The sequence below is a fragment of the Sminthopsis crassicaudata genome, chromosome 3 (assembly GCF_048593235.1).
Source record: "Sminthopsis crassicaudata isolate SCR6 chromosome 3, ASM4859323v1, whole genome shotgun sequence".
Taxonomy (NCBI): domain Eukaryota; kingdom Metazoa; phylum Chordata; class Mammalia; order Dasyuromorphia; family Dasyuridae; genus Sminthopsis; species Sminthopsis crassicaudata.
Window position 1 is genome coordinate 375,700,461 of NC_133619.1, and position 72,089 is coordinate 375,772,549.

At 37.1% G+C, this 72,089-nt stretch overlaps 1 protein-coding gene across 1 annotated transcript; it reads right to left on the reverse strand.

Moving 5' to 3' along the window:
* Positions 1-13,198: 13,198 nt before the first annotated feature.
* Positions 13,199-58,703, reverse strand: MCM6 (minichromosome maintenance complex component 6). Its single transcript, XM_074301928.1, has 17 exons — positions 58,465-58,703; positions 56,276-56,422; positions 54,331-54,441; positions 51,489-51,738; positions 46,663-46,828; positions 46,070-46,215; positions 43,128-43,278; positions 30,551-30,692; positions 29,311-29,452; positions 27,673-27,780; positions 26,912-27,067; positions 25,965-26,093; positions 23,251-23,412; positions 21,375-21,510; positions 20,811-20,966; positions 18,202-18,341; positions 13,199-13,721 (listed from the first exon to the last, which is right to left on the reverse strand). Exons 1-17 carry the CDS (start codon positions 58,569-58,571, stop codon positions 13,605-13,607), a joined length of 2,466 nt encoding a protein of 821 aa, XP_074158029.1. The 5' UTR covers positions 58,572-58,703; the 3' UTR covers positions 13,199-13,604.
* Positions 58,704-72,089: the final 13,386 nt, after the last annotated feature.

Here is a 72,089-nt window from a genome sequence, read left to right on the forward strand (position 1 = left end):
TTTTATGTATTAGGAAACTAAGGCTGAAAAGGAAGTGACTTACTTGTCCAGGGTCACACAGCTGGTAAAAGGTATGAGTCAAGATTTGAACTCAGGTCTCCTGAGTCTGAAAACCACCATTCTATTTTTTTTTTGCCCTGAGGCTGGGGTTAAGTGACTTGCCCAGGGTCACACAGCCAGGAATTGTTAAGTATCTGAGACCAGATTTGAACTCAGGTCTCCTGAGTCTGAAAACCACCATTCTATTTTTTTTTTTCCCTGAGGCTGGGGGTAAGTGAGTTGCCCAGGGTCACACAGCCAGGAAGTGTTAAGTGTCTGAGACCAGATTTGAACTCGGGTTGGTGCTCTATCCACTGCGCCACCTAGCTGCCCCACCACCATTCTATTAACTACACCAACTGATTGCCCTTCAAAGATAGTCTCTTCCCGCAAAGAGATCACATATTAATTTATCTAACTAATTAGTTCAGCTTATTAACATTGTAACCAATTAATTGACCAGCATATTAATTAATTAAAAGAATCATTATTAATTAGTTCAATAACATACAATTAAGTTTAATTTAATCAATATATTAGTTTAATAATATATAATTAATTAAATTTAATGTAATAAACATTTAATAACATAACTAATTAAGTTGGTTTAATCAACATATTAATTAGTTGGTTTAATAACGCACACACACATGTTATCGCCCATACATGTACAAACACACAGGTATGTACACACATGTACTGCGCAAACATGCAGGTATGGTTGTATGGATATATGCATGTCACATGTGATCTATGTGTGCACAGTATGACTACATGTAGACTCAATGCAATGTATATGCATGTGATTGCATACACAACATGCATCCACATCCACACAACCTGCCCCTGTGTAAGATACCTGATCATACATGTGTCCATGCACAGGTGCAGACATGCTCATGTGCATATAGCTATATACACCTTACACGTTCACATACAAATATAAGTGCAAAATATCCGTTCAATGAATTAAAAATGAGGGGGATCTGGGGGGCAACAACTGGGAGCAAGAATCCCAGCCCAGGAGAGAAGGGACTGGGACAGGACTCTCTAGTGCAGAAGCTGGCACCTGAGTGTTTCTGGAAGCAGAGCTATCTTGGGACAGGGAGGAGTAAGCACCTCACTCAGACCATCTGAGCAGAGGCCACAGCTGGCAAGGGAGCACTGTGCTATCAGCCAGGACAAGCAGTAAAGGGGACAATATTCCATTCTGTGCACACACCACAGTGCCTGAACCACATCCAGGCAATGGGCTCTCACTTTTTCTGGTTTTTTTGTTTGTTTGTTTTTTACTTCCACAAAAAGTGTTGCTATATTAGCTTGCATATAGAGATCTTTCCTTGTTTTTCATTTCTTTGGGAGGCTTCCTAAATTTTCCATTGATCCTATGCATAATGAAGAAGGCCTACTAAAAATAGGGGGAAGTATCATGTTCTTCTCCCAAAAAAGATTTATTTTGGCTATTCTCCCGAAACTGGAAAGAAAAGCGTCCAAATTAATGTTCAGGAGCAGCATGACCTGTTCAGCTGGCTGTGGCCCCTGAGGTACCTGCCGAAGGTTACCCTGTGGATGCTGAGCCATCCGTGGAAAGCCTGTCTCTGGTTCTCAGGTTCCACCTCTCAGTGATGTCCAGATCACCATGATCCTTCACCAGATATGAGCTTAAAGAGTCAGAAATGAAGCTGAAATCAGTCCAGACCACAGAGCTGAAGTTAACAGGACTTTGGACACGTCCCTCAGCCAAAGACTTTCTTGGTTGGGTTTTGCCGGCTCAGAGGATTGCTTATGTTCTGGCTAAAACCAGGGTTCTGCCCTCCCTGCCCGAGTCATTTATGAAGGCAAATTAGGCTGGGGTTTTTTTTTGCCAATTTTTTGTCCACTTCTTACCTAGTCTTTAATTACTGAATGAATCAGACAGACTGATTCCTGAGAGAGAGATCTCTGCTTAAAAGAGTCAAGGTCTCCCAAAGCATCCAGGACCATCTCCAGTTGTCTTGCCCTGTGTCTTGCCACTGGGTTCCAGTAACTCTGAAGGGGAGAGTAAGACTAAACTTTTCTCAGCTCTACCTCACTTACATCCACTTTATTTGCCAGTGGAGACATCACTCTCCTGATGTCATTGGTCCTCTTCCAGGAGAATCCACAATAAGTGGACTGGGATAAGTTACAGGATGTTTCCTTGGGCTTGAATTTTCTCCCTTACGGTTTACCATGATGTCCCAGAAGCAGGACTTCCAGGTTCTTCACAGGGAAAAAGTGCAATGCATACATGAGACCCCCACTGCACTCTCTTGTTCCTTGTTTGGTCATGAATTCTTCTCCTAACCAGCAAATAACTTTAGATCTATAATGAGTAACAAAAAAGTATTGGAAATAGTTCTAATTGCCCCCTTGTCCCTTCCCACCCTTTGCTTTAATCCTCATAAATTATATACTTTTCATGCCAGTGTTTTACTTTAAAAGTTACCATATTTACTCAATTTGTACTATGAAGCTATTGGACTAGATGATTTCCTAAGTCCTTCTGAGCTCTAACATTTTATGAGTATTAATGGATAGTTAATTAATAACTGCTAGGTACTGGGAACCGAAAGAAATCAAAAATCAATCCCCCACCCTCAAGGAGTTTACATACCACTAAGATATAAAATATAATTACCTTATATTTTATATAGCCAAATATAGATATAAATCTATAAATTTATATAAAATATAGATAAATGCAATATTTTATTTTGTTCTGTTTTTGCAAGGCAATTGAGGTTAAGCCTAATTGCACAGCTAGTAAGTGCCAAGGGTCTAAAGCTAGATTTGAAATCCTCCTGACTATCCATTGTGCCATCTTGCTATCCTAAATGCTCTGTAATTTGAAGAGGAAAGATTGGGAGATGAGGAAAGGTCTCCTAAAGGAGTTGGTACCTGAGTTGAGCCCTATTAGTGATGAGGAAGAAGTAGCTAAGTACTTAAGAGAGTTCGGGGATCTACAGGGAGGTGTGGAATGGAAGGCTGGGATTAAGAAAGTGCAATTTGGACCAGCTCATTTGCAGTGGAGAGAGTGGGGAATGAGGGAACTGAAGCTGGGAGTCTAGGCTGGAATCAGATGTAGAAGGCTTTAAATGTTAAGCTGAGCACTGGAAGGGATAGCTCTATCCTCAAGCAGGAACGTGGACGGCTTAGTTTAGGAAAATCAGGTTAGAGGATGCGTTGGAGCCAGGAGAGACTGTAAACAGGGAGAACAGGGGTTATTGCTACAGGCTGAAGACTGAACTAAGCTGGTGATGTTGTGGACTAAAGGAGGAATAAATAAAATAGGCAAATGTGTATGGAGGATTTGGGCATGTTGAGTTTTTAAATGCCTGACAGACATTTACATTCTTATTACAAATATTATCCCATTTGAGGAGAGAAAGATTAGAACTGGATATATTTGAAATTTGGGAGTCATATGCATAAAGAAAATTAGATCCAAAGGAAGGGAATATAGAAAGTGGAAAGCCAAAGACAGAGGTCTAGGAGAGATCCGCTGTCAGTGTGGGGGATGAAGGCTAATGGTAGAGGGTAGACTGGTAGGAGGAAAACCAGAGTGGAAAGAAGCCACAAAACGAGTGCCTGTAAGGAGGAGGTGGTTATCACACCGGAGAGGGGTCAGGAGGGCCAAAGATTGGGAAAGGACTCTCCTATGAGCAATTAAGAGATAACCGGTAATCATGGGGAGCCCAGTTTCGGGAGTGGGAGGGTGGGAAGAGCAATGATTGCAAGAACTGAGAAATGAGGGAAAAGGTGAAGCAGAATCTTTTTCTAAGAATTTAATTGTGAAAAGGGAGAGATACAGAACAATAATCTCCGGGGTGGGTGAAGGGTCAACAAAAGTTTTTTAAGGAGGGGCCCTGAGGAAATTACAAGCAGCAGAGGCGAGAATAGATTGGGAAAGACTGAAATTAGAGAACCAAAACCATATAAACACCTACTTACCAAACCTCTGCATATCTCTTCCTACTACAAGAAAACTACTGGGTCAAAAAAAAAAATTTTTTTAAATAAAAAGTAAATGGAAAAAAAAACAAAAACAAAAACCAACTACTGGACTGGGTCTTTCTCATTGTGGTCACCAGGAGCAATGAAAAATACAGTTTTAGGGGCAGCCAGATGGCGCAGTGGATAGAGCCCCAGCCCTGAAGTCAGGAGGACCCAAGCTCAAATCTGATCTCAGACACTTAACACTTCCTAGCTGTGTGACCTTGGGCAAGTCACTTAACACCAGCCTGGGGGGGGGGGGAATTTCCTGGGGAGAGGTATGTTTATTTAGCAAACATTTGTGAAATAAATATAAAAGGGCAGAAATGATAAACACATCCTTTACAGGTATTATATACAACAAAGGAATTATCAGTTCATGTAGCAAAAACAAAAGACATAGACCCAAATGGACACATAATAATGAAATCCTAAAGACTAAAGGGGCAAAAGAAGAAATCTCCAAAGAAATAATGAATAGTTATGTAAAAGAAGAAGTTAATAGTGAAACAACATACCCAAATTTCTGGGATGAGACTAAAAAGCAATCCTCACGTCAAAAAAAAAAATAAATAAAAAATATGTTTCTAAAAATATACCTTAAAATATAAAAAGAGCACATTAACAAACTAAATGCAGCTTAATGAAGGCAGCTAGGTGGTATGATGAATGCTGAACTTTAAATCAGAACTGAATTAAAACCTAGCTACAAATTAAAATTCAGCTATATGACTGGGAAGGTCACCACCTCTATTGGCTTCAGTTTTCTCTCCTGTAGAATGGAGATAGTAATAGTATCTACCTCTCAGAGTAATTATGAGGATCAGATGAGGTTATATTTGTAAACTGCTTTGCAAATCTTAAAGTGCTATATAAATGCTAAATCATTACTGTCATAAATATACATTTTTGAAACTAGAAATTCATCACATAAATCTAAAATAAGCATAAAAGATGAAATTTTCAGAATTAGAAAAGTAGATTAACTAAAAACAAAACCTATAGAAATGATCAACTAAAAACTGGTTCTTTAAAAAAGAATATTAAAATTTATAAATCTCTACTCAACTTGATTTAAAAAAAAGAGGGCAGAAAGTCAAATCAGCAAAACCACAAATCAACAAGGTGAAAACATATCAAAACCAGAAAAAAAAAATTATTATCAGAACCTATTATGCACTATGGCATATTAACAAAACTGAGATCATAAAAGAATTATAGAAATGCCTTTAAAAATATCCTAATAATTGAAGACCAGTTAGAGCTTTTAATCCAATCTCAGACAAGGAAATAAAACTATCTGTAAAGGAATTAGTAAAGGGAGGCAGAAAAACTGGTAGTGATAGATTCACTGGTGAATTGCATCAAATTTTTAAAAATTAGTACAAATAATACACAAATAATTCTCAAAATTTGAGAAAGAAAGCACTCTACCAAACTCCTTTTTTTTTTTTGAGATAGTCCACTTACCTAAATCAGAGGATAAAGCACAGAAGAACTATAGACTAATATCATTAATGAATATAGATTCAAAAATTTTAAGTAAAATTCTATCAAACAAGCTACAGAGATTCATCTAAGAAATCATTCATCATGACCAAGTTGTATTTGTAACAGGTAAGCAAGGATGATTAAGCTTATATAAATGATCAACATAAACATAATTAGTTATATTAAAACCAAAAAAATTAAAACTGTATCTCAATCGATACAGAAAAATCTTTGACAAAATACAACATTAGTTTACATTATAAAACATAGGCATGGGGACTTTTTTTAATGTCTAAAACCAAAGACAAACATCTTATCCAATGAAAAGATAGGAGTGATTTTCCACTCATATAAAAGGGTGTAGTAATCATTACTGATCAGAGAAATAAATGCAAATTAAGACATCTCTGAAATACCACTACACACCTGTCACATTGGCTAGAATGACAGGGAAAGATAATGATGAATGTTGGAGAGAGGCTTGGAGAAACTTACATGAACTGATGCTGAGTGAAATGAGCAGAACCTACAACAACAAAAATTCGGTTCTGCACACATATATTGTATAAGGATATACTATATCACATTTAACATGTATGGGACTGCCTGCTATCGAGGAGAGGAGGTGGAGGAAAAGAGGGGAAAATTCGGAATAACAGTGAGTGCAAGAAATAATGTTGTAAAAAATTACCCATGCATATGTATTGTCAAAAAAAGGTTAAAATTGTAAAATTAATTAAAAAAAATAAAGAGAGAAAAAAAGAAAAGATAGGAATATTGGAAAATATGATATATATATATTTCCAATAAATACAACAGTAAAGCAAAGATACCCTGTCTTTCCACTATTATCTGATATAGTTTTATAAATACTAGCAATAGTTATAAGATCAGAGGAAGAAATTAAAGGTATGAAGGTAGGCAAAGAAATAAAACTACCCCTATTTGCTGATGACATGATGGTGCAATTAGAAAATCTCAGATCAGCAAAGATACTGAGTCAATTTATATTTTTATGATTTAATAATTTAATTAATAATAATAATTTTAGCAAAATTGCAGGCTACAAAATAACCCTTCAAAATCAATGTATATAGATTTAATGCTATCTCAAAAGGATAGTCAAAGAAGTTGATGAAATAATTATTTGGAAAAAATCAAAGGTGTAAAATATCAAGGAAAGTAATGAAAAGTGATGTTTGTTCTTCGTTTTCAGAGAACCATGACTTCAGGAAAATGACACTATCACTTGCAAATGAACTGGATTTCAGTGAGGGTAGGCTGTGCAAAGTCTCCTGCCTCACACTCTCCTCAGGAGCCTTCTGAATCCAGAGCTTGGGGTAGATCAGGAGAGGCCCCCAGGCAGCAGGAGATCTGGAACCTTTCCCAGGGCTCAGTTTCTCTGATGCAATTCCCATTCAGTGACAAGGAAGAAGAGAAATATTGGAGATCTCAAACTATATTAAAAAGCAAGTCACAAAAGCACAAAAAGTCACAAAAAGCAACAGTAAAAAGCACAGAGGTAGATTCATGAAACGGATTAGAAAAAGAAGGTTCAAAAACAATGAAACTTGGTAACCCAGCATTTGATAAACAGAAAAATATTAATTAGCTAGAGGAGTTCTGATTGGATAAAAACTTCTGGGGAGGCAGCTAGGTGGCGCAGTGGATAGAGCACCAGCCCTGAATTCAGGAGGACCCGAGTTCAAATCTGGTCTGAGACACTTAACACTTCCTAGCTATGTGACCCTGGGCAAGTCACTTAACCCCCACCTCAAAAAAAAAAAAAAAAAAAAAAAAAAAAAAAACTTCTGGGGAAACTGGAAAATAGTCTGTTAGAAATTAGACTTAGACCTTAAAACACCATATTGCACAAAACATTCTAAATGGATGTGTGACCTTAATATTAAAGATCACACCCTAAAAATTTAAAAGAGAAATAGAACAGAAAACAATTATTATGGCACAAATTTATGGCACAAAGGCTCTGTGGCTCTGTTTAGATTTTGATGGCTTAGAATGAGTGTAAATAGCAATTGTTTTCTATTCTGATCAGAAGTTTTGAGGGTCTTTCTCCTCCCAGACTAATATTTGTGTGAAGACAAATTAGGCCATCTTTTGTCTCAATTTTTCTCTATCCCTTAATCATTGAATGGACATTGCTTCAGACAAACAGACATGGGAAAAACCTTAATTGAGAAAGGTTGAAGCCGCTCACTGCATCCTGGACCACTGAAGGTCATCTTGACTTCTGTCTTGTCCCTGAATTTTGATGATTCTGGAGGACAGAATGAGGCTGGTGGCTTTGGGAACTTCCAGCTCACTTAAATCCAATTAACTTACAAGTCAAGAAATCACCCTTGTGATGTTATTATAGGTCCCCTTTGAGAAGGAAGGATGGACAAGAAGAGAAGTAGATGTTCCTTTCACAATTTTGGTTGGGAGATGTATTATTAGCAAAACAAGGTTTAGTAGCAATTCCAAGAGATATAATAGATAACTGATTACATGAAACTGAAAAGCTTCTGTGCAAATATATATATTTTTGTAAAATAGCAAGCATAACAAAAGTTATGAATAATCAATGTTGAAAAGGTTGTGGGATGAAAGTGCATTGTTGGTAGAACTGTGAATCAGTGTAGCCATTTTGAAAAACCATTTGGAATTATACAAATAAAGCAACTAAAATGTCTTTATCAGACCTGTGGGATAGATTAGATATACATACATAGTCGTGAATGACATCAGTAATCTAGTGTTTGATAAATGCAAAGATCCACATTTTGGAAACAAGAACTCATTATTTGACAAAAAATGCTGGGAAAACTAGAAGGCAGAAACTAAGAACAGATCAACATCTCACATCAGACACAAAGTTCAAAATGAGTACATGATTTAGACATAAAGGATGATATCATCCATGTATAAATACATGAATTGTCATCATTACTATAAATTAGCAACACAGTCCAGCAACAAGAGTTAGAAAGAAACATACCATTTAAACTAACTGTAGACTATATAAAATACTTGGGAGTCTACCTGCCAATTGGACAATTAAACAATTGGAAAAATATCAATTGCTCATGGGTAGGCTGAGGTAATATAATAAAAATGATAATTCTAATTAATTTACTTATTTGGTGTCATACCAATCAAACAACCAAAAATTATTTTAAGGAACTAGAAAAATAACAAATTTATCTGAAAGAACAAGATCAAGAATATTAAGAAATTTTTATCTGATTTTTTTGTGCAGCATGATAATTATAGAAATATGTAGAGAAGATTGCACATGTTTAACATATATTGGATTACTTGTCATCTAAGGGTGGGAGCAGGGAAAGAGAAGGAGAAAAAAAATTGGAACACAAAGTTTTACAAGAGTGAATGTTGAAAACTATCTATGCATATGTTTTGAAAATAAAAAGCTTAAAAAACCAGAATATCAAGGAAATTAATGGGAAAAAATGCAAAAGAACGTATGACTACCACATGACTAATATGGATATATATTTTGCATGACTGTATATCTACAATCTTTAACAAAGTGTCTTAAAACTCAAAATTTAAAGAAAATAAGTCAAAATTTGTTTTTTACATGCAATTTGAAAAACAATACAAAAATTAAAAAATAAAGAATGAGTGAACTGTCCATATCCTTTAACATAAAAATTCTATTATTTGGCATATACCCTAAGGTCATTGATAAGAAGAAAGTCCTCATATACACCAAAATATTTATGGCAGCTCTTTTTACAACAGCAAAGAACTGGAAATGAAGTGGATGACATTGATTGGGAAATGGATAAGCAAATTATGGCACATAAATGTATGGATTATTACTGTTAGAAATTACAAATATGATTCACATAGAGAAGAAAAGATTCACATGAATGGATGCAGGGTGAAGTAAGCAAAGTAAAAAAAAAAAGCAATATACACAATGATTATAATTATAATGTACACAGAAAGAACATGTGCCTCAGTTTCCTCATCTGTAAAATGAGCTGGAGAAGGAAATGGCAAAAATCCCTCTCACACCCTTGCCAAGATAATCCCACATGGGACAAGAGTCATACATGACTGACACAATGGAGTAGAACAAAAATTGTCTGTTATACCTAGTCCAGATTCCTACCTGCTCACCTTTGACCCTCCTCAAGGCCTACTTCAGGAGGCTTTCCCTTATGCTTCGAAGTGGTCTCTCTCTTCTCTGCATTGTTCACTTTTCTCCTCCGCACTCATCACAGTGTTTTATATTATAATCTCCTCCGTATACCTCCCCCTGTATATGAGAGCAAAGACGGTATCTTCATAGTTTTATTTCCCTTTGCTCCTAGCAGGTCTTAGATACTTAGCATTTGTTGAATGAATGTTAGATTGATCTTTTTTTTTTTAATTAAAGCTTTTTATTTTCAAAATATATACACGGATAATTTTCAACATTCACCCCTTCAGAATCTTATGTTCCAGATTTTTTCCTTCCCTTCCCACTCCCTCTCCTAGATGGCAAATAATCCAATATATGTTAAACACACGCACTTCTTCTGTATGTTTCCACAAATATCATGCTGCATAAAAAAGTCAGAGACTCATGCTATTTTTAATGATTGTCTCAGTCTACAGTTATCAACGGAGGTTGGCTATATCTTGGCCATAGTGACCAAGATTTTGTCAACTTCTCTGAAAAGGGATAGCTATTTTTAGAAAGACTCATTTGCTTAACTGTATGTGCTCTCCCATCTACACTGTCCCAACTGCTGTCCCATCTATACTGTCCCAAAGAGGGAGATCAGAACAGCAAATGCTAGATATTAGAGTAAAGAGGGAAATTAGTCATGGAGTGGAAAGGAGTGTAAAGAAAGCAGCCATGGCAGTCCTGAAGACTGGGAAGGGCAGCAATTCTTACCACTTCTATCATTTGTCCTCTCAGTAAGTGACAGAATCATAGAAAAGTGCACAAGGAGTGTAGAACTCTGCGTTATTTCTCAGGGCAGCAGTGACCTTCCTTTGGATCTCCTCCCTCATCCTGAGCTGTCCCACTTGGACATCTTGGACACATGGCTAGCAAGGAATGGGGACAAATGTTGGAGATGTTCCTACCATTTTCATGGCTTAAGACACCAATAAAGTCCATATTATCACAGTTAGAAAGCCATCTGCAATCTCTTGGTTCCCAACCACTACCACAAAACCTAGGTTTTAATGGACAGATCCTAATAGAGAAAGTTGGGGCAAGGGTTGAACTTAGGAGCACAGGCCACCAGAGTATTTTCAACTAGAGAGCCATTCATTTCTGCCATTCCCTTCCCCCGACCAAACAACAAAACCCAGTTTAAAAAATATTATTGCTGTGATTCATAGCTTCATCTTTTGTCAAAAATAGCACTTTAAGCAACAAATCCCTGCAGACACTGCCAGACTTTAGTCACCACTAATCATAGAATCTGAGTTGGAAGGGACATCAATGCACACAAAAATCCTCATCATCTAAGATCCTATTTGTCTTTTACAGCCCTCCAGAACCTGGTGCTCTTCTCTTTTTGCTGTGTTTTTATACCTTCCTTCCTTCCATTTACTCTGCAATCTGGTTATTCCTTCTCCCTTCCTGTATCCTACACACTAACTAACTAGCTGTGAGCAAGTCACAACTTCTGGCTGTTTCCTCAAATATAAAATGGATACAGTAATAACACCTACGTTCCTGGGTTGTGAGGTTGAAATTGGATATTATTTGCAAAGTGCTTCATAAAACTTAAAGCATTCTAAAAAGGCCATTATTCACTTACACCTATTAAAATAATTTCTATCACCCACTCAACTGTAGATTCTTCTGCAGGAAGAATTCCAATATGGGGAAACTTACTATTTTCCAAGGCAGCTCATCACATTTTTGAGTGGCTTTTAATTGTGTCCCACAACCTAACTGGAATGGTGGAGGGCAGGCTCTTAATTGCTCTCCTAGATTTTCCCCTTGATTTCTAGATCAAGCAAAAGCTCTCTGTGGTCCATGGCTCCAGCTCTGTGCTTTCCACTCTCACTCCTTCTTCCCTTAAGCCTCCACTTTGGAATTTAAACTTTCAATATAATCCTCTCCCTCCCTTGACTGCTACCCACACCCACTCAGAGAATTGACTTTCTTCACCAAACCATCCATTCTACTTTTAAAAGTAGCTAGCACAATAAAGCTCCTGATTAAAAATTATGTCAACTTTAGAAAAAGCTTTATTGGTAACTTGTATTTCACCACTAATCATTGATCCTGCCCCACCACTCCCTTATAACAAATAAATTCACCCATGCAGAACAACTTATGACCCATAACTAAAAAATGCATCCCTTATTCATCTCCTTAAAAAGAGGTGGAAAATGTTTCCCCTTCCATTCTGTCAGGCCATGGCTGATGGCCACAAGTTCTGAACCAGTACTAACTCTCATAATAAGGGAGCAAGTGAGTCACACTTTTAAAGTGACATTTATATTTGCACAGTTAATTTTATAGCTATATCTATATCACTTATATAATGCTCTGAATACACTACACTTGTAAATGTTTGATAAATTCTGCAATAACTAACTCCCCCTCCAGTTTCATCCAAGGTCAAACATGCTGTGATATAAGCCCAGTAGAAACACTGCTGAGTGAAAGAGTATGCAGTTTGATAACTTTTTGAGCATAGTTCCAATTTGCTCTCCAGAATGGTTGGATCCATTCACAGTTCCACCAACCACGTATCAGTGTCCCAGTTTTCTCACATTCCCTCTGACATTCATCATTATCTTTTTCTGTCATCTTTTTAATACTCTAATACAAATTCTTAGTACACTGATCTTTCCAGGAGATTTGGTATCACCAAGGTCATTTCCCTGATGGACATGTTTATACTCTTTTGGTCTTTTTACTCTTTAGAAATCTGCTCTAACCTTAGGGCATTTTGTTACTTTAAAAAGTATAGCAAAGCATGCTCTTAAAATGGAACAGTTGAAACCTAATGAGGAACAATTATCTTTAAGCCTTAGGAATTCAATATAAAGATGAGAAAGAAATTCTTAAATATTAAATGGCTTAATTTAGTAAGCTGTCAAAAACGTAGAATTCTTGTGCAAGTGACCTTGAAATGTATTCTCTGATTTTCAAGCAAGAAGACAAATAAAGCAAGAGTTAAAAACAACTCTTCTTCCTATTGAGTGTCTCCAGATTAAATAATATGTTGATTTCTTCACTAGTACATAAAGGATTTGCAATGTACATCAGACTAAATGAATGAAAAAGCATTTACTGAGTGCTTGCTGTGTGTAAAATCCCAGGATGAGGTCCCTTCTATACTTTAATTAACTTAAATGAATCACTATGACAAAAAACCCTTCAAAACCAAAAAAATTTGTGTCGTCCAACTCTCTGGTGATGAGTTTTTTTTTTTTTTTTAATATAACAAACAGGTCCTCTGATGAGCATCCTTGAAGCCTTTCCAGCAGATCCCAAACGCAGTTTTCTAAAACTTGGGGTCATTGCCATATCATAATAAAAGTATTGAACAAGACCATAACTATTAAAAACCCTCCTGTCATTTCTTCCTTCTCCACCACTAATATGAGAAAAACGATCAATAATCATACCATCAAAATTGGGTAGGAATAAATTGTATACAAATGAGCTTTTAAACAAATCATTTTATTTTTCATCTGAAAATTAAAAGCAATGTCAAATAAGAAAGGCTGCTTTTTTCAAAGGAACAGAATTCATGAAACAGATGCAATGTTCTACCTCGTGAATTAAAACATATGTAGTTTTAAGTTCTTCCTCTGATTACAGAGACCACATAGTTGCTGGGATCCAGCCTGAACTGGACAAGAGCTGGTGTGAGCATAAGTGAATTCAAGGAAAGTGAGACAGAAACATACAGAAATATATATTCTTTTTCTTGCCTTTAAAATGACCTCCTTTTCTACTGCATTTGTGAATATATCATCATTCAAACACTAGACTTGTGTTTAATCTGTACTTTCCACCAGTTTTCCATCATTAAACATTAAAAATAGTCACTTAAAAATCCCTTTTAATCTTCAAGCAAGTAGTTGGGGTTAACGACCAGGTAGGGGTCTGCCTCGAAACTCTCACTTCCTTCTGAAGAACCTTTCAATCCAGCTTGAGTGAGTTCAATTAGAACGTGATCCTGAAAAACAGACAAATAAGTCTCAGAAAATAGTATTGTGCAAGACCTAAGAGATGGTGATCCCCTTCAAGAGCCTTGCACCTGTCATCTTATCAGTAGCTGCCATGTTCTCTTTTTCACCTCAAAAGAAATCAATACATTCCAACACTACCAACTCTCTTGCTCAATCCCTTTTCTAAAAGACATTGACCCTTTCATAGAACAAAATGCTTTGTGTAAAATCCTTGTTTAGATGGCACCCCATTTTCATACCATGATATCCTCTCTCAGAGTCTAACACCAGGCCTGGCTTGTTTGTCTGAAGTTATCTCCCCACTTAGGATTTTCTTTAATTTAAAATTTCTAATGATGCTTCTTTATATTAATCACTTCCTCTGCCTCACTGAGCCCGCCTTTCTGTAAAGGAAACTTAAGCAAAAATATCCAGTACAAGGACTACCTAACAATTTATACACCAGTAATTGCACCTAAGTGGTGAATGCACAGGGCACCAGCCTGAGTCAGTAACCACTGAGTTTATATCTAGCCTCAGACATTTTCTGTAATGTTCTCTGGTTTGGTTTCTTGGGGGTCTTTGAGGCAGCCTTTGTTTCTGTCAGAGTAATCACCACAAGGACAAATTCTTTATTATCTCCATCATGGGGCTGGGCAGATTTCTGGAGAGCCTTTCAGACTGGCCTTGTTCTCACTGGAAAAATGCAAGAGGAGAGCCTGCAACCAGTGGCCTGACTGAAGAACAAATAAATGTCTGTCCTTGGTTCCGAGAGCTTGAGCTCCCACCTGACTTCTCTGCCCTTTGAGAGCTTCTCCTCTGTGGTTCTCAGTCCCTGCTTATATGATCCACACTGAATGTAAACCAATCATATCTATAGGAAACCATTATTTATTGAAGATTAAATCAATCATACTGAATCATGCTAAACTAGATAACCATTGTCTCATCAATTGCACTGACTTAGCTCCTTGTTTCAAGTTCAGAGTTCTGGCCCACAACAAGTTTCTCCTTATATGATGTTGGACAAGTCACCGAATCTGTTTGCCTCAGTTTCCACAAACATAAAATAGGTTTAATAATAGTACCTACCTCCTAGAGTTGTTATGGATCAAATGAGCCATGTGTAAAGGGTTTAGTACAGTGCCTGGCACACAATAAGCACTATGGAAATGTAATTATTTATGCTAGCAGTAGAATGCTCTCCCTCCACCTGATTTCCTTCAAGTCCCAGCTAAAATCCCAGTTCTTCAACTTCCTCATTTCCTACTCCATGCACAGCTATGTACAGAAAAAAAGATATTCTTCCACCTTTCTGCTATGCACAAGTGTTCCACAGAAAGCCTGCATCTGACCCCCATCTGTGGCCATGTCTTTGCTTCCTCTGCCTAGCAATTCCAAACCCTGTCCTCTCAGGACCCCCACTCTATGTAAACCAGTTCTTCTTCTTTTGAGCCTCTTGCCCACCCCTTGTCCTATGGCTGATCTTGTCATAAGCTGCCTCAGTTGTGAATGTCTTCTGCTGAACAAAAATGGAGAAAACTGCGCTCTCCCTTTCCCTGCCATCACTAAATATCCTTTGTGGGATCTTCATCCACCTCATACTCAGTGGAGAGGTCCACAAGGCTCTGTCCTGGGCCCATAATTCTCCTGATGACTTCATCAGCTCCCAGGGATTCACTTATCAAGATGACTTTCAGGTCTGCTCACCAAGTTCTGAGCTTTCTCCCAATCTCTAGTCTTCAGGGGCAGAGGGGGAGGAGAGCGCATGAGGCAATTACAATTCCTCTCTACTTGCCCAAGATCGCCCAGTTCGTACTATCGAGTGTCTGAGGCTGCCTTTGACCTGAGACCCTGCTAATCTCAGGGCCGGTGCTCTATCCACTGCCCCCACTTTCCAGTCCTGCTGGGCTTCCTGCAGACACCTCCAACTCAAGATGTCCACTTGTCCTTGTGCCCAAAAGCTCCCCTAGCGCTGCTAAGGATGCCACAGGCTCCCAGCCTCCCTGGAATGCTCTCCCTTTCTCACCTCCCTAGGCACACTCTGCTTCCAAGGCCCATCATGTCTAGCCTAGTCCCCTTCTCTGACTCTGGCCTCCTACCTGGATGCCAGACAGCCTCTCATCCTCCTTCCTTAGTGCTGACCTTTTCTTCCCCCCTTCTGCCCCACACTCAGCAGTTAACCCATCTTCTGCCCAAGCTTCCCTGCCCTCCCTCCAGTCCAACAAACACTGAGGGCTCTTACCTGCCCCCAGGGTCAAACATGAACACCTGGGCCCACCGTCCTAATCTTCCTGCTCCAACTCCCCTCCAGGACACTGCAGTTCTGGATGTCCCGAGCATGGAAAGCTCGCCCTCATGTCCACCCCCTAGCTCTGCTCATGTCTCAGCTAATAAGTCAAAGGCTCCAAGAAACTATTCTCCCTAAGCTGAGTGCTTCCCTCTAAGACTGCCCTCAGTTTATCCTGTACAAACATAGTGGATTGTTCCTGTTAGACTATGAGCTTTTAGATATCAGGAGCTGATTTTTGTCCTATTAAACATTTCCAGGACAGTGCAGGCACATTACTAAATGTTAGCTGATTTCATTAGTCTCTTTAAAAAAAAACAGGGACAGTGTCTACTGAAGTTGCTTGTATCACACTAGGCACATGCTTAATAAATAGGCACTTAATGAATAGCACTGGCATAGTAAGTCATAAACACACCATGCCATATGGTGATAACTTTTAAAGACATGATTTATTTCAAAGCAGATGGACCATACTCTCCTAATTTTTGGATTTTGCAAAATGGCACAAATTCCTGACATTCAAAATTCTATCAGATTTATTTCAATATTACTCTTGATGACTTTTTAATAAGTGACTAGGTAAATTCCTCCTCACACATGTCTAATCTAGTTTTTAGTATCATTTTTATCATATTTCACTTGAAAACATTTTCATCCTGTGCTTAAAAAAAAAAAAAAGGTAAAAACATGCCATCTGGATTATTTAATGGCATATGGCTTCATGCCCATGTTTTCTTTTGATAGCAATGCCTGTACCACACTTTCCAAAGTCAATTTAAAATTTCTACTAAGAATTTTCTTAGCCAAGTCTAAAGAGAAGTAGAAATTAGGAAACAGTGTAATAGCATTCAGAGAATAAAAACAATCCCAAATATCAACATTAAAATCACTGGGGAATCTAGGGGGCAAAAAGCCCTAGCCAACTACATTTTGTAATAATAGATAGAATATAATAATATAATGTCATTTAATAAGACAAGGGCCATATATTGCTAGCCCTGTGATCTCCTGTGTCCAGTTAGCACATTTGCATAAAACATAGTAGTAATAGTTTAACATTTATATGAACTTTAAGGTTTGCAAAGTGCTTTATACCTAAATATATATTTCAGTTGGCTGTCATAACAACTCTGGGAGACAGACACTATTATCATCTCTATTTTTACTAATGAAGAAACTGATGCAGATAGAAATGAAATGACTTGACTGAGGTCACCCAACTATTGTCGTCCCAACTTCAGGTCCCATACTGCCTACTGTGCCACTTAGCTGCCCCTTCCTCCCCCAATTAATCATGATCTCACAATGATCACAGAAATGGCTCTCCTCGTTCTCAGCAGTCTCACTTGGGGACTTCTCCAACATGTTCCACCATGACCAAGATGACTTCCCCGTCTATGAGATTTCCACTTCTCCCCTAACTTAATGTCTCTGACTGATGCCCCCATGTCCTGTGTTGGGTGCCTCCCCCTCCCAGGGCTTCTGTCCCCTTCAGCTTCCTTTTGTTTTTATCTTCCCCACCAGACTGTAAACTCCTTAAGGGCAGGGAAGGCCTTTCTCTTTTTGTATTTTGTACCCCTAGTACTTCTCAGAGTGCCTTAAGCAGAGGTACTTAACTGCTTATGGAGTATAAACTCATTCTACACTAGTGAAGAGGCAACTCAATACACACACACACACACACACACACCCTAGGTTTAAGACAAATTCACACACCATAATTTCTTATTATTCAATTCTGATTTTCAGTTTGCTGTTTCCCTAATACAAATCTGTCCTCCTTTCTAACAGCAATCATAACCAATAGATACAAGAAATGAAACAACAACAAAAATTAATCCTGAAACCAGATCTGTCCTTATTATCTGAATATAACTAAATAAGCTAAACAAAGCCAACCAAAAAATACCAAGAGAAGTTTGATCAGAGATCTTGAAGTATTATTTACTTCCATGAACTTAATCCTTAAGCAAACCTGTGTTTCTTCCATCAGAAGAAATTAAGGTCTTTGGTTTACCTAACAGGTTCTTTAAGCCCCAATTTGCTTTGGAATCCATAAGAATCTGACTCTTTGTTGAAACTCCAGTGTTAAATACAGAATTGATAAACATTTACTAATGAAGTTCCAAGCCAACAAAATAATAAGTTAAAATCTTCCCCCATTAAGATCTGGGCACATGAAATTCTTTACATACATAATGTATGAGCCGATGAATGACTTTCTCTATGATTCTCTTTTTATTTATAAGTTCCTCTTCAGAGTCTATTTCCGATTCTATTTCTTTCAAGTACCAATTAACAAGTTCGCTCTTCTTTAGTGCTGACTCATCCTCTTCTGCAACGAGAAATAAATTTTTTAAAGGGTAAAATTATTCTTCTACAAAATGCAATGCCAATTCCCTGGGTTTATGCACACAAAAAGATACACTGTGCAGTTTAGATTATTGCCAACCTGTCAGAAAGCACAGCTGCTATAATAAAGTTCATACTGCACCAGCAGGAGTCTGAAATAACCTGTCATATTACTTGTATTAGAGAACTTACTTTAGGCTAAAAGAAGAAAAATCTAATAAAACAAGGATTACATTTAATGAGCTGCTTAAAGTTATTCAAGTTTAACGTACACAAGTTTTTCTGTCAGAAAAATTTCTCCACTCTATAGTCTGAGAAGTGAGTACCTACCAAATTCAGCTGAAAACAGGAACAGGATGTCAAGGATCAGAGTGACAAGCAGAGCTTCTCAGAAGAACAAATGTGTAGTAAGAGAAGTTCATTAAAGCAAGATTTTAAGGAACAGAGAAGCCTTGATTCCCAGTGATCAAGAACACATTAACACCATGTTGAAATTAGAACTCAAGAATTTGCTGCACAGATTAAAACTTAAAAGTATTTTAACATGTGCTCATTGGGCTTCGTGAACTTAAGCATCAAGATCCAGATGTCCAAGAATGGGTTTGTAAATCAACGGGTCTCAAGCTTTTTAATAGCAGTACTCCTTTTATGTTCTTAAAAATTACTGATGATTCCAAAATATCTTATTAGACTATTTCCACTGATTTATTATATTAGCAATTAAAGCTGATAAAGACTTAAAATATCTATTGATTCACTAAAAATAATAAACCCATTTAAGTATGCTTAACTATATTTTCCAAAACAAAAATTTAATGAGACAACTGTCATTGTTTTTATATATTTTTGCAACTATTGGTAATGTTTGGCTTTTAAGACAGCTGGATTCTTATATCTACTTCAGCATTCAATTTTTTTGTGCTATGTTGTTTCGATTGAAGTATATGAAGAAAATCTGGTCTCACAAAAGTATATACTTGGAAGAGGGAGGATTTTGATAGGCAAATAATGTCTTAGTATTATTAATATTAAAATTTTTGATATTGTATACCCCTTGAAAAGGTTTCAGATACTCCTAAAAGTCCATAGACTCTTTGAAAACCAATTATAGATATGCCTCCTGAAATAAATAAATAAGCTAAATCATCAGTCTTTGTCCGAACTTTAGGATAAAGTGGAACACAAACTTTAAACTGACATTTCAATGAGCTGAAATCACTCGTCTTAAATATCAACTAACTACATTCCATTACGGGCAGGAACCACCCACTACATAGTTGGAAATTTGATATTTTCCTTGATTAGTTGAACTGCCCCCCTCACCAGCATCTTTTTCATAAGTGGGGGAAGGGAAGATGATGATCCAATGCAATTTATTTGGAAAATAAAGTCATTATGACTTGGGAGTTAGATCTAATCTTGGATCTCATCTCCTGTCTTTCAAACCTCTTCACGCCTCAGTTTCTTTATTTGCCAAAGGAGGAGGCAGAAGCTGATCATGTCATATGAAAGAAAGCATAAATCATTTTGTAGATGCTATAAAATAAGCTATATTAGGAACTGATGAGCTTCTTTCTTGGGAATTCATTCTTTCCTAAATGAGAAGCAAGGGAGAGAGACAGATCTTGATGCTTTTTCTAATGACAGCTGGTCTGTCCCCTTCCCCTCTTCCCACTCCTAAGTGGTCAAGCAGCTCGGGATCATGCTTTCTTACTCCTTGACAATAAAGCAGAACTCATGTGGATAATGTTCATAGCTGGGATGCATGTCGGAAATTAGTCTCAAAAGTTATCCTAAGAACTACCCCCCCACACTGATTTTTAAGGAGTTATTTTTTTTTTAAATCTCAGAGCTTGTATCCCAACTTTCTTCTTTCCAATCTCTGAAAGAAATGAACAAGAAAACTTTCCCAAGTACAATTTACACTAGTCTCTGGAGCCTCTTCCAAATTAGAGAAACTATTAAAACAGTAGGGTGTACAAGGAAGATAACCTGATACTGAATTAAATACTTGAGTGCTTAAAATAATTAAGATGAGGAATTCATTTTATTTCTAGCTCAAAATGGCCTTAGGATAGTTGACATTTATTTCCCTGGTCTTAATTTCTTGGCCTATAAAATGTGGATGTTTATATAGCACATAGAGCAACTGTTAAAAGCAATAATTTTGAGTATTCAGGAAGAAAACAAAATCATTGTTTTTTTCCCCCCCCAGTTTCCAAATAAATGCCATTTTAAAGTGTTGTTTAAAATGCCAAATAAGTAACAACAACAAAAAAAGCAATTGAATATATTCTTTTGACCATACCCCCAAAAAGTTTGCTGGGCAAATTGGCTATTTTCACAAATTCATTCTTTATAGGATCTCAAATGTTAAGATGATAGAGTCAGTCTATTTCAATAGAATTTGTGCAAATGCCTGAAAACATATGTATTAAGCCTAGATTCTTACCTTCTTCCATCTTCCTAAGGTGTAACACAATGAGATTAGAGATGCGGCAGTATTCAGAGAAGCCAAGTCTCAAGGAGGCTTTGGGAGCTGCATCCTGATTCACATCTTCACTGTGACCGTTGATTCCATTGACAGTAACTGGGACATCAGCATGATCTAATTTAAAAAGTCAAATCTAGTAAATATTTTGGTGGCTATATACAGTTACCTAACTTGTATGAGTATGAGAGGATCGCTTGAAGAGGAACTGAAATTTAACTTGTAAATACCTCCTTGCCAGGAGTAACTAACAAAGATTTAGGACTAAAATTTTTTCCAAGTCTCATATAAATTGTTAATAATATTAATAGCAAGTGTTTCTATACAAAGTTAAGATTTATAAAGCACTTCCCTAAATAAAAACAAGCTTGTACAAATAAATGCACAAAATTTTATATATTTTTCCTCCCTTATCCCAAATTTCTCTACTGAAATGATCTTTTGCCCAACAAGTTTTTCTGAAAAACTTTTAGGAATCTTTTTGGGTCTCTTAACTCACATAGGCTCAGATGTGCCAAAACTCACCATTGATGCCATCTGGATGTTCTTCTACTTCCATTAGGGGCTCTTCCTCTTGCTCCAAATTGATATCTGGTGTCTCTACTCTAATGATAGACTTATTCAATAACCTGAATGCTTCCTTCACATGTTTAGGTTGTACCTGAACAGAGGGAGAGAATAAAGCTGACATTCATTTGAGTTGATTCACCAAGCAGAATCTATCTAAGCATAATTAACACACACAACATACCAGTTATATTTAACAAGGATTAAATGAAAATCTAACCTCTTTCCCTCTCTACAATAAAAGTATTAAAAAGAAAGAAGCCCTACACCAATGGAAAATAGTTCATTATCTAATCCTCTTCCTCCAGTTATCAATTAGTTGATAATAGCGACAATACTGATGATATCTATGTGGCACTTGAAGGTTTACAGTACTTTGCTTAAATTATTAAATTATCTTGCTCTAAAAAATTAACCAAGCAAATTTTCACACTATTCTCTTGGAGAGAAGAGAATAGCTGTTTTCCATCAATTCTAATTTTAAGGAGTACTATATCTTTACAATTTGGATGCAGCTGAATTTAGTCCCATGTTTCCATATATATACTACATAAAACATATATGGATAATTGCCCAGCATATGCTGAGGATGGAGTGCAAGACTGTAAGAGACCTGAGGTGTCCAAACAGATAAGGACTGAGAGTAAGCTCAGGTCTAGAACACATTACCTAGCCTTATAAATGGGCCCTTTTTTTCCCCTCCCTCTTACATTATTTCACTTGAAAATCTCATCAGCTGCTATGGGTTCAATTATTGCCTCTATACTGAGTATTCTCAGATCTACTTATCTAGCCCTAACCTCTCTGGGGATCTTCAGTTTTCTGTCTCCAACTTCTTATTGGACACTTCAAACTGGACATCCCACAGATATCTTAAACTCAACACATGTCAAAACAGTATTCATTCTTTCTCCCCCAATTTCTCTCCCTTCTCATTACTGTCAAGGGCACTACTATCCTCCCAGTCTCCAAGATACCCCACCTAAATGTTATTCTTGTCCCTTGTTATTTCTCCCCCCAGCCCCAGCCCCAGCCCCAATCCAATCTGCAGCCAAAGTTTGTTGACTTTTACATCTGCATTATCTCGAATATTCTCTCTCCTCTGAAAAAGCTGTCCCCCTGCCCAGGACCTGACCGTCTCACACCGGGACTGGGACAATATCTGGCTACTTAGATCCCTGCTTCAATTCTCTCCCCACTCCAGCTCATGTTCTCCTCAACAGTCAGAATGATCTTTCAGGCCTGACCATGTCACCACCCTCCACACAATAAAGTGCCTCCAGGACCAAACAGGAAATCCTCTACTTGGTGCTTAAAGCCCTCCCCAACCTGCCCCCTTTACAACCTTTCTCCTACCTTCCACCACCACTCTATCCTGTGTTCCAGCCTCCCCCTGCTCTCCAAACAAGAATCCTCACTGGCATCCTCCCTCTTCATTTCCTTCTCCAGGATGTCTATCCCATTCTGCTCCTAGCACTTTCCTCCTCCTGGTCACCTCCCAGGCCTCTTGTGCTTGTAGTTTTTTGCACGCTCTTCCCCCCTCCCTGATTACTCAGAGCTCCTTGAAGAAAGGCCCATGCTCAGCTCGTGGCACAGCACCCAGGTCCCTGCAGGTGCTTAGTAACCATTTACACAGCCATGGGGACCAGGCAGGTGACTTAGAGAAAGAACTCTGGTGAGGGAGCCCCTTCTTGTCACTCACTCTTGCTCACTTTATCTCCCCCACCTCGTGTAAGCTCATAAGTCCTTGATGATGGGTAGTTTAGGAGATCCTGCCCCACAACTGCCCCCCACAGCAATAAAGCTGCCTCTGACCCTCCCTCCTCAGCCAGACCTCGTCGCAGCAGTGCATGCGGGCCATGGCCTCTGAGAGCCGGATCATGCTCTCCAGCTGACGAACGGTGATCCTCCAGGAGGACTTGGTCACCCCGGAGCCATCCCTCTGGCGCAGGCGCTTGTACTGCTCCACGATGAAATCTTCCGACTCTTTGGAGATCTGTTTTGAGACACCCGGGGGGAGGGGCGGAGAGAGAATTGTAGAGGCCTCTGTTTACAGGGAGGCCTGGGGTTTTGTTTAGTAATATGCCTTAAGAGCCTGGAGACGTCTCAATAGCTGGGCCGAGAGTAAATGCTTTAATGGTAATGTCACTGGACTGCCATCTTAAAGTTCCTTACAAAACATCCGTGCCCAGGAAAACTTGTGACTTCACAGTGCTCTTAGAAAATGAAATGCTCCTGTATTGGACTACCTGCCATCTAGGGAAGGGGGTGGGGGGAAGGAGAGGAAAAGTGGGAACAGAAGGTTTTGCAAGGGTCAGTGCTGAAAAATTACCCGTTTTGTAAATAAAAAGCTATAATAATAATAATAATAATAAAATGTTCCATTGAGTTTAATGTACAGAAGGTGGGCTCATTTTAAGTAAAGGATTGTTTCTACAAGATGCATGACTTGCTGAGGCATGGGGATGTAATGCCTTTCACATGGGAATGTTAAAGCTCATTAAATGCATTAATACTAAAAGAATCCTTGAGAAGTAGTTCATTAACTCATGTTATCTTTGGAAGGATTAAGTGGTTAACTGCAAATATAAATGCTAATGATTTTAGAAAACTCTACTTCCTGAATTATGCAAAGAAAAAAAAAAAGAATAGAAGGTTAAGAATTATCTCAATTTTTCAGATCAAATAACTCAGCAATATTAAGCGAGCTGTGTCAAGGTCACAGAGTATTCAGCTCTGGAGAATATTCCAGATGGACTATCACCTCTCTGAAAACTTTTGCAAATAATATGTATTTCCCCGTAGTCTCATTCTGCCTAAGCATTTAAAAATCAACTAGAATGCCGTGAACAATCAGACAAATATGGATAATTAGAATCTAATCTAATCTCAAAATAGCATTTTAATCAATACAACCAGCTCTCAATCAGTTAGAATCTAATGGCATTGTGTTTGTTTTGAGGGGGAGGTCTCTCACTTTTAAAATAATAAAATGACAAGAAAATAAGATTATTTTTCTGAATTTATTAATGAAACAATCCATTCTTCCCTTCCCCTCCCTCAAACAAACCACAAACTTCCAAGGGCTGCCTTGACATTAGTACAGATTCAGTTCAACCTCTTATTAACAGCACTAACAATATACTATAAAAATATAATTCAGAAAGATGGCCTGCACAACCATTACCATACATCAGAATGATTTAATTATATTAATAATATTAATGTAAAGTAAATGGACCAATATATTTTATTCATTTATTTGGCTAGGCAATCAGGATTAAGTGACTTGCCCAGGATCACACAGTTAGTAAGTATCAAGTATCTGAGGCTGCGTTTGAACTCAGGTCCTCCTGATTCAAGGGCTAGTGCTCTATCTATTGCCCCTTGTAGCTGCCCCCAATATACTTTATTTACTTATTTTCATTCCCAACCAATACATTTTAAGAATTTTTAGGAACAAGAGTTCAAAAACAAAGGACCTTCCTGATTTGCTATAAATAATCCAAGAAGTTACATTCATAAAAACATGACATTCTGAATATTTCTGATTAGTTTCAAACTTTACTCCTCCATCTCCATTTTTTTTTTTTTAAGCCAGAGTCTACCTAACTATAGGTTGAATATAGTATATAGCTAAATATAGGCTGAATTTTCTCCCTGATAAATCTGGTTTGTATTAAATTTGAGTGTAGTTTATATAGTTTTTTTTTTTTTTTTTAGTGTATAACTATAATTTTTCTTTCAAAAAGTTTAGAGATATGGCCTATAGCAGATTGTATAGTAAACTGCAGTACAGGGAAAAGAACTGTGGGTGTAAACTCAGAAAAATATCAGTACCAATCTGAGCACTTCTCTTCGTTGGCTATATGAACTTGAGCAAGTTGGAAACTTAGTTTCTCTATATATAATTAGGGAATATATGCACTACCTACATCATAGGATTGTTCTGATGCTCAAATGAAATTAAATAAAGCACTCTGTAAACTGTGTAATGAGATGGAAAATATCAACTACGATGATGCAGAGAAGGATTCAGATCTGTCATCACATATAAAGTTTTTTAGCATATGGAACTTCCATTATGACCAGGGTAAATTGGCACCCTGCAAAGTTGTCTAGGGCACTGAAAAAGTAAAAACCAATTGCCCCCAGCCATATAGCAAGCTCAAGAAATGAGACTGAAATCTGGGTCTTCCAGACTTACGTTGGTTCTCTATTACACTGAGATGTCTCAGTTATTATCATTACTCAAAATACATAAATGTGAATTAATTTAACTTTCTTACTTCCCTTCTGAAAGACACAGAAAGTTCAAATGTTAGGTAGCTGGAAGACTTAGATAACCATTTAATTGGTAAGTGGAGGCTGGACATGTGTACCTCATTAGTTATGTTTGACTCTATTCTTTTCCTAAATTCAAATATGTCTTACATTATAACAGCAAACTTTTAAAGCCAGAATTCATTCCCCTGCCATTTTGTGTAATGCTCCTGCCTGAAGCACCATCTTGTACATATAATAGAATGTCAAAGAAGGTCAAGTTACCTTAGGCTTAAACTGCCTTGCAAAGAGCAGATACCTTCTAATGTCATCAAGGGAGTAGACTCGATCAATGGATTCCTCTATTCTTGAATGCAGATCCACTATCCGCCTGGCAATGGCATAATCTGTGACCTAAGTCAAACCAAAGATGTTTTTTTGATTAGCTGCCCACTGTCTACCCGTAACTTCTACACCCAGCTGCCAGAAACAAGAGACCTTCACTTGATTCTTTTCTAAAAAACACCCCTTCTAAAAAGGTAGAAATGTTTATAACAGTATAGAAAATAGTACAATGTCCCCAGATTGCCATCTAAACAAGTAAAATTTAGGTTATAAATATTTAGAATTTTATTTTCTGCACAATATTTATGGTACCATAGATTTTATTTGTTATAAAAAGTGAATATTGTCTAAAATCAATGTGTTTTTTTTTGTTTTAGATTTTAGCACAAAAGATCACAAAATTCTAGGGAATTACTACTGAGAAAAATGTTTGAATGTTAACAATTTTGTGTACTGTATTTCATGGTATTGTCTTAAGAAAAGTGCATATTATCAGAATTAATGTTTTGTTTTTTAAAAATTACATGCAGAAAAGAATATTTTCAGCAATCTCTAGCAATCTCAACCCAGTTTTGGATAGTCAAGAGAACCTAACTTTCTATTTCCAATAAATTCAATGTATCAAAAAAACAACAACAACAACAACAACAACAACACCCCTTCATCTTTTTAAGGCAATGTTTCACATGACTCCAGTTCCACTTAAGGTTAAAACTCAAACAATTTTTACTTCAGCTGCCTAACACATTTCCTGCCCACCCCCTGATATGAAAGGTCACTGCACACATGTGTGTCAGCTGTTCAGTTTTAACTTCCAGTCTATTTTCACTCATTCTTTCAAAGTGAAAACAAAAAAGGAGGGGGAGAACAACAGCTCCCACAGTTACCTCATTACACTCATCCACAAGAATAAAGAAGAGATCAAATCGTGACATGATGGGAGCTGAGAGATTTATGTTTTGCTTCAATGATTTTGACCTGTCATAGCGTCCACTCACTGGGTTTGCTGCAGCCAGAATGGATGTTCTGGCATTCAAAGTAGCCTGGCCACAAAACAAAGAAAAAAAATTAGAATGGAGAAACCCAACTCATTCATACCCTCTCTTTGATACAAAACATCAATAAAAAAGGCAACACTTTTTTTTAACCACATTTGTCCATTTTAAAATAGCATACATCTGGGATGTGAATCCAGGGTCAGAGCTAGAAAAGGATAAAGGAGAGAGAGAGAGAGAGAGAGAGAGAGAGAGAGAGAGAGAGAGAGAGAGAGAGAGAGAGAGAGAGAGAGAGAAAGAAAGAGAGAGAGAAAAGAGAAGAAAGAGAAGAGAGAAAGAAAGAATAAACGGAGAAGTCACCCTAGATGTCTACAGAATCTCAAGAGTAAAAAGTCTCTAGTGCATACTTTCTTGCAAAACAGACTACCTTGGGGGGAGGTTATTTTTGATCTACAAATAATCCCAATATTTTGCCCACCCTTTCCTTATTAGTGAGTGTCAAACCCACAAAACTCCACAATACCGCAGAAAACCAGTAATTTCTAGTGATAAGACAGTGTTCTCAATTCTTATGAAGTATTACTTTATTTCAGGGCCCCCCATTACCTCCTTCTGGACCTATTCTAAATGGTGAGGCTAGAGCTATGACATACCTTAACTCCAGCTTTGGTAATGGAGATTGTTTGCTGTTCCATTGCTTCATGAATGGCAACCTGATCCCTCATATCCATTTTATCAAATTCATCAATACAACATACACCCTGAAAGTAAATGGAGATTCAAGAGTGGGCAGTCTCATTACAAGCTTCAAAGAAAACAGGACCAACTTACCAAAAGCACAAGATTTTACCAACACAACAAAGAAAGTTCTCATTGGGGCAGCTAAGTGGTGCAGTGGATAGAGCATCAGCCTTGAATTCAGGAGGATCTGAGTTCAAATCTGCTCTCAGATACTTAACACTTCCTAGCTGTGTGACCCTGGGCAAGTCACTTAACTCCAGCCTCAGGGGAAAAAAAAAAAAAAGAAAAAAGAAAGTTCTCATTTTATTAACCAATAAGTATTTCTTTGTTAAGTGCCTACTACATTCTCTGCCCTCTAGAAACATTGGACTTGGAGTCAGGAAAACCTGAATTCAAATCCGGCTTCAGATACTTATTAGCTGTGTGACAACTGTTTGCCCCATTTTCCTCATCTGTAAAATAAGGATAATAACAGTAATTATCTCCCAGGGTTATTGTGAGGATGAAATGAGACAAAATCTTAAAGCAATATACAAATGCTAATTATTATTTATTAAAGGTGATGCTTGAGCTGAGCTAGTTTCCACGTAAACAGCTAAGTTCACATAAATATGATTTGTATATAAAGATACATCCAGTTACTGTAAAGACAGATTTTTTTGACCTTAAATCTTTAATTTGATCCCTGTTTGGTTCAATCCCTAAGTCACAAGTTACTTAATGGTCCCTTCTTAACTCACAACTCTTAATAACACATCTCAGAATGGGTTTCTTTATTCTTTGCCCAATTCTGGTGTAAGTAAGCATGATGGAAAATAATGTAATACACATCCTACAGCCTATTGGTATGTGTGTGAGCACAATACATTCATCCTGATTAAGTAAAGTTACTGCCCACTCCCAACCCATAAGCAAATTTCCTTCCTTTTGAGGGGCCAGACCTTATAGTTTAAATGTGGGGAACTCCTGATGGAGAAATACCTATCAATGCAGACTGGGCAAATCATCTAATTTACAACCTCAGTGTGGTCATGGGACCCTGAAGGATTAAGTATGATATATGACCATACTATTAAAATAGTATGACTAATCTGTCTCCAACGTAGGATTTGAACTCAGCTCAAGAAGAACATTATCTATTACACTAGGCAGAGGCTGGAGAGATGCCTGGATGAGGAAAGACACATTCTCCAGCGTGGTGGCTCACGCAGCGGAGCAACAAATTTAAAATGATGACAAAAAATATTGGGTTTTCACAAACCTATCAGGATACAATAAAAAGCAATGCACCCTGGAGAGTTCAGTAAATGCCTATGGACAGCACTATGTAATAATTTTGTTAGGCTACTAAATCAGGACAATTTGAAAACCATTCTCACGTCTTTTCTGAAGAAAAATTTTTAAAAAGCCATTTAATTTATTCCATCTTTTTAACTTTAACCTATTCTAAGAAAACAACCACATACCAAAAATAGCCACTGTCTCCACTTATTCCTATCATGACAAATTGAGTCTTAATTTTTAAATTCAAGAACCTAATCATTTCTTACATTATCTGCCAACATCAGAGCTCCGGCCTCAATGACAAACTCATGGGATTCTTCATCTCTGACCACAGCTGCAGTTAAGCCAGCAGCACTGGAGGCTTTACCGCTGGTATACACTGCTCGGGGACTGAACTCTTCCACGTGCCTATTCAAGGACATTACACGGAAAGGCATTATTAGATTAATCTGCAATTCAGGTCCATTCCCAGAGAGCCTTTTCCAGGAACAAGAGTGTGTAGGGATTGTGATAATTAGACATTAAATGACACTCTAGGATAAGTGAGAGCAACACAATGAGTACAGTCTATTCACAAAAGACAGAGCCCTTTCATTGGGTAGGGGAAAACCAATATCATACATAGGCTGATACACTACTATGAAAGCCTTATTTTCCTTGGCTTTTGAATGGTTAAGTTTCAAATGATGAGCTGAAGCTAATACAGGGATGGTATAATGATTTTAAGAGTAGGAAAAACGATTTTTGGAACATATCTATTCAAGATAACCAGATACAACAGCATAAACTTAGCATACATTTGACAAAGACAACATAGTTCTTAGAAAACATTTTTTTTAAAGATCTCATTTATCTTAGAGCCTCTATTTACACATCTAAAAAGCAATTCAGAGGAATGGCATTATGATGCAATGGAAACGAACCTGGAATCAAGGGATTGGGTTCAAATACTACTTCTCTAGCTGTTATTATCTGTTAAGATCCTTTCTAAGATCCCCAATGTCTGTCTGTGATTACATTGTTATAATCAGTGGCACTCTCAGGTAGTTAACATCTAACCATGAAACTCTAGAGCAAGAAAAAATTATGTAAACTTGAGGATATTTCCATGTTTTATAATTTTAAGAATGGCTAAGTCTCACCAAAAACAAAACAGAAAAAACTCTAAGTACCATAAATATTGTATTTATTTTATAAGTGGTTAAAACAAGATTTAGAGAGATGATATGATTTTTCCATAGTCATATGTAATTAGTGTCAATGCTAGGACTGAACCCAAGATTTCTAAGCCTAGGATGCCTATGTACATGGATTATCTTCCCCTCAGTATACACATACCTTAAGAGTATATAATGTTCCTGAGTATTATATACTAATCGAACATATACTCCTGCCACGCTCCCTATTCCTTACAAAACACAGAGAATGTGTATCAGGTAACCAAGAAATCCTTTAAACAAAAAGATCACTTTCTATCCCTGCCTCACTGTAACTAACGATGCTCACTTGAGGAACTGGCTCTTGGCTGTGCTGGGGTCACCAACAATGCAAACGTTTATGTCTCCTCTCAGGGAGGTGCCTTCTCCTGTTGTCTTAGGAACGCCTCCAAAGAGCATCAAAAGGACACCTCGCTTTACCTCATTGTTACCTGAAAGGGAAGGAGAGAAGTTAAGGGTGAAGTAAAAGTTAGATTTTATTGATTTATTTAAGGAAATGCATAGTGCCTGAAATGATCCAAAGCTACATCTTGTCATTAAAGCTCATTTTTTTCCATAATATTCTCCAAGTGATGTTATGGAGAATCATGAACTACAATACAAAATAGTCTCCAAAAGAATCACAACTATAATTCTCCAAAGGCAAATGGAGAAATGGGTTTAAAAAGTCCGCAGCCTTTTACCCTTTCATTTCAAAAGTGGTATTTCTATAATAAAAAAGAGGAAGACTAGAGAGTAAGGGGTTCAATTTCATACTGATGTGAGAGAGGATACTGGGTAAAAAATAAAAACGTTGATAGTGAAACACATGAGTCGTATAACGGTGAAACTCAATGGATTCAGCAACCTCATTTTCAAAAAAAAATCCAAAGACCTCACAGTTGAAAACTAGAAAGCAGTCTGGCAGAAATTGTTTTAAGTAACACCTCCTACCACATAACAAGATAATCTCCAAAAAGATACATGACTTAAAACACAAAAGGTCAAACTATAAACAACAAAGAACAAAGAAGAAATTACCATTCTGACCTATGGATAAGGGGGCAATTTTGATCACATAAAATTTAAAACCTTTTGTTCTACCAGATCCAAGGCAATTAAAATTATAGATGGGAAACAATTACTGGGAAAATTTTTTGCAGTGAATTTCTCTGATAAAGTCCTCATTTCTAAGATATATAAGGAATGGGTTTAAATGGGACCAAAAGTCATTCCTAATTGATAACCAAAGATTATGAACAAGCAGATATTGAGAAGCAATACACTCTACCAACCACACACAAAAATGCTTTAAATTACTAGTAAAAGAGAAAGAAAAATTAAAGAGACTCTGAAGCATCACTTCACCTCAAGTAGATTAGATTATTAACCTCTCAACATTCTGTCACATCTTAAGTTTACACAGCTCTCTTCAAACTATTACTACCTTCCCCCTAAGAGGAAGACAAGTGCTATTGGTAGAATTTTGATTTCTCCAGCCTGAGACAAAGCTTTCCCCATTACACTTATAGATTCTGAGGATCAGTGCAACTCTCCAACTAATAAAGGCAAAGATATAAGCAATTCTCAAGGGAAGAAATCTAAACTATAGATATGGAAAAAACACTCCAAAGTATTAATCAGAAAGAATGCAAATTAAAGAAACTCTTTAAGTTCCAAACTTTACTCATCTCACACCTATCAGGTTGACAAAGACAATGGAAAATGATAAATGGTACAGGGATAGTGAAAAAAGGGCACTTGAATCCACTGTTGGCAGAGCTGTGTACTCATGTACACAAATACAAATAACAACTCTTTTTGTAGTAGCAAAGACTTGAAAACCCAGGGAATAACTCAACTGGGGAATGGAATAATAAATATATGAAGGTGAAGGAACACTACATTCCACTGATTTGGTAGTTGTCCTTTGTAATTAGCGTATCAAAAAGACATTACCATGTCTGGGTCAATGTATAGCATGTCAGAAAGGTTGAACAGACCAATACAAGCTTGGAAGGTTTAATTGCAATAGTCCTGCTACACCAAGGATGTGGCAGGTAAGAATGGGAACTTTAGTCCCAACTTGGCATACAAGGTGGTCCACTGGACTGAAGCAGCAGTGAGATTCAGCAACCTCTGGGATAACTGAACAGCTTTAAAAAAGGACCACACAGTTCATCTTCTGATGTAAGGAAGAGATTAGAAAAGATGTCCTAAAAATTGTCCTAGTCAGCTAACCTAAGTCTGGACTGCTTACTACAGCATGCAGGGATCCTACACATCTGAAACACATTTAAAAAAAAAATCCAAATGTTCAAATGGTCTATTGTGCTATAAGAAATGATAGAGGAGACCATTTTGGAGAAATTTGAAAAATGAGGAAAATCAAAATAACAACTTATACAATATTGTAAAGACAAACAATTTTGAAATACTTAAACACTGATGAATTCAATAACCAATGACAATTCTAGAAGAGCCAAAATGAAGCATGATAACCAACCTCTTGAAAGAGAAATGATACTCACATATTTGAAACAATTCTTAGTGGACAAAGCCATTATTGCTTTGCTTTATTAGGTATATTTGTTACAAGTGTTTTCCCCCCTTTTTTGGGGGGTGATGGAGAGTAAGGGGGAGAGAAACTAAATGCTCATTAACTGAAAAAATATTCTAATTTTTCTAAGGAGTAACATAAACAATCATGCTGATCTCTCTCAGAAGACCTCGTAAAAGACCTCTAGTATCTCATTAGCATGTCATTTTTGGGATGTGTGGGTGAGATTATTGGGGTTAAATGACTTGCCTAGGGTCACACATCTAGCAAGAAGTAACAAATGTTTAAGGCTGGATTTGAAGTCAGATCCTCCTGAACTCAGACTGAGTGCTCTATCCACTATGCCATCTAGCTGCTCGAAGTGTCTCATTTTTAAAAGAAACATGTGGATAAGAAAGCATGGGTGGCTAGGGATCTGCATGCACGGTTAAAACCTCCACAGTGATGAGATCAGAGACCCTCTTTAATCAATAGCATGTCAAGAATGCATGACTTTAACAGTCTACCCTGTTGCCTTGTCTATAACTTAATAGGTAAATCTTAGAGAATTGCTAAAAGTCGTTAAGTGGCTTTTTCAGTCACATAGCTAGACAAATACCAAGATTTCTGGACTCCAAGTGCAGACTTGATCCACCATGCCATGATATACCCTTGGTCCATAAACCTCTGTAACCCTTGCACTCACCATGTAACTCCCCTCCTTGATAAACTTCAGTGGTTCCCTATGACTGCCAGGATCAAGTATTTTAAAACCCTCCTATTTGAGGATCCATATGAGCAAAAATGTTTGTGGCAGCCCTTTTTGTAGCGGCAAGAAACTGGAAACCGAGTGGATGCCCATCAGTTGGAGAATGGCTAAATAAATTATGATATATGAAGGTTGTAGAATACTATTGTCTATAAAAAATGACCAGTAAGATGATTTCAGAGAAGCCTGGAGAGACTTATGTGCACTGAATGAAGTAAGCAGAACCAGGAGATCATTGTACACAGCAACAACAAGATTATGTGATAATCAATTGTAAGGGACATGGCTTTTTTCAATATTGAGATGATTCAGGCCAATTCTAATAGATTTTTGATGAAGAGCTGTAGCGAGCTGTCGTCTCCAGAAGCTGCCGGATCGCTCTCTGGGAAGAGATCTGCTGTGTCTACTCAAATCTCTCCAACAGATTCTTCTTCCTGTAAATGAACCGTTGTCCCCAGGCAGTTGCTGTTAACTCTTGTCCTTAGAAGTGACTTCCCTTCCTGCAGAGAGCCCCGTCAGGCCTGATGTAATGCAGAGAGTCTTCTTCTTTCTCTGAGAGTCCTCTCTTTTATTCTCCCAGAGAATGGGCGTGGGATAATGCAAGGGCTTCTGGGAAGAACCACCCCAGCCAATGAGCTTGCCCCCTCTATCAAGTCAACCTGAGTTCTCACCTTGTAATTGTCCAGAAAACCTGAATTCTCACCTTGTCACTGTCCAGACAACCTCAGTTCTCACTTAGTAATCCTAACATCTCCCCCTTTCTTTTGATTTAGAACATAGGACAGTCATGACCTTGAAACATAAATCCATCAATATGGGAAGTATTACAGATAATTACATAAATGACCTTGAAACATAAATCCATCAATATGGGAAGTATTACAGATAATTACATAAATTACATAAGCATATAGTAACATAGTAACATAACGCATGCTAGAAGTATATAACATAATCAAATAATCATAAATTGAAAATTTATAAATGTCCATAAGTCCATTGTCCATTATTCTCATCTTGTGTGAGGAAGTCCAATGATTCCTGCTGGTTTTTAAAGTTCTTTAACAGTCTTCTTATTATCCATGCTCTTTCAGTGTCAGATGTTTCTTAGATCTTCTCCTTTATTTTGAGGTCTTTCTCTTTTTCTGTCTCTCTCTGATGGACAAGGCGAATATGACTCGTTGGCACCCATCTGATTCCTTCTCCTGCTGAAGAAATACAAGCAAACCCTCTCCCCCAGGCAGTTAACCTATCTGGTCCCTTCCATTCACCACTTTCTGGATCTCTCCACATCACCTGGCGATTATCTAAGGACAGTGGAGATGCTCTCACTGGACACTGCCCTTCTGGTGGGTTATAAAACCTGTCTGCTGGAGCCAGTGCATCTTTGTCAAAAATTAGAAAATTAATGGTATAGAGAACTAAATTTAGAAGTTCCCTAGGGCTACCTGTGGCTCCCCCTTTCTTTTGTTTTTGGAGGAGTGTCTTAATATCTCTGTTTCTTCTCTCTACTATTGCCTGCCCTTGAGGATTAAAGGGTATGCCCGTGGTATGTAAAATCTTATACTGTGCACAAAAGTGTGTAAAATGTTTGGATGTATATGCAGGTCCATTGTCTGTTTTTATTGCTTGTGGCACACCCATAATTGCAAATGCTTGTATAAGGAATTCAGTGACCACTGGGGCTGTCTCTTTTGCTGCTGGCATTGCAAATGTGAATCCTGAAAAGGTGTCTACCACGACGTGGATAAAAGATAGACAATCAAAGGATTTATAATGGGTCACATCCATTTGCCAAATTTCATTAAGTCTCAAACCACGAGGGTTCTTCCTTGGAGGGAGTGTAGGAGCATGGAAAGGAAGGCAAGTTGTACAGCTTTTTACTATGCTCCTAGCTTCCTCTCTTGTGATTCCAAATTGTAAACGTAAAGCTCGAGCAGCCTGATGATATTTAGAATGAGATTCTTGTGCTTCCTGAAATAAAGGACTACTGGCTAACATGGTTAGAAGGCTATCTGCCTTTGAATTTCCATCAAAAATGGGACCTGGAAGTCCACTATGTGAGTGGACATGCAAGATATAAATCTTGCCTGGATGTTTTCTCACTTGCTCTTGAAGTTCCTTAAAGAGCTGATAAATATTGGAGGCTGCAAATTTTATTTGGGCTGTGGCAATTCTTTGTACTACACCTACTGAATAGGCTGAATCAGTAATTATATTTACGTCTCCTGGGTAATAAGTGAGAGCTAGCATGATAGCAAATAATTCATTCTGTTGAGTGGATTGAAAAGGAGTCCTGATTACTCTCTTTATGGTTAAATCATGAGAGTATATGGCACAAATATTTTCTTTGGAGGCATCTGTAAAGATTGTTGGTCCTTTAAGAGGAACCTTAGAAACCTTTTCTTCAAAAATCCATCGCCAATTATGTAGTAGCCGGGTAATCTTTAATGGAGATCCATGTGCAAAATTTGGAGCGGTGGCCAATAAAATTTGCCATTCTGGGATGTTCTCACAGCATACATTAATCTGTGCGTTAGTATAGAATGTGTATATTTTTTCAGGACTTATCCCAGATAATTGTGTTACTCTCTTAATAGCCTTTAATAAAATCCTAGCCACAAGCACTGGGTAAGGTGTAAGGCTTTGTTCTGGTTGTGCTGGGAGGTTCACCCACTCAATCACTCTGTCTCCTTGATGAAGGACTGCTGTGGGTGCCTCTTTTGTAGCAAAAACTGATATTTCCAAGGGTTTTTGAGTGACTCTTTCAACCACATTGGATAAAGCCAGTTCAACTTCTCTCAAAGCCTTTTGTGCTTCTTTTGTAAGCTGGCGTGGTGAATTTAAAGCACTGTCTCCCCTTAAAATGTCATATAATGGTTGCAATTGACAGGTAGTCAAGCCTAGCACGGGACGCATCCATTGGATATCTCCTATCAATTTCTGGAAGTCATTTAAGGTGTTTAGCTTTTCTATTCTTAAGGAGAGTTTTTGTACTGTAAGCACCTTAGGATATACTTCATATCCTAAATATTGAAAAGGAGCATGTCTTTGAATTTTTTCTGTAGCTATATGCAGTTTGTAGTACTTTAATGTTTCCATGGTCCTTTGTAGACATGCCTCTAACATTTGTTCCTCAGGTGCACATCCCAAAATATCATCCATATAATGTAACAATATTACTTTTGGAAAGGCTTTTCTTACTGGAGCAAGAGCAGCTGCAACATACATTTGGCACATAGTAGGGCTGTTTTTCATTCCCTGTGGCAAAACTGTCCATTCATATCTTTTATAAGGCTCAGCCAAATTAACACTAGGCACTGAAAAAGCAAATCTTTTCATATCCTCCTTATCTAGAGGAATAGAATAGAAACAATCCTTAATGTCTATAACCCATAGAGGCCATTCTCTTGGCAACTGAGTAGGAGATGGAAGTCCAGGCTGAAGAGTTCCCATAGTTTCCATTTGTTCATTTACTCTTCTTAGATCAGTTATCATCCTCCATTTTCCAGATTTCTTTTTCACCACAAATACTGGGGAATTCCAAGGACTTAGAGAAGGCCGCAAGTGTCCTTGGTCAAGTTGTTCTTGCACTATGTCTAATAAGGCCTGAATTTTATCACTTCTTAAGGGCCACTGTTCTACCCACACTGGTGAATCAGTCTTCCACTGAATAGGAACTGGTGAAAGTGCAGGTAGGCCTTCAACAGCAGCCCTGCCTAAAAAGCCGAAGTGCTTATTTGTAATCCTATCTGCTGTAAAATGTCTCTTCCCCACAGATTGATGGGGATTTTTTCAACCACAAAAGGAGTAAAAGCTCCTGTTTCTCCTTCAAATACCCATCTCAAAGGCCTAGCACTAACTTCTGCTGCTATTGATCCTCCCACCCCAGACATATAGGTGTCTGCTTTAATCTTTGGCCAGTGACCGGGCCAATTGGCACCTCTAATAACTGTACGATCTGCACCCGTGTCTACCAATCCTTCAAATGGTATTCCGTTTATATAAATAGTAAGCATAGGTCGGTCAGCTGTCACAGCTGCTGTCCAATATATTCCTGGATTTTGTTCATTGGAGTCAAAATCTAGGCGACTATCACTAGGTTGCTTATTAGGGGTCCGTAACAATAAGCCTGATGCTACTACTTCTCCTGGTTGATAAATCACACGTTGTCTGCCTGTGTTAGTGACTGGGATATTAGATACACGTTCTCCAGTCTCCCACATCAGTGTATGGATGGACACTGTTTTGTAGGCACTCTCAGAAGGTGAAATGGTCAAGCCTACTGTGCCTGGAGGCAAAGGATCCATAGGCTCAACAGGAACAGATTTCACTTCTCCAGGGAGTATCTCGGTAGTCTCTACTGCACACAACTCTATTTTTCCTAATTTCAATCCCTTTCTTCCATCTGATTGCCTTTTGGCTGATTGATCGTGTCTTAAAATTCTCTGGATGTAACCTCGGCTGCCATCATGCCCCACTTGGGGGGCTGAAGCTGGGCCCCACCTGTCATTTCCCTGTGTCAATCTACATTCGGAGGCCCAGTGGAGGCCCTTGTGACATTTTGGACATGGAGTTTTAGGTCTTCTCTCACCCTGTCTTCTCACTGTATCTCCATATCTACACTGAGCTCTTAGATGCCCAATTTTTCCACATTGAAAACATCGCCGAGTTTCTCTAGAAGGCCCTTGCCAGGAGGGACCCTGTCTTTCCACATTCATCATTGTCCGGGTGTAAAAAGCATTTGATCCCACTGTAGCACAGCGTCTTATGATCTCCTCTAAAGGAGCATCTTTGTCTAATCCCCATATAATTCTTTTGCAAATCTCATTGGCATTTTCCTTAGCCAGATGTCTGGTCATTATTTCTGTAGCTGAATTTTCTCCAATAGTTCTTTCGACAGCAGTTTGCAAACGTCCCACAAAATCTGCAAAAGGTTCATTGGGACCTTGCTGTATTTTAGTGAAAGCCTCTCCACGATCTTTCTGTCCAGGAAGGACACCCCAAGCTTTTATTGCAGCCTTACCAATTTGTTCATATATTGTCATGGTATAATCAGTCTGTTCTGAATTCTCTCCATACCGACCTTCACCAGCCAAGTGCTCAAAAGTGAATTGTGTGTTAACTCCTATTTCCAAATTGCATCTGACTTGAATTTTACATAATTCATGAAATTCCGAAAGCCATAATAAATTTTCTCCAGGTTCCAGGCATATCCTTGCTATGGATTTCCAATCATTTGGGGTTAGGACTTCATAAGACAAACCATCTAGTAACATTTTGACATAAGCTGATGTAGCCCCATAAAGGGTACAACCTTTTTTCAAATCCTTAATTTTATTCAAATCTAAAGGTGCATATCTTCTCCTTTTTTTTACCTACAGAGTCAGTATTTTCAATCACAGGATATGCATGTATAAAATCACTTATATCCTGTCCTTCTCTCTTAGCTTTAACCAATGCTTTTTCTAATCTTGTCATAGGCTTAGGCTTCTTCACAGGCAATTCTGTTTGTGTTTCTGCCTCTTCCCCTCTTTCTTCCTCCATCTCTGAAGGTGGGGTTGATGTGGGCCTGTCAATAATCTGTTCTCTAGGCAGGGTTGAAGCTTCTTCAAAAGAATCATACCATAATTCCTCATTTAAATCCTCTTGCTCTAGGGAAAGATCTTGATCTTTCCTTTTTTCCTCACACTTCCTCCTCTGTTCATTTTTAAAACTTTTCCTTCTCCTACAACTTGCTTGATAGTTTAAGGCTAATTGAACTATGTTGTAGATATAAAATACCTCTGCAGAAATTGAACGAGGCCCATTTTTTGCTTGAAATTCTTTCATTTCATATCCCACTAGCTTCCATTTATCTACATCTATCTTTTCTTCCTCTAAGAACCAAGGGGATGTGCGTCTTAATGCAGCCAAGAGTTTAGCAATCTGTACCCAGGTTACAAGTAAACTCTGCTCCTCAATTATGTTGATTATACTCTCTATAGTACCACTCCTGAATGGGGGTGGAGCTGAGGTTGCTTCTAGGGCTGGGGATGAATCGGCTGAAGTCCAGGGATTGAATATAGCTAACATCTGCCCCATTTCAGCTATAAGAGATTCCTCGTTTAGCCCTTAACAAGTTAAGTTCCTTGTTTATCTATTAGCACGCTCACTTAATCTTTAACAAAGTTTCCTCGTTACTCACGGTTCTGGGTCAGAGAGACTGAGATCTAGATTGGAAGCTTTTCCACTGGAATCAGGACTGTGTCTGTCCCTGTTCGGGCGCCAAAATGCGAAGGTCTGGTCTAGCTCCTCTTGTCAGGATAAGCAAAAGTCCTTGCCCCACGTGTGGACGCCAATTGTAGCGAGCTGTCGTCTCCAGAAGCTGCCGGATCGCTCTCTGGGAAGAGATCTGCTGTGTCTACTCAAATCTCTCCAACAGATTCTTCTTCCTGTAAATGAACCGTTGTCCCCAGGCAGTTGCTGTTAACTCTTGTCCTTAGAAGTGACTTCCCTTCCTGCAGAGAGCCCCGTCAGGCCTGATGTAATGCAGAGAGTCTTCTTCTTTCTCTGAGAGTCCTCTCTTTTATTCTCCCAGAGAATGGGCGTGGGATAATGCAAGGGTTTCTGGGAAGAACCACCCCAGCCAATGAGCTTGCCCCCTCTATCAAGTCAACCTGAGTTCTCACCTTGTAATTGTCCAGAAAACCTGAATTCTCACCTTGTCACTGTCCAGACAACCTCAGTTCTCACTTAGTAATCCTAACAAAGAGCCATCTGCATCCAGAGAGAGAAGTGTGGGGACTGAATGCAGATCACAATACAGCATTTTAACTTCCTGTATTGCTGTTTGCTTGCTTTTTGTTTTCTTTCTCACTTTTTCCCTTTTTGATCTGATTTTTCTTGTGCAGCATATTTGTGTAAGAAGAACTGCATATATTTAACACATATTAAATTACTTGCTGCTTAGGGGAGGAAGTGGAGGGGAAGGGAGAGAAAAATTTGGCACACAAAGCTTTGCAAGGGTGAATGTTGAAAATTATCTATGCATATGTTTTGAAAATAAAAAGCTTTTAAATAAATGAATGAATAAATGAAAAATAAAACCCTTCCCATTTGACATTCATAGCCCTTAATAACATGCCCATCCCCTCCCCCCAAGGACAGAACACTCTTCTGAATTCCTTAAAGTCCCAGATAAAATCCTTTGAAATCATCCTTCTGAGGGTTTCTTATAGAACAATAATATTCCATAACATTCGTACACCACAACTTATTCAGCCATTCTCCAACTGATGGGCATCTATTCAGTTTCTAGTTTCTTGCCACAAAGAGGGCTGCCACAAACATTTTTGCACATGTGGGTCCTTTTCCCTTTTTTAATGATCTCTTTTGGGAGTAAAAACATTGCTGGATCAAAGTTTGATAGCTCTTTTGGGGTATAGTTCCAGATTGCTCTCCAGAATGGGTGGATCCATTTACAATTCCACCAACAATGCATCAGTGTCTCAGTTTTCCCACATCCCCTCCAACATTCGTCATTATCTTTTCCTGTCATCTTTGCCAACATGAGTGTGTAATGGGATCTCAGAGTTATCTTAATTTTCATTTCTCTGATCAATAATGATTTAGAGCACCTTTTCATATGACTAGAAATGGCTTCAATTTCTTCCTCTGAAAATTGTTCATAATCCTATGACCAGTTATTACCCAATCTCTTTTAATACTAGAGCCTTTAATTTTAATATTTAATTTAATCATTTCCAACTTATCCATTATATAGCTGATTTGTACAATTATTTGTATACTGCTTCCCTTCATTGGATTTTGATATTCTTGAGAGAGATTATCTTTTACCTCTCTTTGTATCCTTTATCAGTTCCTGACACATAGTTGGCACTTAATAAATGCTTACTAACATTAAAAAAAAACAAACCAAAACAATAGCTTACGCTTATACATGCTTCAAAGTTTTCAAAGGGTTGTGTATATATTATCTTATAAAGAAGTCTGCAAGCACCATTTGGTAAATGCTTTGTACATGCTCAAAACCTATCTCACCACCATAATCAACCATAACTGTAGAAGACCCCATGATGAAGCATGAGACCCACAAGCCTAACCAAGGGAAGACACTCAGGATACCGATTTTGAGATATCTATTTTTGGATATGGCCAATGTGGAAATCTGTTCTGCACATTTATCATAAAGGTATTTTTTTCCCTTAGCAATGAGAAAGAGGGAATCAGAGGGAGGGGAAAAAAAGCTTATTAACTGAAAGAGAAATAAAATTTTTCTAAACAAAAGAATCTAGGGTTGCCTACATTTTCTATGATAAAGACTTGGAGGATGAATTCAGTAAAAGGAATAAATGCAATTTCTTCTAAGTGCTCAGCAAATCTTTAGAGAAAGGAAACAAGCAACAAAAAAATTAATCCCTTGAAAATGTGCTAAGAAAAAAATACTCTGTGGGGTTAATTTAGCAGTTGTTAGAAAAACTACATGTTTCTGGTTAAGGAAAAAAGGTAACTCAAGGCAAAACTTCTTCATTTATCACACAAACCTAAACCATCCGAGATATTTAGATTTTCAAAATATTTTATTTCAAACCAAATCATGCCACTCAATGTCAATTCATATTCCATTGATACTTTCGATATTCTAATAAATTGTCAGAGTGGAACTTTCCTTCCTCTCTAGTTAAAACTCAATAATTTACATGTTTAAGGGAAAACAAGTTCACAAAGATGGCTTACTAACATTGGATCAGAGGACCTGGCTTTACTTTCAACCTTGGTAAACTTGTGCTAATTACTTAATTTCTCTTTGCCTCAGCTCCTAATCTAAGAGTGGGTTGAACCAGATCCTCTAAGGTCCTTTCTAGTTCCGAATCTCTGATCCATGTTCAATTTCCTTGATTAGATAATTGGAAAAAAGAGACTATTTTAAATGATTAAAAGCATGCCCATAAGGAAGATCCAACAGCTTTACAAACTATTGGCTCAATTCAAGGATGCTGCAGAAGAGAAAGCAAGAAGAAAGGGGTCAGGGTGGGTGAGAACAGGAAGAAAGTTACAAGATTTAATCATATCCTTAAAATGAAGAGGGATTTTTTGAGGGATTGTAATCTGCTGATTTCCATTTCAACTGAGGATAAAAAACCCCAGGAAAATATAGCAACAGGAAATTTAATTTAGAAAGGTGAGAGGAACAAAATGAGTTTTATTAAGAGGGCATCAAATCTTCACAATAAATTTAAGAAAAAAAAAAGAAAGAAAAATGTTAAGTGAGTTATGAATTTATTTTGTAGGGCATTAGGGTTTACAAAGTGCTTTATAAATATTATCTCATTTGACTCTCACAATAACCCTCTGAGTTAAGTGCTACTATTAACAGCATCCCCATTTTACAGATGAAACTAAGGCAGATAGAGGTTAAGTGCTTTGCCCAGAATCACAAAGTTAGGTAGGGATAGGACTCTGAACATGTGTTATTTGGGTGCCTTTGTGATCTATGATGCCTTTCCATTTTTAAAGTAAGTACAATATTATTACAATAAATGTTTCATTTTTAAGTTTAAATCAATCAACTCTTACCGTGTATAGTAGGGAAAAGGCTAGTACAGAGATTATGGTAAAGGTTTTTATCTTGACTCATTTCAAACACTTTCTCCCACTCCTTTACAGACATTTGGTTCTTAATACTCTCGGCTGTTTGTTCCTCATCTCGGAGCTCTTTCCCACCAAACTTCAAAAAAAAAAAAAATTTAAAAATCAAGTGTTAGTGTAACGACAACCCAATATGATCTGTGACAGAAGCATAAGGAAGAGGAGGGGAAGAAGGAACATCACTAGCTTAGTCAAATAAAACAAAAAACCCTTAGTTGGAAAGTGAAAACAGGAATCTGGAAGCTGTGAAGTTCCATTAAAAAAATTAATTAACATACATTTAGTAAGTATTATGTGCTAGGTATTAGAGATTCAGAGAAGTAAAATCTTCCCTGTGCTCAAGGAATCTTACAAGTCTACTGGGGAATATAACATGTACACATATTCATACCTAATTATAAAAAGTACACAGAGAATACAGTATATTGGAAAGATAAATGTAGATTTCCAAGTCACATTTAGCTCTTAGTTCCAATAAGATGGAGAACTATTTTCTCCTACTTACACCAATCTCTCAAATCTCTCCAAAATAGGAATTACAGGACACCAAGAACCCAACAAAACTGCATGAATGAACAGCAGAGAAGACTAATCCCTAACTTCTAATAAAGAGCTCACTCACTACAGGGCTTGCAGACTTGAAACAGAATTCAACTTTATTATCCAACTCCTAGACTACTACCAGTGCCTCACTGTGCTTAGCTCCAAGGGTATAGAAACTTGCTAAAGATATAATAGTGGCAGATAGAATGAATAGCAAAAAAAAAAAAAAAAAAAAAAAAGCAACAAAGTTAAAAGAAAGTGATTTTCATAAAAACAAAACATACTCATCTCCAAGACAAGACTCATGAAAACAACTTAAGGATGAGAGATCCCCACAAGCCCAAAAATCTCACAATAAAAAATAACACTAAGAGAACTCCTTAACTTTTGCTCACAGAAAATAAAGTGCCAATTCAGAGATTACCTCTATAACAAAAGCCCTGTGCTACACACTTCAAGGCACAGAACTTGTACTTAAAAGACAAATAAAAATTTCCACAAGTGACCAGTAGAAAAAAACTTTCAAATATAAAGGAAAGGAACTTCTAGAAATCGCAAGAAGGAATGCAATATGTTTTGAAGAGCAAAAAAGAATAAGACAGCATCCAGAGTGACAAGTCCTATAAACTTAAGCCTAAATATTAATGAAAAAGGATGGATTCAATAAAAAGCGTTCCTTTCTCAAATATCCCAGACAATCCTGAAAGATAATAACAACATTAAAACAACAACAGAGAGACCACTCTGTGACTTCTTTCTGAAAATACATAAGGAGACAGGATCAAAAGCAGAAATCACAGGCCATTTTCAATGGTCTTGTGATGAAGAGAGCCATCTGCATGCACCCAGAGGGAGGACTGTGGGAACTGAGAAAGGATCACAACATAGTATTTTCATTTTTTTTTATTGTTTGCTTCCATTTTGTTTTCTTTCTCATTTTTTCCCTTTTTGATCTGATTTGTCTTGTGCAGCATGACAATTGTAGAAATATGTATAGAAGAATTGCACATATTCAACATATATTAGATTTCTGCTATCTAAAGAAGAGGGTGGAAGGGAAGGAAAAAATTTGGAACACAAGGGTTTTGCAAGGGTGAACATTGGAAATTACCTATGCATATGTTTTGAAAATAAAAGCAGAAATCAAAGAAAAATGATATAGGATATCACAGACTAAAGTTTTCAAAACTATCTACAAAGCTAAACCAAATTACAGAATGGGAGAGCACAAAAAATAGGAGGGGAGGAAGAAGATAAAGGGGAATATGTAATTTACACTGATCAAAGTTAATACAAATGCACATTAAATAGCTCAGAGGTACCACTGCATCACACCCACTAGACTGGCAAAGTTTATAAAAAAAGGGAAATGACAAATGAGATTCATCTTAAAGCAAGAACAGACTCTGTAAAGAAATCAGGGAAGTCAAAAGGCAGAGGTGAGGCTATTCCAAGAATGAAGTAATCCAAAGCAAAGATATGGAAATGGGAGATAAGAGATAGTGTCCTAATAGAAAGAAAGAAGACCAGTTTGGCTGCATCACAAATTCTGGGAGAAAGAGTAATGTTCAATGAACCTGAAAAGGTTGATTGGACCATTGGGGCCAGGTTACTTTGGGCTTTAAAAGCTAAATACATGAATTTAAATTTTATTCTAAAATCAATAGGAAACCATTGGAATTTCTGAATAGGGAAGTGCCATGGTCTGATCTTCATTTGAGTCTCTCTAGTCCTTGACCTGGAAAGAAATTCAAGAGGCTATCTATCTAGTTCAACTCTGTCCTCTTGCAGCTGAGAAATGAGGTCTAGAGATTCCTTTTTAAGGAGAAATCATTTTGACAGCAATATGTAGAATAGACTAGAAGGAAGAAAAACTTATAATAATCTGGGCCATAAATTATGGTAGTAGTCACATTAGTGGAAATAATTAACTAAAAAAAAAAAAAAAAAAAAAAAAAGCAAATTCTCATTAGCTCTACCCTAAACATTCAATTCCTATGATATTCTAGCACAAAATAGATATTCTTTCAATATTAGACAATCAATAACTATTCTATTAATCAAGAAATAATTCCTAGATAAACTTCACTTAAAGTCTCAATGAAAGTAAATCATTTCTTAAGCATCCACTAATTGCTAGGGACTGCGCTAAGCACTGGGATTTTTAAAGGAAAACAAAAAAAAGCATAAATAAAAACAAAAAATCTCTCAATATGAGCAAGATAAGTAATACTTCCATACACAATAAGGATCAAGAGTCTTGGACCCTTGTCCAACAAACAATTCAGGGTCTTTAAGAAGGATTAAAAAATAAAAATACAACTCACCCTTGGATTGGTTGGTGCAACATAGCAGGCCAGGAAGACCAACTTATAGGAGAGATCTCTTACACCCAGAGCCCGGAGGCCCCTGACACCTTCTGTCTCATAACCATCCACACCACTGACACGGGAATCTGTCTCGGCACGCACACCTGAAAGAAAAAGGTGAATAACCCCTTAAGACAGCTCTTGACTCAGCCAACTCTCAACATTCTGTGACCTAACTCATCTGCCCAGACAAAAGGTAGCTATCAATCTCCAAATCTCATTCTGGTCGACAGTTTCAACTTCTGTCCCCTAAAACACTGAATTTTTAAGCATCATCCCCTTTTCCTATCAACTCTTTAGCAAACAGCCAAGAGACAAGTAGAAAAGAAGTAATTGAATAACCTACAAGTTGGAAAACTTAAGAGCTAAATACAAGCAAATAGACTGGATTGTGAGCCCCTTGTCTTTTTTTAAATATTTTTTTAATACTCCCATCACTTAGAACAATGGCTGGAACACAGTCCATAATTAATAATTACTGACTGACTTAGTGACTCAAGAGTAGTATTTGTCCAGAGAACCCAATGCCCCCTCTAATGGGGATTACCCACCCGGTGTGCTCAGCTTAGCCACATCTGGGACAACAATCAGAGTGCCCGTGAAGTCACACTTGTCACCAGCCTGCGCGGATTCCACAGCTTCAGCTCTCAAAATGATCTCTAAGCTCCGAGGAATGCTCCCCCGTGGGAGCTCAGCCTGTGTCTCCTGAATACGAACCTACATGAGAGGACAAAAAACTGTTTTGTGCTAACCTGAAATGAGGCAACTTTAAAATTCCACTTTGTAGAAAACTTTCTGAAGTGCAGGCATTTGGCCACACAGGGTAAGAATGAGTGGGTGAAACAAATCACAGACACAATTGATAATTTCATCCAAGAGAATGACAACAATAAGACAACACACCAAAACCTATGGGATGAAGCTAATGCAGTTCTTAGGGGAAGCTTTATATCTCTAGAGGCTTACTTACAGAAATAGAGAAAGGGAAGATCAATAAATTGGGCAGACAACTAAAAAAAGCTAGAAAAAGAACAAATTTAAAACTTCCAATTAAATATCAAATTTGAAATTCTGAAAATAAAAGGGGAGATTAATAAAATTGAAAGTAAGAAAATTCTTGAACTAAAACAAAACTAAAAGTTGGTTTGATGGAAAAAACCAACAAAATAGATAAACCTTTAGTTAATTTGACTAGAAAAAGGAAAAAAGAAAATCATATCGTTAGTTATCAAAAACAAAAAGGGTGAACTTTCCACCAAATAAAGAGGAAATTAAAGCAATAATTAGAAGCTATTTTGCCCAACTGTATGCCAAAAAATCTGATAATCTAAGTGAAATGGATGAATATTTCCCAAAATACAGACTGCCCATATTAATAGAGAAGGAAATAAAATTACTTAAGTAGTCCCATTTTAGAATATGGGGAGCCTCTAAGTAGAAGGTAGGAAAGACTACCAAACTGCCTAAGAATTTGTGAACTGGCTCAGGAAATGGAGCAGGTCCAAGGTTTCAGGTCAATCGGCAGCCTTGAGTAGCCAATGCATTTCTGGCCTGGATAAGACTGTAATCTAGTCTCCAAAAACAAATCAAAATAAAGCAATTTCACCCCATTCTTTCATTAAGAAAAAAAGAATCATTAGTATTCTTTCAAATATGATGAATTAATCCCCAAGAAATAATCAGACTGAACTGAGAACAATTATGCAAGCATGGAAAACTTGTCTTCATAAGGATAAAAATTCAGGCATTTAGATACTGGAGAGGTACTTTACTTGGTTATTAAATCATTAACAAATCAAAAAAGAAATTTTGGCTCCTTTTACTGATAAAAGTTTAGGCATGGAGGAATCTAAGAGTATTACTACCAAACTAGTAACTATAGGAACTAGTTTAATTATAGGGATGAGGGAGGGAGAAGAATGAATTATGTATGCCCCCTGATTGTATGACTAAATGGAATCAAGGAGTAACTAATATAGAGAGGGAGGGGGGGAGACAAAAAACCAAATTAACTTGTTCTGCTCCAAAAAACAGAAGACAATAGTATGCCAAGAAATTAAAACTTATTATTCCAACCCTACAAGTTCCAACTCTTTCCCACCAATTATTGCCAGCAAACTATGTCTTCTTAGAAGAGAAACCTAATCCAAAGGAATATTTGATTTTAATCCTCTTAAATATTTCCTCTTTGCTAATAATTAACACACTTCTTGCCCACCTTCTACAACTACCAGACAGTGTATGTTACTCTAGAAATACCAACTAGTTTTTTTTTTTTAATTCATTTTTCCAAATTATCCCCTCCCTCCCTCCACTCCCTCCCCCCGATGGCAGGTAATCCCATACATTTTACATGTGTTACAATATAACCTAGATATAATATATGTGTGTAAATACCTTTTTCTTGTTGCACATTAATTATTAGCTTCCGAAGGTGTAAGTAACCTGGGTAGATAGACAGTAATGCTAACAATTTACATTTGCTTCCCAGTGTTCCTTCTCTGGGTATAGTTATTTCTGTCCATCATTGATCAACTGGAAGTGAGTTGGATCTTCTTTATGTTGAAGATTTCCACTTCCATCAGAATACATCCTCATACAGTATTGTTGTTGAAGTGTATAGTGATCTTCTGGTTCTGCTCATTTCACTCAGCAACAGTTGATTTAAGTCTCTCCAAGCCTCTCTGTATTCCTTCTGCTGGTCATTTCTTACAGAGCAATAATATTCCATAACCTTCATATACCACAATTTACCCAACCATTCTCCAATTGATGGACATCCATTCAACTTCCAGTTTCTAGCTACAACAAAAAGAGCTGCCACAAACATTTTGGCACATACAGGTCCCTTTCCACTCTTTAGTATTTTTTTGGGATATAATCCCAATAACAGCAATGATGGGTCAAAGGGTATGCGCAGTTTGACAACTTTTTGGGCATAGTTCCAAATTGCTCTCCAGAATGGCTGGATTCTTTCACAACTCCACCAACAATGTATCAGTGTCCCAGTTTTCCCACATCCCCTCCAACATTCATCATTATTTGTTCCTGTCATTTTAGCCAATCTGACAGGTGTGTACTGGTATCTCAGAGTTGTCTTAATTTGCATTTCTCTGATCAGTAGTGATTTGGAACACTTTTTCATATGAGTGGAAATAGTTTCAATTTCATCATCTGAGAATTGTCTGTTCATATCACTTGACCATTTATCAATTGGAGAATGGTTTGGTTTCCTATAAATCAGGGTCAGTTCTCTATATATTTTGGAAATGAGACTTTTGTCAGAATCTTTCCTTTTAAAAATATTTTCCCAATTTGTTACTTCCCTTCTAATCTTGTTTGCATTAGTATTGTTTGTACAGAAACTTTTTAGTTTGATGTAATCAAACTCTTCTATTTTGTGATCAATAATGATCTCTAATTCTCCTCTGGTCATAAATTTTTTCCTCCTCCACAGGTCTGAGAGGTAGACTATTCTCTGTTCCTCTAATCTATTTATGATCTCATTCTTTATGCCTAAATCATGGACCCATTTTGATCTTATCTTGGTATATGGTGTTAAGTGTGGGTCCATATCTAATTTCTGCCATACTAATTTCCAGTTTTCCCAACAGTTTCTTCCAAATAATGAATTTTTGTCCCTAATGTTGAATACCAACTATTTTTAATGTAGAACCAAAGAAAATCTCTAAGTCTACAATGGAGTCTAAATTCAAACAAATACCTGTTTCAGCTAGTTTGCAACTGATTCAACTATCATTCCCCTCTATTAAAACTATGAAATGTTTTTAAAATGCCAACACTAAACCGATGTGAAGTTTCATCTGTCAAATACATTGGTGTAGCTTGATGAAAGGGTGCTGGATTAGGAACCAGAAAATCTGTTTTCAATTCCTGGATTCAGTAAGTGCTTGGCCTGTCACCAAGGGTAAGCTGCTTAACTTACTTTTAAAACTGTTCTTTTGGTAGTATTTACACATACCCCCACTTAACAAGATTAAAAAAATATATTTTGTAAACCTTAAATAACTAGGTCAATTAATTATGACTAACAATAAAACAGAAACTTAAAAAAAATGCTTCTTGATTGATTGGCAGGCTGGAAGCAAATGGAATTGAACCAAGAATTAAATATTTATTGCTGATTGATATAAAAGTAGGGGTATTGGCCAGGATGAACTAGAATAGCATTCCATAGCTCCTTCACAGAAAAGAGAATATCTGTCATGATACTTTTCTGTATCTTTTATGATACTTTTGATACTTTATGATACTTTTATGTCTGACCATAAGAAATCAGATTTCACATTCTCATCAATTATTATACCAAGTCCTAAATCTTATGAATTTCTTGATACACAAGCTTAGAAAATTATTAATAGCTGTTATTTTTTCAACAAAGAAAAAGTATTATGATCTGCCATTCTAAATGAATCCACTAGCCAATATTCTAATATATTAAAGTATTTTTTAAAATTAAAAAACTAGCAAACAATCTTGAGGCTTAACAAAGAACCCCATAACAAACTAAAAAAAGATTAAATTAAATTAATAGAAAAATGTTCTGGGGTTGTTTTTTCTTTGTTTTTGATATCACAGGTGATGTCTTAACTTGTGTATGAACTGGATTTAAGTGAGGGAAAACTGCCAATCAGCCTCAACCTTTTCACTCAATCGAAGTGCAGTAGCAAGACAAAAATCAGGATGACTGGCAATAGCCTGGGATGCAGTAGATGACTTCAATGGTTTTTCAAGTCCTTGTTTCAATTGCTTTGATGGCTGTTGGAACAATTGTTCTCATCATCTCATCTATTCTGCCAAAAGTCTTCATGTGCTTGGAGTAGATTCCCCCTAGCACACCAAAGGGTAAGACAGTTTACCTATCTGTCAACTACCCTCAACCTAGTTTAGCCCATCAGCTACACTGATTTCACTGGGGTGTAGCCACTACACTTGCTACAACTACCTGGACCCATATATGACAGCTGAGTGACAGGTAGACACTAAAGGCAGGTGAGCAGACCTGAGGTACTAGGCCTCTCTTAACATCCCAAAAGTCTGCAGTAGTGAGTGGAGGATTAGCCTTGGAGTCAAGTTCTCCCTTAGACACATACTCACTGAATAACTCAGAGCCTCAGGACAATTCTCTGAGCCTACAAATCTGAGTAGCAGCATATACCAATATTAGTAGAACTAAGTTTCTATACTGAAATTCTCTCACACCAATGAAATCCCTATTCTAGTATTTATCAAACTTACAAATGGTAACTTGATAGACAAAATAAACTTAAAATACTTCCCCTCCCCCCCCCCTTTTTTAGAAGTTACTGACATACAATGAAACTATTAAAAAAAAAAAAACAATAAAAACAAAAACCTTTTGAAAGTCAACAAATCTTGATTTGTTTGTATCCAACAGGAACCTTCTTCTGTTGGCACACACAGGATTTCGGCAGATGTTGGGTTGTGTGTATTTAAACTGCTGTTCCACGTCCTTGATCATTGTCTGGCAGTCTAGGCAAAGGAATGTGCCGCTAACAAGCTCTGGGTGCACGGGGTGGGTTCGGACCACCTGCCCACTGATACGTGTAAGTGAACCAATTCTGGATGAAGTCAGCTCCCGAATTCTGCAAAAGGAAAAAACGTTTTATTAGTAATCACTCATTGCCAAAACAGAATTTTCCAAATAAGTTCCTGCAAAAAAAGTTCTTCCACATTATTACAATTTTTCTCTAGTTCATTCTCCTATCTTCAACCCTGTCAGACACTGCTATAAATTATTCTTCACTTCAATGCAAAAGGAAAGTAAATTGGAGTATTTTATGTCTGGTGATATAGGATATGTTAATTTGAAATTTTTTGATTTTGAAGATAACATCCACTCGTGAGAAAGGATTACTTTATCTTGACATTTGGTAACTCCTTTGAAATCACTTAATAAATGCCTGATGGTTGACTGATCTTATAATACACCTCAATTTCTACCCACTCAACAAAACCCTCAAATTCTTTGTAAAAAAAACCCAAAAAACTATTTCAAAGTCTTGTCCACTATCTGCTCTATTAATTCGGATAAATCTTGCCCCTGATTTCTAAAGATGTCATCATTCTTTTCACCTCTTTTCAGTTGACTTATTAGTATCAGTCTTTTTCAAATTCCAAGATGTATGTTTGTCCTATCATGAAAAATAAATATTTGCTTTCTTTTGAATTTATATTTTGCCCTTAAAAAAACCCAAAAATCCTTTTCTCCCCTAACTCTAAGAGCAATTTTAAAATTCAACTTAAAAACAGACAGAAAGCATGTACACACATATGCAAACATTATTTTTCTGCTAGTGTCCAGCATTAATTCCATTATATAACTTTACAATTCTACCATTAACAAGGACATTGACTGTCTAAAATGCTCTAAGATGAACTGTTTTAAATAAGCAACACACACTATTTAGTAACTAACAAGGTGCTGTTTGATAAATTATTTTTATTCAAAAGAAAAAGCAAAAGAATAATTCATCTTAGAACAGTTTTATCTTTAGTTTTACAATGAGATATATGTACATCCAGAAGAAAAATGTCCCAGAATTCTAAAGTATATGTAAAGTTAGTAAATCTAGTTAAGAGTAAATTTAGTGTATAAATATGTATACACATACTGTATTTAACATATACTTTAACATATTTAACATGTATAAGACTACCTGCCATCTAGGGGAGAGGGTGGAGGGAAAGAGGGGAAAAGTTGAAACAGAAGTTTTTGCAAGGGTCAATGTTGAAAAATTACCCATGTACGTAAATGTTTTGTATATAAAAAGCTATAATTTAAAAAAAAAATTTTTAAATAATGTAGTAATCTGTAAAAACCAAGAACTAGTAGTAAATGTATTTTTATACCTGTGTGACTTTTTTTAAAAATTACTTAGTTAAGTGTTTGGCTTTCTATATAACTTTTCTTTGTCTTCCCAAAAGTATTTTACATTTTGAATTTAAGCAGAAGTGACATTAAGCTTATTTTTTGCTTATGATCCAGTTCCTTTAGTAAAATAACAGATTACTGAAAACCTTTTTATGATGATGTGATTCTGTTAGAGGGAAGAGAAAGTACATTAGCCACTGCCCACTTCGAATACATGTATCTAGCAAAAAACTATACAATAATGGAAGATTTTTATGAAAATTGTAAATCCTGCCTATAATTTAACTGTGATAATATCTTCCTGAAGGATGAGAGTTCAGAAATAACATTCAAAAAAAAAAAAAAAAAGATTTGAGGTATTTAAATATATGTAGTATTTTATATAAAACATAAAAGCTTAGGTTTTCTTTATATGCTTCAGGAATGGCCCACAAGTATCATTAAGCAAAAATAAACCAAAGGAGTTTTATGTATTGTACATAAAGCCATATATACTCTTTTATAGTACCATTATAAAAGAATTTGTATTACTATATGGAAAAAAAATCCTCAAGGCACTGTTATTGTTTAAATGTTTAGTAATTATCATTAATTTTTAAAAACATCTGTCTGTTTAGACACTAAAAATATAAGACAAAATAATGAACTGAAGATGTCCTTTTTATTAGCAATTTAAATAATTTTTATGTGTCTATATAATATATACTTTGCAAATTGCTCTAGCTTATATTCCCCATCTTTCCTATTTGTAAGAGTATATTTTTTAAATAATTACATATGCACATTTTTCATTTTATAATTGTTATTTGAATTATTAAGTATGCTAGTTTTTGTGGAAGTCACATACAACTGACCCTATGATAGGTGAGTAAGAATAGCTGCTTGCTTCCTTTAGAGTTAAAAGTTAATTGCATCTGAAATGATTGTTAAAACTAAAATGAATTAATTGAATTATTTTACAGTTTCTGTAATAAAATTTAATTGACTTTGATTCTGTATGAATTTTTTAAAGCCAAAATAATATGCCATAATAATTACAATAATAACAACAATGAGAAAAAGAGGAAGGGAAAGAAAAAGGGAGGGAGGGAGGGAGGGAGGAAGGGAGGGAGGGAGGGAGGGAGGGAGGGAGGAAAGAAGGAAGGAAGGAAGGAAGGAAGGAAGGAAGGAAGGAAGGAAGGAAGGAAGGAAGGAAGGAAGGAAGGAAGGAAGGAAGGAAGGAAGGAAGGAAGGAAGGAAGGAAGGAAGGAAGGAAGGAAGGAAGGAAGGAAAGAAAGAAAAAAAATATAGGCTGGCTTCTTACTTGTGTCTGGTAGGGAGGTCTTGGAACGCAACATAAAAATCTTTGGCAAGAGGAATTTCTTTACGATCTTTGACGAAGTTTTTCAATGCTCGACACAAGTAGGGATAAACTCTGAAAACACAGAAAACCAATGTATAACCTATGTATGGGTAACAAGTTCTCCTTTATGTTTGTCAGAGAATCAAACAAGAATTTCCAGCTTGTGAATAATCTTAGGAAACTTTGCAACCGAACAGAACATTTCTCTGGATGAGGATTCCTTTGTCCCTTTTGTATCAGAAACTCCAGGGGCAACTTGGTCAAGTCTAAGGACTCCTTTTAAGGTTTTTAAATGAATGAAATAACTAGGATCCCAAAGGAAACCAATTCTGTTAAAATATTGTAATCAAAATATTAAAGGAAACAAATTTATACACATCAAATTATGAACAACTAGTTTGCACAAACTCAGCGACAAGCCCTCCAAGTGAGTTTTCTTAGTATTTTTGTTATCATCATTCTTACTATAAAACCATTAAAAAGTACATTTATATGAAATTTTAAAGTATTAAAAGCACTTTATAGGTATTATCATATAGATCTAAGTTGGCTTCACTAAAAATAGGATATATTAAACTAACATCCTATATTTTTTGGTAAGTCACAGGGAATTCTCAAGATATAATTTACAAAGTTTTAGCAGAACATTAATCAAATATTAAACATTTATTTTTCTCCCTTTTGTCCATTTGCTGTTGTTCAATCATTTGACTTATTTTGATTTTCATTCCTTTTATTAGCATTCTTTTAAATGCCTGTTAAAAGTTTGCAATTTTAAGTTGGAGACTTATTAATGCCCTCTGGTCACTGATTTATTGGGGAATATTTTTTGGCTAGTTGCCTACATATTTTGGATTATCAGACACATATCAGTGATATTTCATGATATAAAGATTTATCTCATATTTTTCTGGTGAAAAAAGAAAGGCAGGTTAGAAGCTTTTTAGAACCTTTAGATAGATTCAGACCCAGAGTAGTAGTAAATGGATCAACTGTCAATTTGAAAAATCTCCAGTGGAGTGCCTTAAAGATCTTTGCTGAATCCAGTGCCAAGGTGTTTTTTCTCCCCTTCTCAGTAACTTGGGATAAATCACTATTATCAAATTTACACATGACAGAGTAGGGAGGATTACCATTTTCTGTCAAAAAGATAACCTAAAATGGTGAGATGAAACTAGTAGATAAAATTTAATAAGGATGTATTAAAGGTTAAATGAATTGCCCAAGATGATAAAGCTAGCAAGGTCTAAAGCAGAACTTAAACAAAACTCTCCCTAATTCCAAATTCAACATTATCCATTGAGGCTCCCAGCTGTCTAGCTCCAGGCCATTTTCCCATTACCAAAAACAGGGAACTCCTCCCTGACTTCCTTCCTTTTTGGACATCTTTTCTCCTTCAAGGCTGCCTCAGATGTTCACTTAACACTGATTTATTCTGTAGAAAGGAGAGATAACCCGAGGACTACACTTATACACAATCCCATATATAGTTCTTGTCCTCTAGGGACCATTATGAGGGAACAAAATAAATATTAAGTGTTCAATATCCCAAATGAAATCAACTCTCTTATATAAAACTTGAAAACCTGTAAAGAAGAAGGTGCTTTGGTAAAACAGAGAGTGATTGAAAAGCATGAGAAAACCAGCCTCACGGGCAGACTGGTGTGAGCTATGTTTGTTTCAGAGAAGTACTCTTGTGGGACTCCCCTATTTTTTTAGAACCTTGGGAGGTATATGTCTCCAGTGATAAGTACCTTGCTAGTAGGATACCTTTTAACTAAGACAGAGTTTGGACTGATTTCAAAGGTACCATCTGACTCCGATGGCCCATTAAACCTCAAAAACTAGCTGGTTTTGGGCTTTTGTCCTCAATCAAACTCTGTGGGTTTTTAATACGACATCATACCTGTAGAACTCCTCTTGAATAGTAGTGGAAAGTTGCTGATTAAATTCCTCCAGGTCCAAAAAACTCACCACCAACGTGTTTCTCTCAGGACGAATCAGCTCTTCTGCCAGCTGCAAGTATTTTACTTCTCCATCACTACTCTGGAATCTGTTTGATCAGTTCAAATTAAACAAGTCAGCATGAATCACTATAACATACATATGTGTGCAGAGAGAAGGGGGGGGTGTACCTAAAGTCTAAAAAAAAATGCCTTCTTCATAAATCCTGGAGATTAAGTACTGTGAGTATTATTTCCATTTTGTAGTTGAAGAAGATGAATCTCAGAAGTCAAATAACAAAAGGTTAGGAGAAAAAAATTTGGCTACCTGATATTTCGATACAAAGAGGAAAGATTTCTTCTTTAAAAGGAAAAAACCCAGAAACCCAAATTTTCCAATGAGGCTCACATAATCTGACTTAACACAAATTTTAAATGCTAGTCCTACAACCAAGGCAAAAATAAGCATGATGGATATGCTTGATTCCTTGACAATTTTTGGTAGAGGGAAATGGAAGATTCATAAACATGCTGATACAAAGATGAATAAAAAATTTCCTAGTTTCGTAGGACAAAACAGAAAGGTTACAAGAATCTAAGATTTTTTTAAAATTTATATATTTTTGTTCCTTGTTCTTCAAAACAAAATACACTTGACTGAACAATTGGGGGGGATATCATTTGTACTTAACATTTGGTTGGCCTAATAATACTCACACTTGCGATTGTTTCAGAGTTCACAAATGGCTTTCACAGGTTTAAATGTATCATTTCCATTTTACACAGAATCGCATAGAGGACGTATCTGCCTTACAGACAGAAAATGGTAAAAGAGAGAAACAGAAAAAGGCAGACAGAAATGGTGATCTCAAGTCCAGGCCTCCCAACTTCACAACCAGAGCTCTCTCCTGCACAAAAGACTGCTCTTAGGGAAGGAAAAGATGTATAATCTCTAATCCTAATCCGTCTGGTACTAGAATTTTTTCAAAGAAAAAAGCACCGCACCAAGGCACAAATATAAAATGTTCAAGCATACAATGCTTAACTCTCCATTAGATCCAGATCTGAAGCTGTCCATCAGAAATCAGAGAGCAGGGAACAGCCAGACAAATGAAGTTAGGTGGAGGCTGGATTGAGTTTGATGGAAATGGAGGGACTGGTTTGTATTTAAAGGTATCGGGTCTAACATATAACTGAGGGGAAATTATTTTTAAAAGGGAGAGTTATATATGTAAAGAAATAAAAACAAATAAAAACATATAAATAATGTAAGTGATTGAATATATATAATAGCACATACACACACACACACACATGTCCCAACTTTGCAGCTTACAATCTATAAGACCAGGAACTGTCAAGAGAGGGATACAAAGGCAAAAAGCTTGAATCCTGTTCTCAAGCATCATCCTCATCCTATTATCTAACAGTAGCTTTTATAAAGCACTTTAATGTTTGCAAAGCTCTTCGTAAATATTATCTAAATGAATCCTTCCAACCACGGAGGGAGGGAAGGATTCTTTGACAGAACAGAGTGACTTGCCCAAGGTCACTCTGCTAGGAAGGGCCTTAGGCAAAACTGGGACTCGCATCTTCCCGACTCCGGGTACCACTGCACCATCCAGCTGCCACATTCTGAGGGAGAAGACAACAAGGAAAAAGCAACAACAAAAAAATCCTAAACCGGAAACCTAGTCTTGAAAGGGTCTTTCCCCACTCGGCCAATCCCTTCCGACATCCGGTTCTTAGCCGGGTCGGCTATAGGTAAAGCCGCTGCTCCAGGCGCGGCCAATGAATGCTCGGACCCGACGCTAGAGAAGGGAAGAAACTGAACGTGGAGGGGGCACTCAAGGGATCTAGAAGCCCTGAGAAACGGGGCGGGGTGGGGGGAGGACGTCCCGGACACAAGTGCCTTTTTTCCATCTACTCCTGGAGGAGGAGCTCGGGACAACGTAGGGGAGAACGGATCGAGTGGGTTAGCACGCTGGCCCCCGAGAGCTGGCGGATGGGCGAGCACCCAGACCCCTGAGCAGTCGGGGAGAGGGGGGGAATCACCACCCCCCGGGCACAAACCGGAGGGGCGGGGAAGAAAGACCGCTGCGGGGCAGTGCAAACCCCGTCCCCTCCCCATTTTTGAGGCCCCCCCACTCACTCTTCTAGGAAATCCAGGAACAGTTTCTGGCACTTCTCCGCCACCTCATCGCGAACTTCCACATGCTGGGTCCCCGCCCCCGTCTCCCCCGCCGCCACTAGGTCCATGGCCGCTAACGTCCAGCCCAGGGAAGTCTGGGCTACCGGTTCTCAAGCTTTCTCAAAGCAGCCGCACGCTATTTTTCGGGGCCGAAGAGAAAGGTGTCTTCCCCGCGGTCTCTCCCAACGAGATTGCCCGAGCCAATCGCGGGCCCGGAGTCCTGCGTTTTCGCGCCAAACCTAGCCAATGAGAAGTTGTCCTCCGAAATTGTCCCCGCCCACCCAGAGAGGCTTTTCGCGCCAAATGCTTGAGTGCCGGGGTTCTCCGTCAGAGGCCTCTGGGTTAAACAGATGCTGCGGCCTACCTTCTTTGCCTTCTTTGATTATGAAATATTTGCCTATATTTACTGATCGATCGTAGATCTAAACCTTTCAGGAACCTCAAAGGCCATCTTGGTTAACCCCTTATTACGCAGCACAGGAAACAGGCTCAGAAGGGAAGATTTGAACCCGGGCCTTCGGGTTCGGGGGCCATTGTTCTTTAGGCTGTCTAGAGTCACTCTAAATTGTTTAAAAATGATTCAAATTATTGTTCTGCCGCTGAACGACACTCAATTGTAAAACGCTGTACCAGGCTCCGGGTGTACAAAAACGAATAATTTCCCTACTTTTAAAGACCCACAATCCAATGCGTGAGGTAAAACATTTCACAGATAAAGTTGTCAGGTGAAGTCAGCATAGTGACTGATGTGCATATAATAGTTTATGGTTTTCTCATTTAATCATCACAAGCATTGTTACACCCATATTTTTATCATCCCTCCCTAGAGGGTCCTTCCCCCTAACTACAAATGTACTCACCTCTCCCTTATTTAAAAAAAAAAAAAAAAAAAAAAGCTCTCAATAGAGACTAACATCCTCTGGTTTTCATTCTAGATCCTTTCCTTTTACAACCTTTGCCTCCACTTTTATTTCATTTGCTTCTTCTCATTATAAAGTTAATAATAAACAATAAATAACATTCCAATTAAAGAGAATGAATGTAAAAGCATTTATTAATTAATTACACTGTGCAGGTGCTGGGAATACAAATAGGAAAAGCTAAGCAATCCCTACTGAGAGAAGTTTCAAAAAATGATTCTTTCCCCAACTTCCCTTTTTAGTGTTTATCTAGAGATACTAATCATTTATTGCTTTGCTATTCAAAGGTTTCTAATAAACCGAATTTTTCTTCAATCATAAAGAGGTCAGGGGTTAGAGACAAATGTAAAGTTTGGAGAGAGTCCAACCTCTGCCTAAAAGTTAGGAATTTTCTTAACTGGAGGCTTGGCAGAAAGCATTTATGACTGCCCTCCTACCTTTCCTTTTCAAATAAACTTCCCAAAATATGTTTAGAAGAATTGTAGCTGTGTAGCCTATATTGGATTACTTGCTGTTTTGGGAAAGGGAAGGAGAAAAATATGTTAACACAAGGTTTTTCAAATATCTTTGCATATATTTTGAAAAATAAAAAGCTATTATTTAAAAAAAACACACAGACAAAACAAATAAACTCCCTAAATTTGACAAGGAAAGAAATATGTGAATCTTAGGGATTTCTATTTTGTCCCATAGGTTTTAAATAAACTAATTATTATAACAGTTACATATAATTTATATTTAAAGCACCTATTAAATTAAATATAATAAAAAAATTGTCCTGCTTGTTTGTGCCCTCCGCCATTTTTTTTCCTGTGTGTTTCTTTATAAAATATTTTATCAATGTTATTTCTTTTTCTTTTTCTTTTTTTTGTATCTTTTGTCTAAACTAACTCATGAGGACAGCTAGGTGGTGCAGTGGAGAGTGCTGGGCCTGGAGTCAGATAAATTCATCTTCCAGAGTTCAAATTAGGTGGCAGATACTTACCAGGTGTGTGACTGTGGGCAAGTCACTTAATTCTATTTGCCTCCGTGTCCTCATCTTTAAAATGAGCTGGAGAAGGAAATGGCAAACTACTCCTATAGTGCCAAGAAAACTCCTCATAGAAATCCTCCCTTGTAATAAGTTTAGATAAGAAAAACAAATGAACACATTAAACAACCAATGGTGCTAGGTGGCATAGTGGACAGAGTGCTGGACCTGGAGATAAAGAAAACTTAAGGGGGCAGCTAGGTGGCGCAGTGGATAGAGCACTAGCCTTGAATTCAGGAGGACCTGAGTTCAAATCTGGTCTCAGACACTTAACACTTCCTAGCTATGTGACCCTGGGCAAGTCACTTAACCCCAGCCTCAGGAAAAAAGAAAAGAAAACTTAAAAGTTCAAATCCTCAAACACTTCCATAGCTTTGTGATCACTTAATTTCTGTCTGTATCAGTTCTCTTAATTTACAGTGATGATAAAATTAAATCAAAATTTTGTTAAATTCTTTGAAAACTTTAAAAGACAATATAAATGCTAGCTCTAATGATATATCTCAGAATTGGGAGGATTAAAATTATCCCACCTACAATAAAAGAGATGAGACAATTCTCTGGGTCACTGGCACTTTAAGAAAGAGTCCATGCTCTCTCTAATGAATGGAGTTCAGATCTTATATATCAGATCAGATGAATGAATCTGAGGCCCATTCAGATCTTCCTCAGCATCTGAAAGGTCCCCTCCTTCCAGGGCCCTATTTTTATAGAGCTAAATATCCAGGCATTCAAGAACAACTATCAAATAAATAATTGACATATGTTGCATAAGCTAAGATAAGCAAAATATCATGTCAGCAGAGTGACAAGTTGGGTGAAGCAAAGAATGTATCCACACAAGAAGGACCAGCTTTTCCTTAGGTGAGGTAAGAGGAAATGGTACAAGCTATCAGTCAGTGACCTAAGAGATTGGAATGGATGATTCAGTATATTGATTTTATTCGTTTTGGGGAAAATAACAGTTACTGTGGGTCCAAGAGGCAGATCAAATTAGACCAACTAGTTTGAAGGCTCGTTTGTAGGACCATAAATTTGTGTTTAAGTATTTATTTTAAAAAATCATATCTCCCATTTGTACTTAAGCACTTTATGTACTATTTTGCACAGTTGACTATTTGGCACTTATGGTGATCTGTGTTGGGCATTCTGCTGTAAAACAATAAATACACAGAAGAATATACTCTTTATATCCATTGACCACTTTCCTATATTTGGGAATGGTTCTTGTTCTTATGTATTTGTATTAATTCTTTCTCTCACTTCTTAACCCTTTGCACTCTGACTCCCAACCTCCTAACTGATTTCCATGCCTTCAGTCTTTCCTCTCTCTAATCCATACAGCTGCCAAAATGATTTTCCTAAAACACAGAGTTGATCACATCTCCTTTTTGCTCAGTAAATTCTTCGATATTTTCTATTGCCTGTAAGATCTGTCCTCTGGCATTTAAAAACCATTCGTGGCTTTAAGTACAAACCCCTACTTTAGGATATAGTTAAGTATTAGAAAGAGTGGTGCACATAGGAACCATTGTGGAAAAATAGATCCTTGCTGACTGAGGAATATTATGAAAGGCTTCATTTCAGCTGGGTCTGGGATTTTGATCAATTAAAATGGGGAGGGAGAATAGGATTCAGGCAGTGTTTATGGGAAACAGTGACTAAGTGAAGAATGAAAACTGGTTTTTATATCTACCTAGTGGTTTTATAGGTAAGTTGTTAAGAAAAGTTCTCCTCCCCCCTTAAAAAAAAAAAAAAAAAGAATCTAAGAATGATCAAAAAATCCACAAATATCTCAACATACAAAGAAGAAAAAAGAAGGTATTATGTAAAACCATGGGTTGGGTTATATTGTTCTTTTTAAAGTGTATATTAAATTTAATAAGCAAATAACTCCCTTCTGAATTATGTTGTGATGTTGTACAACTCCCTGGAGTTGGAGTCAGGGGCTTTGGATTAAAATCCTATTTCCTTTCACTTATTACCTATGACTTGAATAACTCATACCACCTTTCTTGGCCTCCTTTTAAAATGAGGCAGTTTCCTGGAAATTGCTAATAATTTTAGCTGTCTCTTCAAGATGCAGCATCTCTTGCCATCTTCTCCAAACCCAGTGCCTTTTTCTCTCATAACTCCTAAAAACATAAGGTGTTGTGGATGAGCTGGTGTCTTCATTACTCTCCCCTGTCCCCTTCATAGCCTTGCTCTGCCACCATCACAACCTCAGCAATTCTCTCTCCTCTAAAGTTGATATCATCCTGTCCAGATTATATTTTCTGATATCCCTTTTTACCTGTTTTATTCATTTTGTGTATAGTGATTTTTATATTTGTCTCCCTCATTAGAACTTAAGATTCTTGCAAGTAGGGAACATTTCACATATTATATACCCATGGAATAAACAGTAAACAATAAATGCTGTTGTGGGTAAATATGGCCTAATTATTGAATTGAGTTGGTCCAATTTTTCTGTAAAACAATTTGGAACTGTGTTCCACAGTTGCTAAACTGTGAAGATCCTTTAACATGGGATGCCACTACTATGCCTGTATTCCAAAAAGAACAAAAAAAGAAAAGATCCATATGTACAAAAATATTTAGTGGTTCTTTTTGTACTGGCAAAAAATAGGAAACCCCCAAGGGGGGTGCATGCAAATTGGGTAATGGCAGAATAAATTATGGTATGTAAATGTAATGGAATATAATTATACTTTAAATGATGAAAGAGATGATTTCAGAGAAAACCAGGAAAATTTGTATGAATTGATGCAGAGTTAAATGAGTAGAACAAGAGAATAATTTAATAGCCATTCTTTCTGTTGCAGATGGACTAGCCAAGCCGCAACCAAGAAGTTTAGCCCTGGGGAAGGACGAGTTGACTAAAGCACAGATCAGGGTAGAGGTGGAAAACAACCAGGTTTATTCCATAACTAGCTCAGCTTTATATAGAACATGAGATCAGAAACACTTGGACTCTGGTCCTGGGAGCCAAACCACTTTGCCTCCTTTAGTGGCTTTTGCACATCATGGGAAGGACTTCTGGAGAACTTGCTGAACCCTGAGCCAGCTTCTCACAGAAACAGGAGAGTTGTAAGCTCTGACCTGGCTGGCTTAGACTCTGTCAAAGTTCTCTACATCTGTTAATGGACACTTATTAAGTGCCAGGCACATAAATACAAGTAAAAAGAAAGACAGGCCTTCCCCTCAAGGAGGTTGCTTTCTTTCTTTCTTCTTTTTTTTTTTTTTTAATTTTTATTATTTTTTTATTATTTGTGTGTGTGTGGTTTTTTTTTTTTTTTTTTTTTTTTTTTTACAGAAATTTTATGCATAGGTAATTTTTCAGCATTGACAATTGCAAAACCTTTTGTTCCAACTTTTCCCCTCCTTCCCTCCACCCCTACCCCCAGATGGCAGGTTGACCAATACATGTTAAATATGTTAGAGTATAAGTTAAATACAATATATGTATACATGTCCAAATAGTTATTTTGCTATACAAAAAGAATCAGACTTTGAAACAGTGTAAAATTAGCAAGGAAATAAAAAATGCAGGCAGACAAAAATGGGAATTCTATCTAGTGGTTCATAGTCATCTCCCAGAGTTCTTTCTCTGGGTGTAGCAGATTCAGTTCATTACTGCTCTATTGGAACTGATTTGGTTCATCTCATTGTTGAAGAGGGCCATGTCCATCAGAATTGATGATCATATAGTATTGTTGTTGAAGTATACAACGATCTCCTGGTCCTGTTCATTTCACTCAGCATCAGTTCATGTGAGTCTCTCCAGGCCTTTCTGAAATCATCCTGTTGGTCATTTCTTACAGAACGATAATATTCCATAATATTCATATAACACAATTTATTCAGACAATCTCCAATTGATAGGCATCCACTCAGTTTCCAGTTTCTGGCCACCACAAAGAGGGCTGCCACAAACATTCTTGCACAGACAGGTCCTTTTCCCTTCTTTAAGATCTCTTTGCGATATAAGCCCAGTAGTAGCACTGCTGGATCAAAGGGTATGCACAGTTTGATAACTCTTTGAGCATAGTTCCAAATCATTCTCCAGAATGACTGGATGTATTCACAATTCCACCAACAATGTATCAGTGTCCCATTTTTCCCATATCCCCAAGGAGATTACTTTCTAATGAGGGAAAACAACACATTAGAGGAAGTTGAAAGAAGGAAAGAAAAGTACTCATACCTCCTCAGTAGTTCCTGCTTCTGGACTTCACCTCCCTCTGATTGAAAAATGTGGAGGGTAAGCAGTGATGAGTTCTTCCCAGATCCTCCATTTTTAACAAGACATTGAGGGCATACATCTCATTTTTTAAATTTTCAAAACATATGCATGAATAATTTTCAACATTCACTCTTGCATAACTTTGTGTTCCAAATTTTTCCCCTCCCCTGCCTTCACCCTCTCCCCTAGATGGCAAGTTATTTAATATATGTTAAGCATGTGCAATCCTTCTATACATATTTCCACAATTATCATGGTACAGAAGAAAAATCAGATCAAAAAGGAAAAAAAATGAGAAAGAAAACAAAATGCAAGCAAACAACAACAAAATAAGTGAAAATGCTATGTTGTGATCCATATTCAGTTCCCATTAGTCTTCTCTGGGTGCAGATGGCTCTCTTAATCATAAGATCATCGGAACTGGCCTGAATCATCTCATTGTTGAAGAAAGTCACGTCCTTCAGAATTGATCATCATATAATCTTGTTGTTGCCATGTACAATGATCTCCTAGTTCTGTTCACTCAGCATCAGTTCAGGTAAGTCTCTCTAGGCCTCTCTGAAATCATTCTGCTGGTCATTTCTTACAGAACAATAATATTCCATAATATTCATATACCACAATTTATTCAGCCAATCTCCAATTGATGGGCATCCATTCAGTTTCCAGTTTCTTGCCACAAACATTTTATGCATCTCATTTTTACACCCTACAAGACTTTGTATTCCTCTTTTTCCCAAATCCTCACATGCCTGACACTCCCACCCTACAGCTTCTTTTTATGTATAGTCTTTCCTTATTAGATAGAACTGGAACCATCCTATTATATTTCTTTACATTCCTAGAACTTAACACAAGGTCAGGCTTGTAGTAAGTGCTTAATAAATGTTTATTGACTGACTGTTGCTTCCCAAGCAGGAGTGGGTTGAGGTGGGACTCCCCCTATTTGGACAATTCTAACTGGTTCAGAACCAATGTAATTTGTAGAGACCATCTAGATATATTTACACATTCTAAATAGCCAGGCACTTGGATGAATGCTCTTTGATGACTGAGACAACAATATGGTTGTCTATATTCTATCTATTTATATATAGAATATTTTGTAAGCAATCTCTGTTTGCCTGTTTCATTGTCAGACGTTTATTCTTCATTAGCAGCCAGGAAGACCACTAATACTAGAGAAGCAATACTGGAGGGAAGCTTGCCATCTTAATGTGATCTTCAGTTCCTGCAAAATGCTGTGTAGATGTATATACTTTGTTGCAGTTTGGCCCCAAAGGCCCAGAGTCTGCTTTATAAGAAGGGCATTGATCCAATTCCATGGTTCAGAATGATTCCAAGAGTCACTATGACACTGAGCTCTCTCAGAACAAAGAACAATTGAAACACACCAAATGAATACTATTTTTTAAAAATAACTTTTTAAAAATTACACTAAAGAAAATTCATGTGGGATACTCTCCTCTTTTATATCTAATTTCAAATTAGACTTGGTCACAAAAGTGTCTTCTTTTCTAGTGAATTTATCATCTCTAGTTAAAAAAAAGTAAAAAAACATAACAATGATAATTCAACTAATATCAATTTTGAAAATTTTGAAATTGGCATGTTTATATCAGTTTTTATTTTTGTGTATTCTGCATTCTAGATTTTTAAATGACTTTTTAATTTCCACTTTTATTTTCATTTTATATGCTTCTACCTCCAACATTTGTATAGGAATTTAAAGAAGCTATGTAGTTTAAGATTTTTTCAGAATAGTTCAGCTTAAGTAGTCTTAAAATTGCTGTGGAGGTTGTGAGCAGCCTTGCCTTGCTATGTCCGGTCAGAAATGTAAAAAATCTGTCCGTGGCTCATGCCATCTTTGCTGACCTTTTTTGGATTATGCCTACCACAATACTCTGTCTATAGGTGTCTTTCCCCTCACTCCTCCCCGAGAATGTAGTGTCTCTGTGTCTCCTCTCATCCCCCACCATGTCTCTATGCTTTTTTCTTCTTATAGTTAGCTAACTCTTTTTAGGGTATTAAATCTCTTTTGCTATTTAGCCTGCCAGCTAAGGGCATACTCTAACCTCATGGGGTGTTTTCTTTCTCTGGTTAACTGTGAGTTTCAGTAGGGAACTTGTCTTTTCCATTATTAATAATTATATGTTCTCCAAACTCTATTTCATATTTTTCATTCCTGGGGTCTACTGTATTTTTTTTTTTCATTTTGTCTGTAACCTCTTCTCCTAAATAAACCTAACTTTTGCCAATTTTTTTTTTTTAAATCTTATATAAGATCTTATTCCTTATATAGTTTGAATTCATTGAAATTAGTTTGTAATAACTATTTTTTAGGTGTCAAATTTCCTTTTCCTTCTCTACTCTCTATTTTGAATCAATAACTGCTGATTATTAAAAGCTACTGCTCTTTAGACAGTATTTCATTGGAGATGACTTCCTTTCAAACCACTTTACTTTCCTGTCCTGTTGGGGTCTATGATTATTATTGACATGTGACACTTCCCAGCTTTAATTCATCATCCTCATCATCTATGTGGGGGAAGAATTCTCTCAAGTCTCTCATTCTCAGTGTCCAGATATATCACCTTGTATGTTATGGTACCTGAAAGAAAAATTCTTAGGCATAGGTGCTAATCAACAGTTATTTTCACTTATAAAGTAACAGATACATTCAAACATATCTGAAGATAGCTCAATTAGATGTTGCTATAAGGCTTTAAAAATAATGAAAATCAGTATGATCATTATTTTATTCTGATTGACTACCCTAACAATAGTGCAGGAATACATGTGAGTCTAGAAAAAAAATTCATAGTCAAGTCCTACTTTTAAAATGACAGAAATATGTGATAGAGACTATTAACTTCAGCTAATGAGACATCTATGGAAACAAAATATTGTGATATCTTGTCTAGGCAATTAACTGCAGAAAAGATATATCTATTGGAAAAGGATAAACAGTGTTTTTCAGGTACACATTGTTCTGCATTGCACTTAATCTGCAAACCATAGTAGATCTGTAATTATTTAAAACCCAGATGGAGTTATTTAGGTTCACATAGTTAAACAACATTTCAGCAGACCTAGCTGAAATCTCTACTCTATCAGATTTATGTGATAAAGAACAGATGTCCTTTAAAGGCAAAATTTATTATTTTTCTAGATTTGGACAATTTATTTAAAGGGATAAAGAACAACTTCTGAGTAATCTCTCATCACAGAGATCCCTCTCTTTCCACATCAACTCCAGTTGGAACTTTATCTTGGCAAACTGGTGACAGAAATCTATAGACCCAGTTGTTACTGCTAATTAAGAAAGTTGCCTACCAAGGTAGGCCCCATAATCAGGAAACTCTAAGCCTATTAGAGAACCTGGCTTTGTCTATTCAATGTAGCTATGCTGGTATCTTTTTAATCTACAGAGTAGAAGCGGTATTGAGGGGATTGATAAATTTGCAAATTATCTTCCACACAAAAATTTCCTGGTCAATTCTCAATCATAAGACCAGGGTTCTTTAAAAAAAATTTTTTTTTAATAATTGTATTTCACTATAACTGATTTTTTAAAAATCTAATGTATTTCATTTTATGCAACAAGAAACATTATTCTGAGAAAGCATTCATAGGTTTCACAAGTTTGCTATAGAGATTCATATGACATAATGAAAGATTAACAATTTTTTTCTTTGACTAGTTAAAAAGAGGCCATTCTCAGCATCGTTTTTCACCTAGTCTAAATCACTGTTTGGGTCTTGTATCTGTCAAACTGAGACCTGTAAAAGACCTTAGCTTAAAAAGATCAAGGCCTCCCACTGCATCCAGAGCCATCTCCAGTCATTTTCATTTATATCCAGTCTCCAGATAGTTCCAGAAGAGAAAGTGAGGCAAGTGACCTTGCACAGCCCTCCCTTACTTAAATTCAATTCACTTACATGTATCTTCTCCCCAATGTCATTGTCATCTTGAAGAAGAAAGGACAAACAACATTCTTCCAAAGCATTCATGTTCTCACAAATATCATCTTTAGATTTTTCATTCTCCCTCATTCTCCATAAACAACCAGTTGCTCAAACATGTCAGCTCTATCTCCACAAGTTCTCTTCTCTTTATTCATTTGGTCCAGGATCTCCTCTCTTCTCTCATCTAGACCACTACAATTACCTCCTTAATTGGTGTCCCAATTTCAATTTTTCTCCCCCTCTAATTCATCCTCTAAGTAGTTGCCAAAGTGATTTTCCTGAAGAACAGGTCTGATCATGTCACTCCCCTACTCAAAATCCTTTGGATGCCTATTGTCTCTGGGTAATATTACCTTCTTAAAAGTAGTCTTTTAAGGTACTGTTCTCCTCCACCCCTGTTTCAAAGCTTAGCTCAAATCCTATCTACTCCACTGACTATCACAGAGAGGTATGGTCTTTCTATCCTTTCCACTCCTCTAGCACTTACCCCCACACCATGGTAATAGCACCTTAAATTTATCATGTATTATAGTTAATTATATTATTGTTATTGTGATGACTATGGCATAGTTAATGTGGTTATTGGCTTTACTTGCTTATAAACTTCTGGAAGTGTAATGCCAGAGAAACTGAGCAAGATAGAGATTAGAGAACAATTCAATAATTTATTAAATGGGAGAGATTTAGTGGAACCAAATGGATCCATGGTTGGTCCCTGGGCTGAACAAGACTTTCGTTTCAAAGAATCCAGCCCTGAATGTCGGATACAAGATTCTTTTATGGGGCTACAAGACCAATGACATAATGGGGGAGGTACCTGTATGGGGATGACCTAATGTGGGGAGGAACCTAGGATGAGGATGACATCATGGAGGCAAGCACCCTAGTACCTACGAAGATACTAGAGAGGCTCCTGATATTCTAATGCTGTCTAAAATGAATAAAGACCTTTATCCCATCAAGCATTAAGAGGGAATGATTATAGCCTAAGATCTAAGATATAAGACCTGTATCCTAACATTAAGAGGGAATGGTTATAACCTGAGGCAGAGTAACTGAATAGGACAGTTAAGGAAACTGGGTCAGGACATTAAAAGAGAACTCTAGCACAAGGGAAAGAAGGTAATTATTTTTCTATTTCTCAATATCTCCTTTTCCCTCTTCAGCACATAGCAGAGGAAACAAATATATGTTGAATGAAAGAATGAAAAAAATGAGTCTGCTTTCTATGGATTAATATCTTTTGATAAAAGCAGTCTTAATTAATCTAGCAAATGTTAAACTTAGTTACAGAATCTGTTTTTCAAAATTTCAGCTATTTTTCAGGTAAGGGATATCTGTAAAAATGGGTATCAAATCTAGAGAATAGAGATAGAGTGGCTAAGTTATATGAGCAGATTTAAATGAGGTGGTTGGAGATCCTGTCTACTCTTTTAGTTTAAATGCTATTTCTTACAGGTAAAACCACATTTCTAGAATACTTTCTTTTTCAACCTGGCACGTTGTTTCTGTGAATAGTTGGCTCACTTACATCAAAAATCTTTTCCAATATTTTCTCCTCTTTGTATGATACCTCATAGATTCCACTGAAGTTATCAAAGGTGGTAGGGATAATTCAATTCAGTAAATATATGTAAAGCTGATTCTGTTATATGATAGTGATACAAGGATAGAAAATAAATTCTTGTTTTTGAATGAAGGCAGAGTCCTTGCCCTCAAAGGGTCAAGTTTATTTGGGGGCATGATACATGTTCACAAATAATAAGTGCAAAAGAAGTTCCAAGGGGGAATGAGAATAATTGAGGGGATACATAGGATGGGTGGTAAAGTTCCATTCCCAAGAATAGACTTTGAAGGGCCATTATGACCATCTATTAGATTTTTATTCTCTCCAGCCATTCTGGAGAGCAATTTGGAACTATGCCCAAAAAGTTATCAAACTGTGCATACCCTTTGATCCAGCATTGCTGTTATTGGGATTATATCCCAAAGAAATAATAAAGAGCGGAAAGGGACCTGTATGTGCAAAAATGTTTGTGGCAGCTAGAAACTGGAAGTTGAATGGATGTCCATCAATTGGAGAATGGTTGGGTAAATTATGGTATATGAAGGTTATGGAATATTATTGCTCTGTGAGAAATGACTAGCAGGAGGAATACAGAGAGGCTTGGAGAGACTTACATCAACTGATGCTGAGTGAAAAGAACAGAACCAGAAGATCGCTGTACACTTCAATGTTGTATGAAGATGTATTCTGATGGAAGTGGATATCTTCAACATAAAGAAGATCCAACTCACTTCCAGTTGATCGATGATGGACAGAAATAACTACACCCAGGGAAGGAACACTGGGAAGTGAATGTAAATTGTTAGCACTACTGTCTATCTACCCAGGTTACTTATACCTTCGGAAGCTAATACTTAATGTGCAACAAGAAAATGGTATTTACACACATATATTGTATCTAGGTTATATTGTAACACATGTAAAATATATGGGATTGCCTGTCATCGGGGGGAGGGAGTGAAGGGAGGGAGAGGATAATTTGGAAAAATGAATACAAGGGATAATATTATAAAAAAAATTAAAAAAAAAAAAGATTTTTATTCTCTAATTTCTATTTCCTCTCCACAACCACTTAATTGGTCTCTTTTCTCTCTAGCATTAACTCAATACCTAACAAACAGATCTCACACCCTTTGCTAAATAATAATCACTGTAAGAAGAAAGGGCTTCTTGAAGATCTTTTTTGCCTACGGTGTGGGTGGTTTTTTGGTTTTTGGTTTTTGATTTTTTTGAGGGCATAATTAAGGATTGTAGACAACTATACACGTGCCATATGGATATCTACTGCAGTGGTACTGCTCTTTCTCCAAAAACTTGAACTCTAGTCAGGAAGATTTAATTAGCCCCAGGAGCCCTGCTCAACTTCAGTCTGCCAGTCCACAGCCTAGGGCTCTTCAAGAAGCATGCATTAAAGTACTGGAAAGCATAGTTGTTTTTTTGGGTTTTTTGTTTTTTTCATTTTGAAGATGTCTATAAACTTCAGAAGTGGTAGCTAGAATGTCTGCTCTCTAACTATAGCTGACAACAACCCTGTAGGAGAAACTAGCCCCAGCTATGATTATAACTACCTACTGGCTCAAGTCAGGGTGGCTATGATTTATAATGAGTGCCTAATCTGGAAGTTTAATTAGATGCCTAGTTAGAGAAGTAAACAGCTTTCTGAGAAGTTCTGCCAGATTAGGATTTTTCCCATTTATCACTCAACTGGAATTTTGGAAGCTTTACTCTGAAAGTGCCTCTGAAGCCTTTTTGGTATCCATTGACCACACTTTACCTGACAGGTAAGAAATTTCTGAGAGTTTCTTGCTGGAGCTTTGGGAGATTTACAATAGCTGCCAACTTCCTATTGGAATTG

Excerpts from the sequence above, each read along its gene's own strand:
- MCM6 (XM_074301928.1), bottom strand. The coding sequence starts at position 58,571 with ATGGACCTAGTGGCGGCGGGGGAGACGGGGGCGGGGACCCAGCATGTG. Across the intron at positions 54,442-56,275 it reads ATTCAAGAGGAGTTCTACAG|AGTTTATCCCTACTTGTGTC; the intron begins GTATGATGTCGT and ends CTGTGTTTTCAG. Across the intron at positions 23,413-25,964 it reads CAAGGCAGTTTAAGCCTAAG|ATCTCCAAAGAGTCGGAAGA; the intron begins GTAACTTGACCT and ends GTCTCAAAACAG.